A 67,527-nucleotide genomic window follows, 5' to 3' on the forward strand; every position below is an offset into this window, starting at 1 on the left:
TTTGAACAGGAGCAGAACAGAACATTTCCTTTTCTAAATACAGAAGAGACCTGAAAGTTTTTTTAGATGAGTAACATACAGTGGTTACTTGTGGTAAGACACACAAGACCTCTAGCAGGTTTAAAATTCCACTTCTCTCTCGCTGTCCCCAGCCCACTTGTCTTTTGGATAGGCACACAGAGCAGCATGGATGCTCCAGTTGGTTCCTTAGGTTGGAGAATCAGTGATAAGGACTCTGGACACGTCTGTGTAGGTCATGTGCCTCACAGTCTAAACACAAAATGCAGCCACTTGAAAATTTGCTGAAAGTGAGAAAGCAAAATATCATGGAGGAGACCCACAGCATGATCCAAAGTGGGCTCTAACCAAACCAGTGTCAGGTCATGTGCATTCCTAAGGACACACACAGCACTGTCAGCAGGAGCTGAGACCCCAGGGGATCTGGCTAAACTGAGTATAAAAAAAGAAATTTGCATCATAGACATCATTTTAGGGCCAGAAAAGGGCCTTAAAGAAAGACATGGGTCACTACCTCCTCTAGTTCCTCCTACACTGAGAACAATAACTCCTCAAGACAGCCACCCTTGACTGAAAGTCTTCAAGAAATGGAGATTCATCATTCCATTAATTCTCACAACTTCTCATTTCCATGGCAGTGAAACCATAGTTTTCATGCAAAATGAGAAGCAGGAATTTTGAAAGGAAATGCTCATACATACAGAAAAAATGAATCACAAATGCTCATACTTAATATCCACCTAAATCTCTCACAGCAACATGGAGGTTATAAACAAGAGATCCCACAATTTTCAGATCTTTATCTAGATGCAATGTTCTTTTTAATCTTAAATCCTGTATAATGCAGGAAATGCTAAAACATATATTTCTGCATATCACCAAGCAATTCATATGGAGATAGTTTAATTGCCTATTTCAGTAGGAGCCACATTAGTTATCTGTATGCAATTTCCAGAATATTTTATTCATATCATGTTTGTAGAAAGACTGAAAAAAAGAGAACTAGATACACTTTGATGTCTTTCTCTTAAAAAAGTAGGAATATTTACATGCCATATCTTATCTAAAATGTACTAGTTAGTAATACTGAATTGGGAAAATTTAAATATAGTTTCAAGGCAAAATACATGAGGAATACATAGAGGTAAGTTAAGAGCAAACCTGTTGCAAGCAAAATCAATAGAAGTATTCATTAAAAGCCTTGGCTGCTCAGAGTTAATGGTTCTCTTAGAAGGCTCTCAAACACCTTAAGGGGAAGACAATGCACAATGAAGACATTTAATTAACCTTAACTCTGACCCCCATAGCAATAGTGTTCACATATCTTGCAATCATTATTTCTTCCCTACCTGATATGTACCCCTGAGAGCACACTTTCTCATCACCTTCTCATCACATGGATCTTTCCGTGCTCTTCTGAATTTCTCCAAGATAAGCATAAGGGACACTTAATGAAATCACAAAAAGAATCATAGGCAATGGAATGAGATTAAAGATAAGCACAGGTGGAGATCATCTCTTCTGCTGGGAAGGGAAAATCTTCAAGATTTGAGAAGATGATCTGTATTGATGCAAATGCGGCTGTTCCTCTCCCCTGGCCGTACCACAACAGGAGATGGATGAAGAGAGGGGAGGACTTACAAAGAGAGACTCTTCTTTTTGACAAAAAAAAGAGAAACTACATGATTCTGGGAATGAGGAATGCTGCCAAACCACTCTGTTATCTTGATTCCCTGTTTGCAAGAAATAATAATCATGGCTTTCTCATAGGCACCAAAGTAGCAAGCCCTTTGAGGTAAGATGAAGAATGGGAGGAAGAGAATGGTCCAGGTTTCTTCTCAGAAAACTTCCCAGGTTTCTGCTAACACTCTGATAAGCTTTTTAACTCATCTTCCAAATGCACATCTAATTCACACAAGATTGTAAAGAACTCCTGAAAAAATACCATTTGGAAAAAGGAAAATACTGAGGATTTTAAAAATGTGAATAAGAAACACCTGATTTGCACACAGACGCCCTCAGCGTTCAAGGGGTCTGAGGGTACACAGGTGTAATGGGAAGGGAAAGAAACCCCATACTTCACAGAAATCCCTACTATGGGAGGTGATATAAGAAAAGTGGCATTTCCCTGCTGCACAAAGAATAGTCACAAAGGAAGTCAAGCTGGCCTTAAAAAGGCAGATCTGCTAAAGGTCAACATGCATTAAGCCTTCAGCTGTGCTGGATGGAGAGCAAAAAAATACACCTGAAAGATGTATTTGAAAGTTATTTGGAGAAGAAAAGAACTATCTGTTCTGCACAATTACAAAATAGACATCCTAATACAGCAGTTATGTGAAACAGTACCAAAAAGCAAGAATGCAGACTATTTAGGAAAGTAAAATTTAGTCTAATATGGGTTATTTTTCCTTGACTTGTAAAGGCAGTATACTTTTACTGAATCAAGTCTTAACTGTGAACCCAAAAATCCTCTTAAGTCAACAAAGAGACTGCCATTTACTTTATCAGACTATAAATCCAGTCCCAAAGAAGATAAGTGGAATGTGTCATTGATAAATGATGGAACTGAGGAGAGCTATTTCCCAGCCATAACCGGTTCCTCCAATGCTGAGAGCATTGTCCTCTGAGGCACAGCCTCTGCCAGGGCAGCACTGGGCATTTTGAGCAGAGCAGGACTGCAGCACAACCTGCTGTGGAGAGGAAAGCAGCTCAAGCACTCACACGTGGGCCAGGAGCAGGTACCATGCTCTAGGAACCCTGGTGGATCCCCTAGCTAGCCCATGGTTGCCCAGAGGTGTATGGGTATGTTTAAACAACTGGAAATGTCAGGATAAATGTGCTTGTGTAGCCCCTCTCAGGCTGCTCAGGATCAGGAATTCAGTCTTAGGAGAGATTTCATGGTTCCTGTAATCCCCAGATCCACTCCCTGGGAAGATGCTAAGATGACGTCAGCCCAGAGGGATCTGGATTGATGGGACAAGGCCAACTGTATGAGGTACAACAAAGGGAAGTGAAGGGCCCTGTGGCTGGGTCACACAACCCCACACAGCACTACAGGCTGGGGCAGGGTGGCTGGAAATCTGCCCAGGAGAAAAGGATCTGGAGGTGCTGGTCAACAGCAGCTGAAAATGAGCCAGGTGTGCCCAGATAGCCAAGAAGACCCAAAGAAGACCAATGGCACCTGGTCTGTGTCAGAGATGGTTTGTCCAGCAGGAGCAGGACAGTGGCTGGCCCCCTATGCTCAGCACTGGTGAGGCCACAGCTGGAATGCTGGGTTCAGTTTTGGGCCCCTCACAACCAGAAAGACAGTGGGGTGCTGGAGCGTGTCCTGACAAGGGCAGCAGAGCTGTGAAGGGTCTGGAGCACAAGTCCTGTGAGGAGCAGCTGGGGGAGCTGGGGTTGTTCAGCCTGCAGCAAAGAAGACCCAGAGCAGACCTCATAACTCTCAGAAGAAGGAGGGTGTAGTCAGGTCTAGCTCAGTCCCCTCTCCCAAGTAACAAGCAATAGGACAAGGTCTTAAGATTATCAGGGTAGGTTTAAATTGAATATTAGGAAAAAATTCTTTACCAAAAGGGTTGCCAGGCACTGGAACAGGCTGCCAAGGGAAATGATGGAGTCAGCAGCCCTGGAGCTATTTAAAAGATGTGTAGATGTAGCACTTAGGGACAAGTTAGTTGTGGACCTGTCAGTGCTGGGTTAATGGTTGGACATGACAATCTTAGAGGTCTTCTTCAGTCTAAACAATTGCTGATTCTATTATTCAATCATGTTTCATTTATGAGATTTGATGTGATAGGCCAACCTATCCAACCTGAGGGCAATGGCCTTTTGCACCCACATGCAAAGCAAAATATCTGAAGTCATTTCTTGCTGGAGCAGATAGCCTGTGCTTTATAATGTCATCGTGCAGGCTGACAAAATAAATGGCTTTGAAAGATCTGCTAAAAGATACCAGGGGAGAGGCAGACAGATGGCTCAGATGGGAAAAGACAAATTTCATCAGAGCTCTGATTTGAGCTCACAGTGTCTTGATTGTTTCCTTGGACCTGGCTTTTCAAGGGCTTGCAGATCCTGCATAGACAGACTGACCTGCCTGCAGGTGATCTGAAGAGAGAGTCCAGACCCTGTCTGAGAAAGCTGCTACATCACTGCTGCTGTTTCACCCAGCCCTGTGTGCAGCTCCAGTATCCAGGCTTTGGCTGTGCTTGCTAAGGGTGACTGGTGGCACCTTGCAAGAGCAAGCTTGGTCCCTTTCTTTGAACCAGATATGGAAGGGCCAGGCAACACCACTGACCTGGATTACCCCCACTCTGCACCATCCCTGTGTCCATGTGGGTGTTAGATCAAAACTCAGGGACTTCTTGATTGAACTGCAGAAGAATCTCTCTGGCAGCAGATATGAATGACTTTGTGATAAATTATTCCTTCCCTGCCCTTTGAAATCCATATGCTGTTGATAACTCAGCTATTGAGTCATATTGGGAAAGAGTGAGAGACCTTTTGCTCTGCCAGCTCTTGTTTTAAGCCTAACTGCTAGTTCAATGCAGCCATGAATTTTTGCCTCCTTGCATACAATATTTTGCTATCTAAAGCAGGAAAAGCATGAGGAAAAAAAAACCTCATCCTAGAAGGAAATTAGCATCCTGCAGCCTAATAACCCATTCTCTGCATCACATGCAGGGTGGTGTAATTAAAGCCATAAAATATTCAGAATTGATCTCCCTATTTGGAAGATACACTTGCAACAAAATTAATGATGGCTGCTGCTGTGTGCCTAGGAGAGGATAGCTCCCCCAAAAGGCTTCTCTCCCTAGGAATCCTGCTGCTTCTATCCTGCCTTTTCCAGGGGAGATGAAGGTCAGATAACCCAGGCAGCAAATACATTCAGTTCCTGCCCAGCCCCAGCTCAAGGGGTCACAGTTCAAGGCTTCAAAATTTAAGGTGGGATGTTCTGCAAAAAGCTCCTGGAGCACAGAGCTCCGCAGTGCAGATCCAGACCCAGCAGCACATCCTGCACTGCACAAAGCTCCCCAGTGCACATCCAAACCCAGCAGCACGTCCTGCACTGCACAAAGCTCCCCAGTGCACATCCAGACCCAGCAGCACGTCCTGCACTGCACAAAGCTCCCCAGTGCACATCCAGACCCAGCAGCACGTCCTGCACTGCACAAAGCTCCCCAGTGCACATCCAAACCCAGCAGCACATCCTGCACAGCAGTCACCAGCCCCTGCCCACCCCTCAGCAGTGACAGAACTCATCACCAAAGCAGGGGGCACCCAGTCCTGGCAGATTAGTGACTCCTGCCCACACATTCACAGTGCTTGTGGAATTGGCTCCCGTTCCCACGAGGCTGATGATTTACCAATGCACCCCATGGCACATTTGCAGGTCTCCTTTCATCCTCCCAGTACCAGTACTGAATTAAATTTGCTTCCTGTGACTTCTGCTAGACAAAAAAAAGTACTGCCCCAATCAAGGATTTTGTTTTGATGGTCTTGGTTTCATTCTGTAAATGTGAAAGTCTCTTCATGTTATGTTCCCTTTAGAAGCAGGACAAAATCCCTAATTTAGAAAGTTTTAAAAGAAGGATGAGAAGTTGAGACAAAAAACCTTCTAAGCAGAGTTGATTGACAGTAGTGTTTTAAGCTGTACAGTAAACAGAAAATATCTGATCTGCTTTAAGAAGATATCTTTAAACTCTGTATTACATTTTTGTTCTCTGCTTTCTACCCCTATTTCAGCCACTGCAGTGACATCTTTGCCATGGCTCTTCATGCTTCAGGGCAGGGTTATGAAGCCAGAGCTCTCCTTGTACAGCCAATTGCCTCAGAACCATTTGGTAGGACATCTCCAGACTGATGCCTCCTGCCAAGTCTCCATCTACCTCATCCCAAGAAAGAAGATGAGGAGCCCTGTAGCCAGGCCCATCTCTGCTGCACTAGACCTGCTGTAAAATATCACTTATCCCAACCTATTACACGGAACAAAACTCATTACTAAAACCCTGGACATCAGAGCCAGTAACTACAAGAATTTACATTATACCCAGTAGCTTCTCCCACTATATTCCATTCTGAGAATCAGATATTCTTCTGGCATATGTAGCTAAGAGAGCAAATGCAGCCTGAGATCCACCCTCCAGCCAGCTATGAGCTAGAAGAAAACTATTCCCACAATTCAGCTTAATTGTTCTTCCTAGCTCTCAAAAAAATATAAAGCTCAAAAAAAGCTCTCTTGTAAAAAACATCGGATGACTCCCCTTGATTTACATTTGGAGTCTTTAGGAGATGTAAGAAGTAATTATGATCTCCTTCTTAAATGTCTTGCTTCTGAAAGCCAAAAACAATCGGAATAAAAAATTAATTGATCAATATTCTCCCACCATTTTTCGCCAATTAAGCCTGTAAGTTAGTGCACCTTAAATAATGTGCCAGAGCAAAGGTTTCATGGGCTCAGCCTTGGCTGCTCACCTGTGAAAATTAAATATGCTTAATTTTCATGTGACAACAATTATGTAACTTATTTTTGGAAGTAAATAATTCAGCACAGATGAGAGTCACAACACAGAATGGACTGTACCTGTGTTTTACCTACTGATAAGGGGTATTTTTGCTGTCCCTTTGAATGCCTGCAGGACTGGAATTAACTCTGCAATTATCTTGAGAGAGAAATATTAAATAACCCTCCCAGCAAAGCTAAATTCCAGTGCCAGCTGACATTTGTTTCTTTTTATCTGTACATTTGTCTAATTAAGAAGATACAGTGCCGTTTTAATTTTCATATAAACTCTTAACTTCAGTGGGGATGCATTCTGCAAACCAAACAAGGATTTATTAAGATAATAAAGCAAGCACTTCATAAAAATTTAAATGCCTGCTCTGAGCATCTTTTTTTGTGGAACTAAGAGGCCAAACTGGGGGAAGGATCTGCAGCAAACCACTTCAGCAAGCTGATGCCCAGGCGCATGTGTGAAGTCTGTGTGCAGGGGAGGCTTCCCATATCTGAGGCCACTTGCCCCCACAACCCCTGGACTTCAGCGGATTTTAGCTGTGTGCCAGCTTTGCACCTTTTCGAGCACAGGGGTGCCCTGGTTCAAATTAATGGATTCATTTACAAGGACCTTGGCTGGGGGGAAGGTGTATTAGTTTCCCTTGCTTGTGCTGCATCGTCTCTTTATAACAACACAGTTAATCAAAGGAAGGGGAGATGAAGATCTTTTTTTGCCAGTGTGGCAGGAAAGACCGTGAAGCTTTAATTGACCCCTCGAGAGACAAAGTGAAAAGCTTGTGGAATGAGCTGAATTTTTAACTCAAGGGCATGTTTTCCTTCCAGATCTGCTCTAGACTCTAAAAGAAAGGGTCATGCTCCCAGCTCCCTGCTGCCCTGGGTGCAGCTGCTGCACCACCTCCTTACCTGAATGATCTCAGAAGCAATGCAGCTATTAATACCTCAGGGTAATGACTCACAGTAATCCCTTAAACCCCATAATTGAAAAAAAAAAAAAAAAATGGCCACTGCTGACTAATGATTTTGAGGCTGAGGCGTAATTAATTGACTTCTGGATAAGGTGTCTGAGGATTTTAACATGATTGGTAGCTCTGCCTCACTTGTCTGGGCTCTGCAAGCTGTTCCCAAAGGCAACATGCCTTGGATCAGCCAGGAAAAATGGTATCCAGGTCCTTTGAGACCAGGGCAGGGGGGGACAAGTGCCCTATCCCTCCCAATACATGGAGGCACCAAGGTGGATTTAGAAGTCACAGGACTGGCAGACTCCCAGCAGGAGAGTGAGAAGGGACCATGGTCCTTGTGACTGAATCAAAATTGTGCAAAATTAATGGGGCTGAGAGAAGGGACCGTATAGCACATCTGATTGTTTGGGGTTTTATTAAGGAGGGCTGAAAAATTCCAAACTCAGCATTTAGAAAGTTGGGGAAAGAGGAAAGGATTCTCTGAAATACTCAAAATGTGATGAGAAGTTTCTGCAGAGAACTGGTGCCTGATATTCCACAGGCTTTTACCTGGCAAATTCTTCTAGTTACCTCTATCAAATCAGGTTTTCCCTCTCCACTTAATTTCTGCGTGGGTAGAGAGACCAAGAGGCTGAAAATACACATTACAGCACAGGACAGAAAAGGACAAGCTACCTACTCTCTCCTCCATCCCTGGCCATGACTTACAGCAAGATTGCACAAAACTGAGGATGGGCAGGGATTATCTGGCTGGCCAGATGAGGAAAGATGTGCTATGGGGTAGTTTGTTACAGCAAGACCTGACCATGGTGCCCTTCCACAAAATGAACAGCAGGTTCCAGTGGTGAAGGTTACTGAGGATTGCTACAATTTGTTCCCAGTGCTGCATGTGAACTCTGCATCTCTTTTCTTTCCACTCTCCTGGTAAATTTGAAGAGCAGAAGCAGCATTTTCCTCAGTGAACTCCGTAGTCAATAGGCTGCTACAAGTCCCAGCTGATAATTGACGTTTTAACACATGGAAATTCCTGAAGGAGCTAAGCCTATAACTCTCAAATGCTCTATTGAGGAATCATTCTAGAAAAAAAAAAAAAAAGAAAAGAAAAAAAAAGCAGATGATCGGTTTGCAATTTGCACAATCACTCTGCAGATGTGGACACATATGTGAAAACAATGAAAAAAAAAGTGGGTTTAAGTAGAGGCAATGGCTTCTTTACAACTAAAATCTTTTGCCTCTTCTAAAACTCTTTCTGCTCCTCTCTTCATACCACTGCAGCTCCAATAGTACTATCATAAATAATAAACATCATAAGCCATGTGGCAAGAAAATCTAAACAGCACCATAGCTGCTCATCACTTGACTTAAAATATTCTAGCTGGATTTTCTTTCTGCTGTAAGAAACATTATATTTTCCTCTTCTTCTCAAATAACTGTGACACAACCACAATGCAAGAAAGTTCCCGGCAAGCCCCCAGCATTCTGCAGCCTCATTAGGAGCTTTGATTATTTATTTGGCACATCTCCAGCTTGCCTGAGTGGCTGAGTCTGTCAGTCCTGCACGCTGATTCATATCTCCAGTGGTTAATGCAGTTCAAGTGCCAAAGGCAAGCCAAAGGGCAAAGTCAAAATAGGTAATAGCATCAGCTGGGAGAAGTAACCAATGCACGTCATGTCAGTGACCTCATGATGACCCCACTGAGCTGGTTTTTTTAATGGGAGGCACTGAAAATGAAGATTTCATGCCTAGGGATGTATTGACAACTTCATGGAAATGACCACAGTCCCACACTCTTCTTCTGTCAGTTGTCCTTTTAATGATTGCTAATCTTGTTTTAAGACGAGAAAAACTGCAGTTTGCTTGAATACTCTGGGTCTACAGGGAGGTTTCATTTCATTCTTCCCTTCTTCCTCTGAAGTACCAGATGCTACACAGGATTAGAGAGCAGTTTGAACTAGAATGCAAAAAAATAGCCTTAAGAAACATTTGCATTGCCTTAAAAGTCCTCTTGGAACCAGACATCCAGATTTTGGTCCTCATTTGAACCAGCTATTTTTTCCTTCACTGCAGCAGTGTTAAGGAGGTTGACTGAAAGTCAGCAAAGTTGCCTTAGGTATAATGTCCCTGGGACAAACGACCAATGACCCATTGACCACTGTGAGGTTTTAGTCAGCAGGACAGAAACATACCTTCAGCCTTGTCTGGACATGCCCAGTTTTGATCTCACACTAGAAGAAAAAAACAGCCCACTCTTCATTTTGTGGGAATCTGTTTTTGTAGAAACATTTCCTCTGACTTTTCAGATCAAATCCTCACTTAGAAATTCTTCGCCGCCATGCCAAAATATAAGTGATGAATATTATTGCCAAAGGAAGCAACAGATGAATAATAATAGCTTTATTTTTAACTTATCCCTTAAAAGGCATAAGGACTCCAAAGCTGTCCCACAGAAGTTATACTTTGTCACCACTGGGTAAATAGAGATTTTTTTGCGTTGTGAAGCCCAAACCATCCATATTCATGTCAAACACATAGAGTTCCTGTCAAAAAGGCTTTAATCAGACACAAAGCAGAATGTAGGTTACTCTTACACCAATAGCTCCTGATATGGTGATCTAAAAAATGTCATAGCAACCAGTCCTGCAATGAGCTACATTTTCCCTGAGTCCTATCAACAACTCAAATCATATCTTGGTATTCAGGCCAGAGCAAGGAACCAGCCCCAGGGACTGCTAGCACCCTCCTCTTCAAGCTGGTATCTTCCTAAGTTGCCTTATAAGAGGAGAAAAAAAAAAAAAAAAAAGAAGTAAAAAAACCCAGAGGAATTTGGACTGCAAATGTTCTTTCCACTGGTGTTAAGCAGTATGTTAAAGATGGAGCATTATGTTCAGATCCAGACTTTGAGAGGGCAAGTTCTCCACTCCAAGGGGTTGCTGGGATGGGAGTTGGCTCCAGGTACAAAATCCTTCCTGGCAGTCAGACTTCCTAGCACCCTTAAAGACTAGCTGGCTGTGCTGTGACCTTCCCAAAATACCAGCTTGTAACAGGAGAGACACACCTAGACCCATCTACACCCCCTCCAGCCCACCAAAGCTCTTGAGGGACCAGCACCAGAGAACTCTCCACCTGGAGGGTCATGACCAGGACCTTTCAGGAGTACTAGAAATGTTTGGGCTGCATACAACTCATGCAGCACAGCATGGCCATGGTGTGGCCTCAGACAGAGAAGTCCAGGTGTTCTCCAGCCACAGAGCATCCCACAGCAAGGCACGGAGTTATGGCTCCCACCACATCTTCAAAAAGCACTCTTGGGACTCCACTGCTCTACAGCTGGCAGCTCCAGCAGCCAGGCAAAGAAGCTTTTCCCACACTGTGGTTCCCTGTGTTTACTCCCCAGTCTGTCCTTCCCACTGCAATCAGCCTTCAGACACCCCTCATCTCCTTGAAACTCAGATTCCCATCTCTTCACATGCACACCATGTACTCCTCGTACTCTGCTGGGGACAAGGAGAAAAGGGGAAGGGGTCCTATCCCCCTTCAGGAAATGCTAATTAAATTATTTCAACCTGCCCCCTTCAAAATGTACTGTTATGGACCAATAAATTGCACACCCAGAGGTGACATTCCCCAAATAAACGATTACTTAAGGATTAGTCACGCAGCTGTACGAGCACACGGCTGGCTTTGCAGGAAGGATTATTGGAGCACAGATGAATACAGATGATTCAAGCAGCCAGGGCAGGGACCCATCCTTCCACTTCAGCTGGGTACAAAGCTTCAGGCTTCAGGTCTGTCTACCTGTGTTTGGCATGTCCTAGGCACACCTACAACACTGCAGCTGGTAATTATGAAAGAAAGGAAATCCTTTGCAAAAAAGAAAGAGTGAGAAACTGGAAAAAGTGTCTTCCTGAAAAGATCTTGATCAATGCACTTAAAATTCTTCCCCCTCCAACTGGCAGTTTCTGAAGGACAGTGGAAAGACAAGAACTTTCTGAAGCATTTTCAGAAGCAGAATTCATAGGGGTACCCAGGGAGCTCTTGGAGCAGACTGAGCACATGGGCCTCAGGCTGCACAAGCAAACTCCTCTCCAAAGGGCCATTCTCAGAGAGAGCTGAAGCTGGAGAGTTTGTGCTCTCCTTCAAAACCAGAAGCTGCAATCCCTCTAAGAAAAACTGTTCTCTGCAAGTGCATAATTCATATTTTAGCCTTGATGGGGTGAAAAGAAATCCTACAGCTGACTTCACTAAAGGTTTCACATCAACCCCATTATCTGTTACATTAATAATTGCAGCTTTTAGCATAGTGAAGCCCAGCGGTTTCTTAGGATGCAGCAGATGCCCTTTGATTGCTTTGCTTTTTTTCCTATTGCTAATTTAGGATAATGGTTGGACTTGATGATCTTAAAGATCTTTTCCAGCCTTAATGATTCTATGATTCTATTTATTACTTCCAGGACATCGATGGGACATTTCTTCCTTTCTTTTTTGGAGAGATATGATGGAGACAGGTATGACACTGGCTGAGGCACCAGCACAGCAGAGGCAAATGTTCTCCAAGCAAAGACACCTGCATCCTGCATCCACCTAAACCCATAATCACTCCCTACTTTTTTCAGGGGCCACAAAATCATGAGTAAGACTTACAGAACAAACTTGGTAGCAACATGCTTTAATTTTATCAAGACCACTTTACCTTCATCATTCCAAACACTTTGTCAACAAAAACTGCTGAAAAAGCAGCAGGTGACCGGGGAAACTGGATTATTCATTTTTTCCCTCGTCCACAGGTCTTTCCCACGTCGGCTCGCTGCCGCGGGGGATGCTCCGGTGGCCGGTGCGAGGGGTCCCTCTGCCGATGGAAGCGGCGGAGCGGCCGGGGCGCAGCGGGGGAAGCGCCGGCGCTGCCCCTGCCCGGAGCCGCCCGGCCAGCCCGGGATGCGCCGGCCCCGGGACCGCCCCGCACCCTGCCCGGGATGTCCTGGCCCCGGGTGAAGCGTACATTTTAAGGAATTTAGAGATTTTAGAGCGGCTAAGATTTTAGTTAGAGATAAGCCTTACTAGAGTTAATTAAAATAAATGAATAAGCCTTGATGAAGTTAAGAGTTAGTAGTTAACTAATAATAGATTGCTCGGCAGCACAATGTTTAGTTAGCTGGGTTTATAATGAAGAATATAGAAACTGACAAATAGCTTTTAGGAACATAAGACAATTGTGGGCCTCCTCTGTTCTCAAACCAATTGAAGAAAAGGAATGGGAGTTCTACCAATATTTCATTTGTCATATTTGCATTGAAAAGTTAGAAAGGTCAGAACGAGGAAGACTTCATGTACTTCCTCATTTTGGGACCCCTCCCCATGAAAGGAACCACCGACCCATTTCAAGGAACAAACTACACATGCTTAATAGCTTTTGAAATTATTAGCATAGGAAGCAATGAATGAGGTGTACCAAAATTATGAATATGTATTTGTATTTTGGGTATTCAATACTTGTATGGATAAAAGGATTCTGTAATCACCTTGAAGGCGCAGTGTGTATTTGGGAGCTATCCCACACACTGCATGGTGTCAAATAAACACACACTTTCTAACTTTAAACTGTTAGAGAGTTTTTATCTGTCACAGTTGGAGATCGATACTAGATTAATATCCATATTTTTTTAATAAATCACAGGCACCTCTCACCCTGCCTGGGATGTGCTGGCTCCCGGACCTCCCCAGTACCTCTCACCCTCTTGGGATGCTCTTGCACCCTCACCCCAACCCAGCAACACCAGACTCAGTTCTCTACTTTCTGGTTTGCACTTGTTTTCAGTATTAGAAGAGCGTGGAGGTGCTAGAGTGTGTGAGAGAAGTGTCTAGAGCACTCATCATGAGAGGAGCAGCTGTGGGAGCTGGGGGTCCCTAGCTTGGAGAAAAGGAGGCTCAGGGGAGACCTTGTCAGTCTCTACAATAATTTAGAACATTATTTTCATTCTAAGTGCCCCAAATCTCTGTATTGAAGATATAGATGATTCACCACCTCCAGTGACCTGTCAAACCTGGGGCAAGGAGGTCAGAACCAAGATTTTCTAAACTCCCCTGGGCTTAGTAGAGACCATAGCAATTCTACTAAGTGAAAAATAATTTGATGCTGGTCCCAATACTTCTTTCACACTCATTTAGTCAGGTGCAAAGCTGTCAATAGCAGTGGCAATACACTACTTTAACACAGGTATAATTTAGCAGAGGGTCATGTCTGCTTTTTTCCCTGAAGAGCCTTTAGAAAAAGCAATCTGTCAGACCTTCCTATTCAGGTCATTCCCAAGTCGTGTTCTGCAATACAGTTCATAGAGAATAATGTAGAGTGTTTTCACTTTAAAGTGTGATGATAAAAGAATACCTGATAGCCAGCAGGAAATTTTGAGGGGTGAGAGGAGTCCTTCCAACTCCTCTGGGGGTCTGACATTACATACTCCTTAGGCAAGTAAGTTATTAAGTTGCTTCAGTCACACCCTTTAGTAGGAAGCAGAACTAAGTGAAAATCCAAGTCCCAAGTATTTCAGATTTCATTCCTGGTTTGCCATATTAACCATAGCAGGTGTTTATCACTGAGTAGCTCAGCTTTAATTAAAGAAGAAAAGTCCTCATGTTTGCTGAATACAGATGTTTGCATCTGCACCTTTTCTAGGGGCAGTGTGCCAGCTTTCTGCCAGTGCTATAAGGCAGCAGTAATGTGTTCTATAAACCAGGGAGGATGATAGCTCAGAAAACTCTGAAGCATCTTTTCTACAGACTACACAAAGGGAGCTGCTGTGTTCCAGCAGTAATACACTCCAAAAAGGTCCCATCCTAATGTCCCTGATGGTGGCAATGACCCCTCATTCTCACTGACACCTGGATTCCCTGAGAGCCCAGTCTTAGCCCCTCACGTGGGACTGGATGCTTTGCTCCATAACTCTCTTCAGCATGTTCACAGCTAATGGGCAGGACTGGCCTTGTGACCAAGTCTGCTGCAGAGCACAGACATCTCTGCACACGAGCAGTTTCCTTTGCAGAGGCACTTACACATCCCTAAGCCATTTTTAGCCTAACAGAGAGGAGTTACAGGTGCCATCCTGGGAATGCTTTGCTCTTCTTATTACTTAGCAGCAGAAGGTATTACTGCAGTCTTACAGTGCACTCATGCTTAGTGCTTCCTCTGCCTGGAAAAAGAGCACTAAGAGGGAACTTTATACTGCAATTTATTCCTATTTTACTTTCTTCTCATCAAAACTGCTCCCAGTCCAGCTTATAATGACAGTCTTATTCCCCAGCAAGGCAATCCTCATACCCTCAGAGATGCACTTCCCTCCACAGTTCTCACAGTTACTAATGAAACTCCACTTTCTTGGCACCCTTAACCACCACCACCACTTTGGAGGAGTGCCTGTGCCCTGCTAAAGGGAACTGAGGAACACACTGCCTCTGATTCTGATGGGCTCAAATTAATCTACAGGTTCAGCCCCAATTAGCTCCATCTGCAACGGACTCAAGCTCTTTGCCTGATTTGCAGAGGGCAAAAGCATTCAATAAGTTACTTGAAAGAAGATTTGAAGATCAAAATGTGAAATCAGTATTATGGATTGATAACCAGGTTTCACACAATGTTTTAGTTGCCTGTTGTCCCTTTTCACAACCCAGGCTGGGAAAGAAAAATAAGTTTGTTTCACAAGCAGCACCATGCCAAAAAGAAGCAGTGAGGACTTGGCAGTTCAGAAGCTGTCTGGCAGCTCTGGTGCTACCAAGAACTTTGAGGGAGTTCAACATGTTCTGCAAGTTCAGCACATTGCAGTATATTGCACAAAGAAGCCATAATCTCTTTTCTGCATCCAACCCTGGGACAAGGATCCATTTGATCCATATCCCTTTGAGGCCCACCAAAAACTTTCCCATTAGCTTAGATGAGGTTTGACTTGGACCCAGAGACTATTTCCTAAAGAGTCACCTAGATTTTGATAAGAGCCAGCATATAAAGACATGAGGTATTTGTTCCTGCTTTGTGGATTTAAGATGTGTGTGTTGTATAAATAACAGGGACACCCACGGCTGTAATTTCTAACTGCCAGGAGTGGGAGGACAGGGCTGGAAGGGAGGAGAGCAGTGTCTGGGTGCATCTCTCCACCCAAATGGCAGACAGACCTCACCAATCCCTGTCCCTGCCAAACAGCTAATGAAGCTCTGTTTTGGCACCTAGGTATAGGTCAATCTTTCCAAAATCATTCCCTTGGAATGACTGGCTCTTGAAGGCTCTTGAAGGATGACTTTCACACACATATGAAGGAAGAGAATATGCCCAAAGCAAAATTAGGATATAGACAAGTGAAGTGTGAAGCTGAAGGCTTATGGTACCTTTATGATGTCTCAAACTCCATTAACAAGTTGATTTCTTTTCCAGAAGGGTTCAATCCTTGTTTCATACTTAGGGAAAGGGACAGGGGGTGAGAGTTACCTTCCTAAAACCTGAAATTTACCCTCCTGAAGTCCTTAACATCAGGTTTCCTTGAGAAACCCCTCTGTTGTTCCCCTGACAGGAAGCAAGGGCAGGCAAGATCTTCCACTTCTCTAGCACAGGTGGATAAATTAGTGCCCAGGTGCCTAAAAGTGCAATTATCACAGATTTAGTGAGCTTTGGGACATAAAAGTGTTAGATTTGATTCTGTCTCATTTTGATAGACCATGTGTATGCAGGGATATACTCATCCTGTCCACAAAAAACAAAGCCAAGAGCACATGAGGACAACCCAGCCTTAGCACACCCATGGCAGGCAAAATTAGTGGGTGGTGCACAACATTAATTCAGCTCCTCACCCATGTGCACCAGGATGCTGCCTTTAATTAAATTAGCATAAGCTATCTCTTTGACATTCTGATTTAATATTATAGACTCAAGGTTTTATCCCAGTAAATGCATAAAATGTGACTGCATCCCAGGGTCATTTTTTCATGTTTCTCTATACGTTCGCTGTTTTTATTTTCTTAATGACCCAGTTTGTCTTTGCCAGCTGGAACGTGTGTGTTACAGAACAAGCCAAGGTTTGGTCCTCAGAAGTGGAGGGCAGATCACTACAGTGGTTCTTTACTGCAGCCAGGGTGGAGGGGGTCCCCAATGGGATGGAGGAGACCTTCCCAATGGCTGCCACCTTCCCAAAAGTCATCCTGAGCCTGAGGAACAAACAGTAACTGAGACCAGTTTGTGCTGGGCTTGAATCTACTGCTGCCCCATTCACCAGGGAGAGCTCTCATAGGTCCCTTGACCATTCTCCAGCAAATTACGAGGGCTACAGAAAGGCTCCTCTTCTTGGGCTGTTTCCTCTCTTTTAGGAGTTTTGGCACTGCTGAGTCCTGTGAAAATGTCACAGATAGCTGAGAGTCATGATCAATATGCAATATGCCCAGCAGAGCTAGGTCACTCTGCCTTCCTCCTGCAAGGAGATCCCCCACACTCTGTTTGGGTAGGATTCCTTCCAGGCCCCTTGTGCATGAAGTGTCTGACCACAGTGTCCCACCTGGCCAGGCTTATGTCCAGATCACTGCCCAGCACCCTTCTGGAAGGATTTCTGCCACCCAGGTGCCAACCCAAACCCCATCCTGGACCCTGCCTTGGCATCATCACTTTTCCTTCAGACTGTGCTCTCTCTTCCTGTGTGCTGGATGTTTGCTTTGGGGTGGTGAACCCAGGGGAACCAAGGAACCAAACTCTGCTTCTGCAGCACATGACTGTTGCTTCCACACAGCCTTCACATTTGCATATTACTGAATTAATCACTTTAAATTAATGCTTGCTGGTTTTCTCATCTCAAGAAATACACTGAATGCAAAACAGTGTCATCCTTACAGGGACTATATCTAGCTCTACAGCAGATTAAAACTAAATTAGCTGATGTTTCAAAACTGGCAAAACCATGTATCTGCTGTGCAATTTGTAATGCTGGCAGACTGTTATTAATGGTGGGATGGCTTGTATTAAAAATTCTATGTTTATGAAGTGCACTTTTAAGTGCTTGGCTGTAGCAGCAGAACACTCTGTTGCTTTGTTCTGTAAAGGTAAAGGGAACCTGCTCTACTCAGGGTCATCACCAGGTAGGTTGTGACACTGCTGCTTATCTGGTGCCATTGCATGTTTCCTCTTGATTCAGCAGCTGGGATTTTTCTGAATTTTTATAGTTTTCTCACCCCACCTTGGAAACTCTTTTCTCCTGCTGCAGGTCTAACTGTATCCCTGTTATTTCACCCTACAAAGAATATCTGAGCTGTGATCGAGTGATGTCCCTCTGCACACAGAGAGCTGGATAAATGGAGCTGGAACACCTTCTAGGCAGCCTCCTCTGTCCCAGTATTTGTTCTTTTCTCTTGCAGAAAACCTTCTACTTTTTCAGGAGCTTTTGCATTTATCCAGATCTTGCACAGCAGCCTGCGATCACACACGTTGCATGATTAATTTCATATCTGCAGGCTCAAGGATGGCTTGCACTGCTCAGGAGGAAGGACACAGGCAGGAGAGGACGGCTGAGCCCTGCCCTGGAGCTCCAGAACAGGAGTGGCAGGACACAGCAGGCCACATTGATACAACTGGGAATGCTCCTGGATGAGGCTGTTCCCTGGGGACAGACCACTTTTGGACAGTGCCTACACCCTTTCCTACAGTGTTGAATTCACACTTTTTGTTAAATGGGACAGACAGGCACTGTGCCACCTTCCCCGAGACAGCAGCAGAGAGCTCAGCGTGCTCAGCTGGTGATTAGAGTGAGATCCATGCAATTTTACAGCTATGCCTGGTAGGATTCAAGGTTTATTTCTACTGAGAGCTGATACTTAAAAGCAGCAATAATTTATGGTTGTCAGCTTTTGCTGCCAGTTACCATTCCTGCTCTCCACCCTGGTGTCAGGGCCCACACTGCTCCCTCTTTAATACTGGCACCTCCCTGGTGCTCAGCTGGGGCTGCTTGCAGAATCCAGAGCTGGTGAGAAATTATAGCCATTGCTGCAGGAGCAGGAGAGAGCATGCAAAAAAGCTGTCTCTACTGATATTTCAAAAAGAAAAATTGAGTCCCACTAAGCCTCCTTGTAGCTATACAGAACCTTTAATATAAAATGGGTTTGTAACTTTTGGTGGAAAGACCCTGTGAGCAAAGGTGAGGGAGCTGGGATCTCTCCCTCAGGCTGCTCACGTTACCACAATGCTTCCAGAGGAGTTTTTGCAGATGTTGTATTTCAGCCCGGCTACATAAGGGACTAGTTGTCCCAAAATAACCACAGTCTCACCTGTTGCTACCTGCCCAGGAAAAGGTTCGTGTTGCTGACTCTCTGATTATTTTGGGGCAAGCACAAGTTCATGGTGATATGGAAACACAAAACTTTGCTCATGTGGTAATAATAAAACCAGTGTTCTTTTCTTAAAAAGTGCACTTGTAGAGGGGCTATTTTGTAAGCAATGGCCCAGACACCTGCCTCCCATCACCTCCACTCTGCAGCAGAAGCAAAGCAAACTGCAGGAGACATCTCCATCCCATCCCCTGCACTGCCAGGTGCACAGGTGGCCTTCAGCAAGGGAAATGCAGAAGCACCAACACCCAGGGTTATTTGTGCTCCCAAGCAGAAAGATTTGGCCTTAACCCAACGACAGTAACAGCACCTGCTGCCTCTGCCCCAGGTGGGAGCCCTTTCAAGCTGCCTTGCCATAAGCTCGGCAAGAGGCTGGGCAGAGCACAGAGCACAGCTCAGCCGTGGGCAGCAGGGGTGGAGGCACAGGGTCTGTGCTGGCACAGGCTGCTGGCTGCCCACAGAGCCCACAGCAGCTCTCAGCATCACCAGGGATGCCCAAGGAGCAGGCACAGGCAGCCAGCTGCTCACCTGTGAGCTGCAGCCTGTGCAAACACAAGGTCGGAGCCCTGACAGGATGAGCCCACGCTTGGATGTATCAGCTTATACTCCTCTTTCTCAGAAGCACTGAGCAATCTTTTCAGCAAAATGTTTTACTTCAGGGGATTTTTTTTTTTTTAATGCTTTTGTGTTTCATATCTGAAAAGTTCAAGTTCTTCAAAATTCAGCCTGCACAGGAGTTTAGGGCCAGGTTTCATCAGGTTTATGTCAAAAAATATTTTGACACTGTTTCAAAAAATGTCAAACTATCTTGTTCCAACAAATTCTAAATGGAAAAGCTCTAACTAATATTTTTTCTACTGCTTTGAAAACTAATCCAATCTTTTCAGTTTAGTTAGAATAGCCAGCATTTACAAAATATCTCTATAATAATAAAAACTAAAATATTTGATGGATGTGACTCTTTCAGCTCAACAATTTTTCCATGGTTTATTGTAAACAAAATTTTTCATTATCTTATCATCTCATCCCAGAACAGGACAGACCTACAAAACATTTTCAAAAGGCAGAAAAAAAGGAAGATTTTCTGTTTGTCCCTTGTTTTGACCAAGTCTAAAATTGCTGCACTGTTGAGTTCCCATAGGCACTCAGCCTCCTGAAGGGAGAAAGTGAATGCTAATTTCATGGTTGGCTTTACTTAATGAAATAAAAATATTCTTGCCCAAATATTGTGCAAATAAGGCAGAATTGTTCCCAGATCCTGCCCTGATCAAGCTGCACTCAGACATAGGTGATCTGATTATCCTCATTTGAGCAAACTGATGAGCCCCAGCAGGAAGATGGGCTGTTAACAAGTCAGGTATTTACAGCACAGATGTCAACAATTTGGCATATTAATCACAACACATTTCAATTTGTCCTCAGCTCAGACAAAGGAGCTGCCTGTGCCAAGGGTCATGGGTGCGTATGGAACCGGTCTAGGTCTATCTAATATTATATATATCCTTGGTTTTGTATAAAAAAAGAAATATTCTCCAACCAACAAGTGCTGGATTAGCCCATCCCCAGCCAAGGCCATCTCCTGTATATCTACTGAGGCTGAGCTCTGTGTGGGCTTAGAATAGCCTTGGGTGGGGATGAGAAAGATTTGCTTTTTCTGACTAATGGCATGGCATGGCATACATTTTGCTTGCAAAAGGCCTCTCAGATATGAAATTTCACAAATACTATGAGAAGTTTTTTCTGAATGCCCAGAGACAGTGCACAAGCTAAAGCTATAGCACTGAGATGATAAAAGCACACCCTGAAGGAATGAATAATTGAAGCCCAACCCTAAATATTAATAGAATACAAGGAGAGCAGGACACATTCCTCAACTTTGCACTTACAGAGCTGCCTGTTTGGATTTGAAGCACAGATATTCTCACAACCACTCTAAGCTCCTTAAATCCCCTCCTGGAAGACCACAGTGCTCCAAGCTAATGCTACATTTGTCTGAAACTCCCCAGCTCGTTTTGTATTCAGACCTCAAGAGGAATGTGGCAGTGTTTATTGGAAGATGTGTTCCAGAAGTAGATGGAAGCAAAGGACACTGTCTGCTCCCACAGAGGGGAGAGCAGCATTTGTGCAGGAGAGAGGAAGCACAGAGGGACAACTGCAGTGAGTGGGGACCTCCTCCAGCTCCAGAGATGCCCAGCCAGGGAGCCTCCCAGGATGCTGGGGTGACAGGGGGATACCAAAGGGACACAGCAGGCCCCCTTCAGCTGGGTGATGTTCTGCTCTGGGAGATGTTTACAACATGCTGGCCCCAGCCTGCTTTCTAAACAGGATCAGCCCAATGCAGATTGGTGCACGGCAGCCACAGGCTCTGAGTGCTGCAAGAAAGGGCTCACAGCCAAGCACACACATAGGAGGCCATCCACCTTCAGGCTCTGTGGGCAAAACCCTGCCCTGACACCAGGCACCAGAATGAGCCATCCATCCCCAGGGACAAGCAAAATGGACAGAAATGGATTTTTTTGAAATTCAAATGCCATCTGAGAATGGAGGTGGCTGTACATAAGGTGTCTCATGGGAGCAGGGCAACACTTCTTCAGCAGCCCGTGGCAGTGGGCAGCTCTGATGAACCAATTCCCCTACAACCTTCACAAGCCCTCAGGCCAGTAAAACACAAGCAGTTTAAATTAAATTTTAAAAACCACATTTTTCTCTGTTGATATGTCTTAGGTTGATGTCTGCTGGCACAAAAATAGCCTTAAGTGCCTTCTGGCTGTAAATCAGAGCCATTTTAGGCATCAGAGCAGCCACACTCTCTGACCACCTCACACAAGACTGGAGGGGGAACTCCCATCCCTGTGGCTTAAATCAGGGGAAAACTCCTGAAAGGTTTGATACAGTGATGGGACAGCCAGGGAACAGGCAGGATAACTTGGGACAGCCAGGAAACAGGAGGATAACTTGGGACAGCCAGGGAACAGGCAGGATAACTTGGGACACCCAGATGTCCAGGTTGGATGTGCCAAACCAGCCCACCCCACTGTCAGCATGGAGCTGCCCCAGGGCTGCCAGCCCCCTCCTCCTCCTGCAGCAACTCAGAGGAACCCTAAGAAACAGGAGGGGCTTTATGGGGTCAGACAGCACCACAGCCCTGCTTCTTCCCCATGTGAATCCCCATCAGACAGACATCACTCTGCTGCCTCGTGGAAGCAAACACATCTGTGGGCATCCGCCACTTCCCAAATTTAGAACGATTTTTAACAAGCTGGAAGCAACAAAATAAACAACACTTGATCTGCAAGCTCCTGGCTCTTGACAGTGTCCCCAGAGGTGGTGGAAAGCCGAGGAGATAGCTCCTTGCTTTAATTGGTACATTAAAATTCTTCCAGGCCACTACACAACTGTTAATATGCAACTTAATTAAGCACTAACACAGTTCATATTTCTACCCTCCAGAGGTTCTTGTTTCATTTTTTTTTCTTATTACATCCAAAGCCATGGGGACTTTCATCCTAATCATGTAAAACAAGCTGAGGGCAGTGACACCATGCAAGTTATTTAACTCCTGATCTCCAGACACCATTGCCAGATGTCCAGACCTGCGGTTTCTTCTCCAAAAACAAGCCAGAGGAGTCCAGGAACAAGGTGTGAATTGCTACAAGTCAACAAAAATAAATGTCAACGATCCTTAGCAGGAGCAGCCAAGTCGCCCCACTGAGTGCCAGAAGGAAATGGTGTTGGGCAAGGACAGGGCCTCTGCAGGCATCAAGTGACAAAGCAGGTGGGGTTTTGTCCATTGCCTGAATGAACACAGGGCCTTATTCAGCTTGCCATGGATATCTTCCAAAATGCCCCATGCTGCCTCTGCCTCATACCACCCAAAGGAGACTCCTGAAGAGCAGAAGTGGCAAAGGATCTCTGGATCAGCAGAAGAGCTCTGATATCTGGCTGCTCCCACCACCTGCCTCTCACCTGCTGAAGCAAGCACAGGAACAAGCACCAACGCCCCACAACACACCCCAGCCTGCAGTGTCTCTGCACAACCATTTTCTGTGTGCAGCCTGCATGTCAGACTGGTTTGATGGATTTGCTGAGGAGGCCCTCAGCGACCATGTTCTCAAAATTTTTCTTCTAACACTGTAAATCAAAACTTGCTCCAACAGCTGTTGTGGGAGGTGACCAGCTTAATAGTCATGCAAACAATAGTGGGGTTTTGATTATAGGTGAGTTATGAGCCATTTAAGTTAAAAAAACAACTGAATTTTACTGCTAGCAAGCACACTTAAGGTAATACACACAGATTGAGGAAGAAGGTGTGACTGGAAAAGCCAAGCAGCCACCTGGCCCGCGGAGGCAAGGAGCACATGTTCCTGGTAACATATGAATATTAATCCCTCTGCTCAAGGAGAAATGGTTTATATGCCTCAAAAGCCTTGTACCAACAGGCACATTGCCAATGTGTGCATCATGATTTGTGATGGAGCTATGGAGCTGAGGTGGGTTTTCCTTCATGGGCAAATAAGGTCTGTCTCCTGCTAGAACATTTTTAGTCCAAGGGAACAAAGAATTCCAGAGCCCCTGAACACAGCAGTAGTGTAATTAGAAATTACTAGCACAAACATTAACAAACAGCTGGGAAGGGGACAGAGAGGGCAGTGCTCTGGTGACATAAAATGGGGTGGCCACATGGACCTTGTGTATGGTTTGAATTTGCTGAGGTTGTGTCCCAAGGATAGAAACAGGATCACATAGTGGTGGTGGGGTACAGCCACCAAGCTCCTGGGTTGGTGCAGGGATAGGACTGGATGGGCTAAATCCACATGCACCCCTGTAGGAGATACTATCTCACAGCACAGAAATGTGCTTTGCAGCACGATCTAAAGCTACAACATGCCCACTAGGTTAAAAGTACTGCAAAACAAAATTATTTGAAAGTAGACCATTAAGTATGTTGTTATTGAAAATGCCCTTTCCTTCCTTCCTTCCTTCCTTCCTGCTTTCCCACAACAACAACAAAAGCCTCTATAGAGATTTTTTTTCCAGAATTATTTTTTTTTGAAGAACATATTTTTGTGGCTATTTCTGTGGATGGTTCGTACAAAAATAAAACCTAAATCTGGCATTGGTTTCCATTCAATTTTTCCCTTGCTCCTCTCTTCCTTAACTTTTTCCTTCCACCGGGAGAGGGGGAGACCACTCAGGGAAAGCAGGCACTAATGGAATAAATCAAAACCTCATAAAAGGAAAAGAGAATCCAAGTTTAATTTCCATTGGAAACCTAAAGCTCAGACAGGACAGGATAAAAAACATAGTTGAGTTTTCCAGGAGTGAATAGGGAGGGAGATAAACACCTTAATTAGGAATGCGTGTCAGCAGCCCGGCCCTACAAAACACAGTGTGCCCCTGCTGAGGTGCCAAACCCAAGAAAGGGGCAAAGATCTCCAAGCTGTGACCAAGAGCTGATGTCAGATTCCCTGAAAGGCAAGCCCACAGGGCTGTGGTGAGGGAGTGAATGGTGGGAGGGATCTGCTGAGACTCCAGGACTGGTGCCTAGAGGAGAACACAAGTATGGGTTGTTCCTCTGACCCTGTGAAGTAGGCTTTGGAATGGGAATGAGCCATGAATTTCCGTGTGGGAATAGTCCCAGGCATCTGGCTGTAAGAAGGGTATTGAGGTGGGGAAAAGGTCTAATAAGGCTAATCAAACCTAGAAAATTCCTTTTGGTGTTGTGCTCCCCCTTCATACCAAAGTGTCCAAGCCAGCCACACTTTAGGCTACAGGGACAAAAGCGTGTTGAAAAGAAGTGTGGCTTCTGAAGAGAAGTGTGGCTTTGTGTTTCTCTGTTTGGCAGAAATCCTCCTCTTCCACCTTCATGTGGGAAACACCTTCCCTTACATTTGAAGAGAGCTTTCCAGGCTTGGTCACTGCCAGCAGAGCCTGCAGAGCAGCTCCAGAGCGCGTCCCAGCCCGGCCTCACTGGACACACACGGGTTTTCCCGGGAAAGACCCACCTTGTCACAGCACAGCCTGCGTGGGGATCCCTCACTCATCCTCTGACCCTGTACCCACAGGGGCAATGGGTTCCTCTGGCAGAAAGGTTTTGCCTGTTCCAAGCGGCAGCATGTACTCGTGAGGCACCGGGCAGTGGTGGAGGTGTGAGCAGGGTTTCTGCTGCTGCTTCCAGCGGGTGGTGAGAAACCACTGGACTGTTCAAATACGTGTTCCTCTCTGCAGTGGCTGGGGAGTGATATTGACCTTTTAAAGCATTTATTGCACTTCTGTTTTATCACCTCCTTGGAAAAAAGAAAAAAAAAAAAAGCTGGGGGGAGGAAGAGGAAAATAAAAGTATGCACACAAACATTTCCATTTGCTTAGAAAATTTCTTTGAAACGTCAGGAATTTGATTTGCTCGGACACTGAACTGAGTTTTGATCTGGCAGTGAGCGCGTCCATGCCCGAGGAAACCGCTCAGCCCGCACTACCCCGCTCGGCCACCAGGTGTCGCTGCGCCCGGCCGCGCTGAGCCCGCCGCGGCGCTCGGCCTCTGTCCGCTGTGGGCATATTTATTTATTTTAACTTACTAATTACTCTGAGTCCAGGAAGAGCTGCGGTTCCACGATACTGCCCACGCATCCTGCACTGCCATGGGCTATACAAGCACTCAGTAAGACATAACAATAGACAGAAGTACTGGCCCGGGCACTCTGCACACACAGAACTTCTGCTGAGTGACTTCATATCCTTCCAGGACCTGTCACAAATCAGAACGGAGTGCTCCTGCCAGCTCTCTCCATAACCTCTGCCCAGCACCTGGCACCAGGCAGTCCTAAACATATTTGTTCCCTGTCTGAGTTAGATGCACATGTAAGGGTGGAAAGATGAGGTTCCTGTCCTTTTTCAAGCTGCCAAACCCAACATATCACTGACGGCAAGAGAAGACAGATGGAGCAAACAGCAGATTGGAATCTTTTATTCAGTAATCAGTCCTGCTGTGTGGGTAACATCTTAGCAACTGGAACCTAAGTATGCAAAAATACTGAGTTTTCACAGTGAAAAACCAGACAGTATAAAATATTCCAGTATTGCCTCTTAGAACCATTATTGAAATAAGACCTCTGTTTCAAAGGCAACGTGCTTATTTATTGTTTGTTTTCTATGCTCAACCCCTCCCCCCAAAACACTTAATCAGACAGTAACCCTCCTCAGCCCCACATTACCCACACGTGCTGTGGGCAAGAAACCCTACATGAAATCCCTTCCTGATTTCCAAATGCTGCTTGAAGAACGTCCTCCCAGTGGTGCCGAGCTCCAGGAAGACGCAGGTGATGGAACACGGAGCTCTGCTGATGTTCTGCACACCGCAGGCAGTGCTGCTGCTACTGAACTCGGGCCAGGGGCTCCGTCTCCCGCAGGAGCCACCGAAGAGCTTCGTGCCGGCCTTGCCTCTCCAGCTCTGCTCCGACCACTTCCCTGCACTTCTGATGGTACTCGTTCACCCAGTTACGCTGGAGAAAGGGAGGGGTAGGACATTCAGCATCAACACAGGAGAGAGTTTGTGACCTTACAAGTTATGTACAGCCAAAAACATTTGTAGGCCTTGTGTTCTTTGGGTCTGAGCTGTTAGGCTGGGCTGGAATCCTGTCCTGAAGAGACAGGTCTCTATTATATGGAAGTTAATTGTAAATTTGATGAGGGTAGGAACTGCAGGAATTCATCATGTGTTTTCAGAGGAGCCAAGAATCATTTCAGCTGACAAGTCAAGTCTCTGCAAATCACTTCCTCTAGTGAGTCTGAATAGCTATCCTGGCACAGTTTAATAAATAGCTTTGCAAAATTTTAACTGGACAATGCACTCCTGAGGCACAAGCTGCCCTATCGATCTGAACAGGTAACCCTAGGGCAGACCCTGGTACCTTCACAACCTATTCAGCAAATGGAAATGCAAAACTGGGTTATGATTCCAAAAAGGAGGATGTGCTGAGGTAAAATAAGGAGTATAGTAGAAAAACAGGATGAAATATGCTATGGAGAAGGTAGTGGGAGACTTAAACAGAAAGCTTAGAGTATGAAGCTCTTCAGGAAATAAACGCTGTTGAGCAGGTATCGGAGAAGTCTGCTCAGAGGTCATGTGTACTGAGCAATGGGGTGTGCCTGAATGGGACTGGTCACAAGCAGATGCAGACAAGAAGACAGGACAGTCATCACTTTTGTCCTTGGGGAGACAGCATGGTAAGACAGACATTTGCCAGAAGCAAATCAAGGCAGGAGGAGGAAAAGAGATGAGAGCAGCAAGAATCATATTAAGGGAACTACCAAAACAACATAATTGGTGGGATCCTCACTGTCTTTGTCATTTAACATAGATTGGAAGGACATCTGAAAAGCTTGTTTAGTTCACCAACCCACTTCAAAGCAGGTCAAGCTTAAAAATAAGTCAGAGTGCTCAGGATTGCTCCCTGGATCTATGAAAAGGAACAATGGCCAGTGGTTCTAGCAAACAGAACAAAATAAGCTGGTTCTAGTGCAAAGAAGGCAATGCAAGCCTGTTTTACTTACCTCCTTTTCTGTCAGCAAATTAACATCAATCATTTTCGTCTGGATTGGAACCAGGGTTAAGGGTTCAAAGGTCAGGCTGCCTCTGTTTTTGAAATTGTACTAGAGCAGAAAGACAGAGATTGTACAATTTTAGAAATAGCCCCACCCTGATTACGCTCACTACAGAATAACCAAGGTAACATTCAGATGAGAGGGTAGCAACTTGCAGCAACATTTTTCTTACGGCTCAAGCAAAGAATCTCAATATAAACCTTAGTTACTTCTTTCAATGGTTCCTCTCTAAAGGTCAAAATTGTACAGGACTTCAGCTTGATGACTGTATGATCATTTTCAGTCTGGTATTTCTAAAAGCATAACCCAGCCAGACTGGCAACTACAATGTCAAAATCTGCCTGTAGTTTTGTTTCTACTGCTACTGATGGCTCCCTACCAGAGAGGAAAATCCCAACTTGAGATTAACCAGTTCTACAGCAATGACTCCAAGGGGCTGAATAAAGTTGCTTCAACATACAGACAGAAAACAATTTAAAACAACTCTCACACACACATTTCAACCCATGGAAACTCTGCAGGAGCAAAACTGTCTTCTGTGTTCCCATTATCAAGGGAGACTTTAACTGTCTGCAGCATGGTCCCACATCAAGTTCCAGTACTTTAATTTTTATAGCCAGCAAGTCATGGAGAAAGGTGCATCTTGAGCAGGTCATTCACCTTGGTTTCAGCAGGGATGACAAGGACAACGTTTTCTATTCGGATCCCAAAGGACCCATCTTCGTAATAGCCAGGCTCTGCAGAAACAGACAGTAATTAAGTAAGCCACATTGCTGCACTCTGCAAGTACTTATTCCCTATGGCCAAACTTCCCCTTTATGTCTTTAGTCCACTGAAGTCACTAAGCAATCTTGACATCAGGCAACCACAGAGGCAAACAAATTTCTGACGCTACTAAATCTGCACAAAAGCCCCGAGCAAGGTGACAGCAAAAGTTCTCAAAGAGAGAAGAAACCAGACAGACAGCCCTCAAGCTTCAGAATCTCCTTGGAATTCAAGACAGCATAGAATACTTGTGGTCAAATACCAGGAACTCTGAAAACACCAATGTCTTCATGAAGAACAGGTAGGTAACCCCTTCCCCAAAGCACTCTTTTAGTGTTTCTCTGACTTCCTGAGAGGACTTTGCAGCCCTGAAGGAATGTAAGTCTCAGCAAACCCCAGCAGGCTTTAATTTACTACTGGAAGAATAAGGCATGCAAAGATTTAACAGCTGCCTCAAATAGCCCATAGCAAAGACAGGATTAGCTCCTGAAAGCTTGGTGTCCACCTTGTACTGCAGCCAGTTCTTCCACAATATGCCAGAGCCAGCTGGTCAGCACAGCTCTTCTGAGGCCTGTGCTGTAGAGAGCAGGAAGCAGTCCTGCAGCACCCCACTGCAAAGGTGCTTCATGGAAGGTGAAAAGCTAATCTGAAGGTCTTTATCTTGAGAGCTTAAATGACAACTAAAACAGCAAGCTGAGGAGGCAGGCCCAGAGCTTTTGATGCAGCCTTTTCTTGACATCACTGTCACATTTATCTTAAAGAGCTTGGTCCCTCCCCAGTGACCAGAGAGAATCACCAGAGCTAAATACCATCAGAGACAATCATGCCAGCCTCCAAGGGCTCGTCTGCAAAGGTTTTGTAGCTAATGCCACAAGGACCCTCGTGTACATTTAGGAAAGAGCCAACTCCATGTCCTGTCCCGTGCAGGTAATCCAAGCCACAGTCCCACAAGGCAGAGCGGGCAAAGGAGTCTAGAAGGTGACCTGTCGACAGACAAGGAGAAAGAATTTAATCAAATCAGACTCCCTCAGAGACCTGATAATCACACTGAAGGTTCAAATAAAAAAAAAATTTAAAACAAACAAAACAAAACAAAAAACCAAACTTACCACCACCCCCTCAAAAAGCCTCATCACCAACAAAGAAAGCAAGTCATTGGATGGCTAGAAGTTACAGGGCAGATTTGGCAATTCTGACATTCAATCCCTTTCTCAGCTAAAGAACCCTACTCTCTTCCATTATACAGGTCTTCAAGAGATGGCTGTAACAGTCACATTGCACTGCTGCTTGTTCTACTGACATTTTCAGGAAATGGTTAGAAGTCCCACAGAGAATTCAGTACCTGTTTTAAAAGGAGCTGCACTTATTAAACTGAAAATAGGAGACCTGCCAATTATATTTGGTGGACTAATCAGCCAGGCTTTTTTGCCTGGAAGGTAACTCATTTCACACAGTTTCAGCCAGGGGGCAAAGAATTTCTGTTGCCTGCATGCAAACACCAAGCCCATGTATCCAAGTTCAGATACCCTTCAATTTCAGTTTGGGTTTCTTACAGCACTGTGCAGTTGCTTTTAACTTTCCTACACAAGAATGCAAACTGAAGAAATCTCTAAAAAGAGCTGATTTTGTGTAAGGTGTGACCAGGGAGAAAATTACTCTGTAACAAATTCACCAGAGGCAGATAGATACATCCCAATTTCTCTGTCATAAAATAAAACTAGCTCCTTTGTGTGTAATATTCCCATGTATTTTCCCACTGATACAAGAGATTCCACAGTAATTGGAAGAGAATTAGCCAGTCCTTATGAAGCTGGAAAGTGACCTCTCATTTTGATAGGGCCATTAGTAAAGAATAAAGACAACCTCCAAGTACATGTGTTAGACTGCCACTGACTGATGAACATCACTATCACCCTAGAGCCAGAGCACTTCCAAAATCCTTCAGACTGCCCACCTCAGAATCTTCAGCACTGGTTGAAGCTGAGAGAGAAGGCATCAGTAATCCAGAATCCAAGCTCTTGTGATGGAAACAGACAGTAATATCAACATCTGTCCAATCTGCCTAGACCTGTCAATCATAACACTGCTCTCAGACCACTTAATGGTTCTTCCAAGGTCAAAACACTCCAGGTCACCAACCCACCTTTGGTTCCATTTGGGAAGATGGCAGCACTCACAGCTATATGTCCCTTCAGGACATATGTGAAGCATTCCTGTCAAAAAAATGTGTGCCATAAGTAAAGAGGAAAAGGAAAAGCTTTGTACTCCCAAAGAAGGGAAAGAGAGGATGCATCTTGTAGCCAACTGCAAAGGATATGGAAAAACTTGATCATGCTCTTTGTCTGATAATGCCAAAGGAAACCATGAGCAGAAGGAGTTTGCATCACTCTGAAGACCCCTCTCCAGTAATTACAGAGAGACTATCACAAACTCAGACTGCAGGTTTAGCAGCAGCATTCACCTGGTCTACATGACTGATTTTCTTTGTGGCTGTACTTTTACTTCCTGGGCATACCCTACAGCATATTTTTGTCACTAAACTAAAATTAATTTAATTTCATTAATTAAGATTAATAAAAAATTAAAGAAGCAATTTAAAATAAACAAAATTACATTGTTAAATTTCCAACACAGATCTTTTCAGGTAAGTCTGAGACTGATTTTTTATATCATATACTAGGGCACAGTCTGACTGGAGCCTTGCAGCAGACACTGAGCTTTGCATTAAATTAGACTCCCTGGCTCCCTTATTGGACAAATCAGTAATGTTCATCCACAGTCTGCTGACTTTCTTATTTCTTAGAGGAAACAAGTAATTTTGCAGATGAGAGCTGTGCATTTTAAGATAGAAAGGTGTCAATTCTCTAAAACAGTTTATATTTTGGAAGTCTGAAGTATGATAGTCTCCTTTTCAGTCCTTGTCCAAATGCTGCCACATACTGGTAAATAAATGGTAACTCCATAGAGAACTTTGACTACATAGCAATAGAGCACATTACTAATTTAGGTATCTCTAATAATAAGGGTCAGATCATAAACCACACTGTGATCCCAACTTACCTTTTCATAGGCTGATGGTGTGCCAAAATGCATTGTCCTGGTCACATCTGTTGTACCATCCCTTCAGAGGCAAACAAAGATGCAGGAACCAAAGGGATGGGGGAAAAAGAAATATCAAGTGAGAGTGCACAGGAAACCCAGTCACACTGCAGCAAACCAACCAAGCTCATAAATGGATAGTCATCTGCTCTGTGCTACACAAGGCTTGATGATGTAACTGCTCCTAATCTCAAAAATTCCTGGACACAATACCACAAATGTAGCAATAATGATTTACAATTCACACTGTTATCTTTCAATCACAGTCATCCCAAAGCTCTTCCCAAATTAGAATCTAAATTTCTCATAAAAATGATGCTAATTTGAGGTTTAGCAACAGGTACATGTCCACTGAGAACAGGCCAATTTTAGCCTATTTGTATGGAAGGCAATTCACTAACAGCTTTAAAACACAAACACACACTCTTGCAAAAATGACAGCTATCAGCTCAGAAAAGGGAAGTGTAAGGGAGGACAGTATCCCTTTCATCTTCAGAATGTTTTGTGCTAAGATTTCTGCAAATGATCCTGCATTTGGATAGGGGTTAATCTAGTATGTCAGAAACTGGCTCTAAGTTCCTTCTGCAAATAGCATTTTGAGCCGGCTGTCAAAAACACAGTGCAGTGGCTCTTGAAATAACGAGTTCCCTTTGAAACACTCACTCCTGTCCCTGTGCTCTTCCCCAGTGCACACAGGCCGTGGGCACAAAGAGCTCACGGTTTAACTTCTCAGCAGGGACGAGCAAAGCATCCCCGTCACAATGCTGTGGTAAGTGCCATTGATGTCCAGCTTACATTGTATCCAAAGGGTTGCTTTTCATAGTGGCACTAAGGAAATCCTTAATTAGGCCATCAGAGGGGAGGAAAAAAGATCTCCTTGTAAAAATCTTATCAAAGGATGTCTGTATGGTTCTTTTTCAAAGCTCTTCCTGACTGACATAACAAAAAGGCATAGCTCTAAAGACAAAGCCCATCTCAAAGGAGCAGCCAGGCTTGTCCTGCATCTTCCTGAACAAGCCACTTCTCATCTATTTACAGTGGTTAAAAACATCATTTCTTTCATTTTCCATGGTGTCAAGAGCTCCACAGTAAAGGAACTGAGGCCACTGAATGGCACCATCAAAACAGCATTGAGTGAGTTTTCATATATGATGCCTTCCCTAAAACATACCCAAGACCCAAGTAGCCACTGGGATGAGGAATCATGACCCTGAGTCTCTCTGAAAAGGCAGAGCGCACAACAGGGTGTCCTGCTTCTTTGCCCCACCTTGTCCTGACCTCACCATCAGTCAAATCTGCCCACAGGGCAGATCCTGGCAGGGTAGGTAGGTGCCTCACCCAGCTGTGCAGGCTGCTGAGTAGGCAGCCCAAGGCTAAGCCAAGGCAGTCAGGCCTGCTCCCTGTTCCTGCAACTTAATACCAAAACCACCAGCTAAAGCACAGCTCCCATCACACTGGGGATGGATGGGACTCAGATGGGAACTTACTTCAACATCTTGTCCCTGACCCCAGCAAGGCCTGTCAGCAGCCCTGATCTACTCAGACCTCCACATTGCCTTGCTTGCCAAAGCAAATGTGAGCTGACCCTGCAGAGATCATGGAGAAAGAACACATGGCAGTTCAGCACCATTTGTCCACTCACTTGTACTGTGCTCCTGAGTCCAGGAGGTAGATCTCATTCACTGACAGCGTTCTGTTGGTCTCAGGAACTGGCCTGTTCAGTTAAACACAAAGGTTTTTGTTCCACAGTTTTAATGTCACCAGCCTACATCTGCAATCCAGAAACCATATTAACTACAAGCTTGGATGTGTTGGCTCTGATTTCTTGTGGCAGTGATGGAAATCCCACACATGCTGAGCCAGGGGATCATACTGAGGAGAGGATTTGTACACAGCAAATGGCAATACAGTACTGAGCTTTGCTGCTTCCAGCAAAACCCTCAACATCTGTTTCTGGATGTATTTCAGAACAGTTGTGGCACTTCATACTCATCCTTCCCAGACTTCCAGCCCTGAAATAGCCCTTTTCTATGGCCCTGAGCAGATCAGCATTATAAAACATGCATCCTGCCAGCAGGGAAAGATCTTTGCTTACTAAGGAGTAAAGAAAGAGGAGTAAGGAGTAAAGCAATCAACATCTCCCTGGAGTACTCTGTTGTGACTCCATGAGGAAGTGATACAGTTCATTCCAACTATGTTTGCTAAAGGTTGAAAGGAGAAGATGTATTTTTCTTACTTGTAGTGAATGATGGCTCCATTTGGACCTGTGCTTGATATGGTAGCAAAACTCAATTCAACGAAGTCTTTCTGCTGACTGAAAGAAAAGATTGTCATCACTACAGCACAAGTGAGAGGAGCACACCAAGCACCTAGGAGTACCCCTTCCTCAATTTCACATCACCTCAGCCTTCCCTTTGGCCTTAAAAGCCACCTGGACAAATAAATCTGAATAGAAGAAATGTACAATTTGAAGCCCTCTTCTCCCAGCCATGTGGAAACCTGTCTTCTAGATCTACTCTTTCCTTAGAAGAAAATTCACTACCCAAATCATCCAGGGACATGCTGAACAATTTATACTTTGTTACTTATTTACTCAAAGGCATTTTAGAGTTCCTGCTGATGTACAAATGTAACTCTCAAAATAAATGGTGCTCCTTCTCTATCAGAAGAGGAAGAAATCTAACTTTGAAATATACATTTGTCTGTGGTAAGGAACCAACTGTCTTGCATTTAAGTGTCCTAACCTGCAGTACTCCTCATTGCTATGTCAAAAGGAAAGTGGACAGGATCCAGTGGGCTGGGACTTCTATTTCCCAAGCGACCCAATTCTTCCTAACTCTTTCAAGTTTTCTAATAAATCCATTAGTAAAGGTCCTCAAGTAAAATATACCTGCAAGTGAGATACATTTCTAAGAATAAAATAAAAACAACTGATAAAAAAAGCCACCCAGAAAACCTCCTCAGAGTAGATTTACTTTTTACCTGCGGAACTCCTCTGCTTTGTCTGCAGCAACTATTTCTGTTACTGTTCCCTTTGGAACCTGGTGGACAAGGACATGGGTTATATTAGTGCAGCAACAAGCAAAGAAAACCCTGCAAGCTTAAACACTGAGTCTTGTCTGTGCCTTATGAAACCCTGGAAGTGGCTTCTGTCCAGGTTTTTTGTCCTCATTCCTCAGTAATGACAAACACAAACCCAGCAACATTGTGCAGGGCATTTGAGAAGAAGGAAGTGGAGACAGTCACAGCAGGATTGCTGAACCTGACTAGGGAGCAGTTAGTGCAGTACTAACTTCACTGACATGTGCACAGGCAACATCTCACAAGGCAACATCTCTTTGAAGTCAGGTGACACTAAGCTTATATAGCTCTCTTTAACAGCCCATGCTGTTAGAAATTTCATGCTTTAAACCAGGAATGGAAGCAGTTGCAGAAAAAACAAAGTGTGTTAAATTTTACTTTAGGCATTTGATAGATTCAAACCTGTGACACAACTTCCCCTGGACTGGGAAACAGGGGAAGCAAGGCAAGAGCTAGGTTTCATAACCCCTGAGGCTGACTTCTTGGGGTACTCAGACATGTAAAAAGGCACCTTCTAGAAGTCATCAAGCCTTCTCCATAAATAAAGTCAATAGACTCAGACATGAAGTGGCACAGCTTACTAAGTTGCTGTGTAACACTTGGCACTCTGCACATCCACTGTGTACTTCTAACCCAGTGAATACAAAAGTAATTTGGTTTTATTCCATTTTCACAGCACCTCCCATTCATAAATGCCAAATTTGTTCATACTGGCAGACAACACTGATTATCATGAAAATAATTCCAAAGTATTGTATGAAGCTTAATATTATTTCATGATTTACACTACCAAACCAGCACAAGACAGCATTAACACTACACTATCCCTGCTCAGGTAATTTCTCACTCATTCAAGCTTTGGTCTGTATAAAATGTTTTCAAAAAAATTAATTCAACCTTGGATAAAACCATGTTTGAAATCCTTACAAAAAAAACCCCAAACCACCAGATAAACCCCCAACTGTTTCCCCACTTTTAGTAAAGGTACTATAAAGACTAGCAAAAAGTTTATGCCAATGGAGAATTTTACACAGCAACAGAACTTTTAAGTTAAAAAAAAATTATACAATACCTCTTTTTCCAGCCAGTTAAAGAGCTCACACAGGGCAACAGCATCTTTAATCTATGTTAAAATAGGCACAAGAAAAGGGAATTCAGAAGGAGAAAGATGTATCAAGTCTCAGTATAAATAGGTTTTGATGCAAAAGAATTCAACCTGTGAATTTCAGAAACACAAACTGAGAGATGATCAGAGAGGTATCTTCAGGTTTTGCACTCTGTAATTAATATAAATATTGGAAATGTATCTGGAGAGTTAAATCAATGTTAATAATTACTGCTGTAATCTCACTGTATGAAGTCTGGCTTTACCCCACCCATCAGTTTCAAGACTATTTTGCTTTAGCAGCCAAGATCTTGCATCTCAGATTGCAGAAGACAACCACACAACACATCTGGTGATGTGACAGGGGAACATGTCCTTTGGGCACACAGACACCACACAGCCTCTGTCACACAGCTTCTGGCTCTCTTGCCTTATGACCCCCATTTTTGTTCCTTTTTTATTTCTACGTGCAGCATGCAAGGGGCAAGAAGTAGGAGATGTGTACAAGAACAAGGCACAATTTTGCCCTCAGGTGGCAGGTGACAAAGTACCTCTTCTCAGTACAACTATTTTTACTTCCCCTTAACTAACAGAGAGAGAAAAGCATTGAAATATAAAGTACTGGTTCCCAAGAAGCTGCAGAAAATATGGGACAAGCCCAAAACTGCCAGCCCTGCTTCAACTGGCAAATTTTTCTTATTGTGAAAACTGCTGCTTGAAAACCAACAGGAGATAAGAGAAAAGTATAGCATCACCATGAACCTGTTTCACAGGCAGAACTTTCCTTGCTTGAAAATTTGAAGATTCCTGGGAAATCAGCCTCACTTCCAGTGTCATAATGACAAGACTAAAAGAGTGCTTTGAGGACACTGGCTGCTTCTGAACATCTTGGCCTGTGCTTTGCACCACATGTCGAAGAATTTCTGTGTTATTTAGGCTGTGTTTATTCAAACGATAACAATTTGAAGACTCCACTGACAAACACAACAGAACTAGCAAAGGGGAAAGAACATCCCTTTAAGGGCCCACACTGCAAACAACATTTCTCAAGTCTGCACAGTTTTCCCACAGAGCAAGGCTGTTTCCTCACACTATTGCAAATGTTGTTCTTCACGGGAATGCAAAACAAGCAAAAAACCTGCTTCAACAGCAGTAGATGTCTGACAGACCTTTTTTTATCTTGCCATCCAAATTCTTATTTGCTTTTTATCCAAAACATTAAAACTGAAAGGAAAATGCTGTTTCTTTCCCTAAAGGTAAAGCAAACCTGTTGCCATGTGCCAAGGAGACACTCAAGGCTCCACTTACGTGCGCTCTTCTCATGCCTTCTGTTTCTGCTGCGTTCTTCACAGCTTTTGCAATGCAGATGGGGGTATATGGGGTGAGGTATCGGTAAGCCTGCAGCAGAAGGACAGGGATTACTTGTGGATTAGTCAGACTACATAATCCTACAGATTTAATAACTCAGCCTGGCCACAATTTGTACTTTGGCAGCCTCTCTCAACCTTCAGCACTGTGAGATGCTGGTTGCCAGCAGTCAGCTAAGTGTACTGGGGAACAGAGAGGAGAAAGAGTCCTCAGCTGAAAGAAGAACAGCCATAGGGAAATCCGAAGAACTAAACAACAGCTTGTCATGAAGCAGGGTGAAGACCTAGATATCCTAAATACCATATATCTACATCAATGTCTGAGCTATAGATTCCTGTTGGTGACAGACACTGAAGGCCCAGAGGCCAATGAGAAACACTAATCCCTGATGCTATGGTAGAACTTAGGCTGTGGAAACAACCTAAAAGCCACCTTGACTTGTTACCTGACAGTCACCCTCAAGCAGCAGAGAGCAAAGTGTACCCAGCCCAGGTACCAAAGCACTGAGCACCACCACTGTCAATGATCAGCAGCTCTGACAAACACATCAAGGCCCCCAGAAACATGCAAGGTCTTTGCAAAGCTCAGCTTTACATGCTGCCAGTTCTGAAAGGAGCTTACATGGGTGGTTTGAGACAAAGCTTTCCTGTATTTGGATGGGGTGACTCTGCATTAACAACTAGTAACTGATCCCTTACTACTGCACACTTCCTCAAACACCAGCTGTCCTTAGATTAGCAGGAATGCTTGGCTGGTTTCAGCACATCTTCAGAAATTCACCAGCTGAGGTGACTTGCCCAAATCTCATCACACTTGGCATCAGAAGAACCAAGTCTTTGGCTCAGTTCTCTGCTCCACCCATTATATATCAGGAGATGGGATGAGCACCTACAGAAGCATAGCCCAAGTAGCATGTTGTTTACTACTTTAAATGCATCAGCATACAAATATATATCACTCAAATTCAAGGAAAGGCCCAGTAGATCCTCTGCAAAGACTAAATTCAGATAAATCCTACAGGCTTATAATTTACAAATTCTTTAAAACAGCAAAACAATTACACTACATAATGCAGAAACTAAATTATAAAAGAAGTCACAAGAAAGTCAGGAAAGTCCTTTTATCAGTCAGGATAAATAGTCAGATTCTTAGTTTGGCTTGCCCTTTATAGATACTGGTAAGTACTATTAATCTTCTGTGAAAAGTATATTTACATGCAGCTGTAAACAAATCTGTAAAGGGTTTGCAGATCTGTGTTTAATAATGGAATGGATTTTTGCCAGTGTCAATATTTGGCTCTGATGGAGACAGACAGTAGATGGACTTCCAGCACTGGTGCTCTTCACACCAGCTGAGCAACTGGCCTGGAGTGCTTTGAAGTGGTGGAGAGCCAGGGAGGAACTAGAAAAACTCTGGCTCTTTCAGCAACTCTCTAAGTGGCTTTTAATCAAGACATTTCAGTCCTCCTTGCCTGTTTTCTATTGCACAGAGCTCCTTGAGGCAGGGACTCTCCCCATTGCACACACGACATTGCATGCAGCACTGTAATGACTCAGTATCAGCCAAAACTTCCAGTGCTCAGGGGGTAAATAATGTCACTCCAACTCATATTCCATTCTCTAGGTCAGACCTTCTGTACTTCTCCATATGGATACTCCACATAAATCAACTACAGCAGCTTACCCAAACTGGGGATAGGCCATTGACTGCAACTACAGCAAGGGGCTTTCTACTCGCAAGTCAAAAGAACAACAATTTATCCTGATTGTTCCATAGACACTATGCTGTCAGTATCCTGCATTAGGAGGCCTAGAAATAGATTGATGGTGTCTGAAGATTTAACCCTGGACAAGGATAAAAACCTGTATATTTACTCACAGTATCTGTTACTAGACATCACTGTGAACTGGATGGTATTCCAGAGAATGTGATCTCTAGATGTACACAAGATCAAACAACAGATGTACACAAGGTGCATGGAAACCATCTTATTTGTCCACAGTTGCTGTGTCCTTCCCCAGGTATACTCATTGCTATTAGAATATTAGGTGGACGGTGGGAGTCCCAGACAGCAAGTTCAAAAGGATAGCAAGATACAGCATGTATAGCTGTGCAGAAATTATTCTGATGCTACAACTGTCCCTCAGCAGATGCACTAATTGCATGAACAACCAGTGCCTGCAGGTTATCTGTGTCCTCACAGGATTCCAGGCTACAAAACTGTCATCTTCTCCCTCCTGCCTTCAGTAAAGGACATCACATATTTCCTGATATCCTCAAGCCAAAAATAAGGGCAACCACCCTCAGACACTCAAATCAAGCCAAATGCACTCTCCCAGAAGACCTGCTCAACTTTCCTGCAAGTTTCCAGTTTTTGCTGCTTGTCCACATGAGGCTGATATTCCACCCGTGGGCAGAATGACCTGAGTTCACCCTGCTTCCTCTTCCCTCCCCTCTCACTGTACTTGTTTTATCTTAAGCTGACAATTCTTTGGATAAATCGGCTTAGTGAGTTGGAAGGGCAGCTTCAGCAGGAGCAACCCCAGGATTAACAGCCCCTCAATACCTCAGCATGGCTGGATCCCTTCTGCACAAGCTCCAGCTTGCACTGGGCTTTACAGAGGGGAAACTGAGGCTAGCTTCCCGCATTAACACCCTTCCTAACCAAAATAAGCAGAGAAGAGAAAAGCATTTTCCCCTGCTAGGGCCACTGACCTTGGGAATGGCCTCAGTCAGAGCATAGCTGGCTTTGTCACTGAGCCACACTTTCTCCTTGGGCAAGAGGCCGGCACCAACAGCCTGCAGCTCTGACAGGATAGATCCATAGGGCATCACCTGGATTTTGAACTCAGGTTCCAGGGTGGAGTCAAGCTGTAAGTGCTCTCTCACAGCTGGATCCATCATCCTGTCACCATCAATGAAGAGCCTGAGAAACAAATTGGAGAGATCAAATAGGTGAGACCACATCTGACAGTGGCTGGAATAAAAGAGCGAAGGAAAAAAGAGTCTGGCAACATTTCAGGGAGAAAGGAGATCATGAATTATGCACTCTACTTTGTCCTATGCCATTTTAACCATCAGCTTTCACACAGTTTAAATCCCAACTTGAAATTAAGAATTGCCACCCCAATGAGAGGAAAGAGCTGACAGCATTTCTATTTGTATGACACAGTCAAAATGGCTACATCCCACCACTGTGCTTGAAACAGGAAAGTAACAGAAGCAAGTAACAGCCACTCTCTAACTTTTAAGGGCACTATCTGGAAAGAGAAAAGCCACTGCAGTTCTAAGTATCATACTGCTTTCACTTTGACTGAGTTGAAAAGTTCAGCTCAACCTTCACACAGCCTGTACTCACTCACCCAGCCAGGTTTTACCTTAGATGGATCTAGGTAGCAGCTCACAGGTGCTTCCAAAGGAAACTGTGCTTGCTGAGGCTCAGTGTGTGGGGCAGTCACAGGAAAGAAGCCTTCTGTTATAAGCCAGCCCTGGAATTTTCCTGCACTGTCCCTGTAGTTTTGAAGTGACTCAGCAATTAGACTTTTCCCTAAAGTTTGTAATGTCCAGGCCAGCCACATTTCACCCAGAGCTCCAAAGGCCCTACATATTATCTCAGGGTGACAGACAGAGAACTCTGCCATTGTGCTCAAGGTCACCCAGCAAGCCAGCCAAGGTGCAGCAGAGCTCTTGGCTGCCTCTCTAGCTCTGATTAGGGGAGGAGGATAAGTAATGTTGGAGACAAAAGAGCTCAGAAAGGACATTAAAGTACCCAAGCATAGGTATTGAAAGTATTTGAAAAGACAAATACTTTGCTAGAACAGCTTTCCTCAGAAAAATGCATCTTGGGGAAGGGAATACAAGCACCTGATTGTGTTCACTCCTATGATGGCATATGCAAAAAACACAGGATTGTACTCGACATCAGAGCCTCGAAGGTTGAAAAGCCCTGAAAAATAAGAACACCAAGAATCACAGTCCTGGTTCATCTTCTGCAACATTTGAGAAAGCCAAAAATAATCTCACAAAAACAAAGGCAAGCAATGAGACATCACGGGTGCAGTCTGTGAGTCCAGCTCCCACCCAGCTGTCCCACAGCCTGCTTCATTCCTGGCAATCCTAAATTTATGCCAGGAGATGGCACCAGAACCACAGTATGAACACTCCCGGGTGTTTAAACTGGTGTTTAACTTCTAAAGGAGGGCTGGCTTGGAAAAAAGCAGGTACAGGCAAGGAAAGACAAGGACACGTGTAAAAAAGGCAGGGTCTGCCCGTTCTGGTCTGTGCAATGCAATAAAACCCTATTTTGTAACAGACTAAACTTCAAAGTTAATAACTATCATTTCATTCCAACCCTTGTGACATTTGAGGCAAGAGGAAGACACAATAGGCAAGATACAATACCACAAAAAGGCCTCTAATTTGGGCCCCTCCAATATCTCAGATTCAGACTGTAGAATCTTAGCTATTTTTTACAACTACTTTATGCCACACAACTCCAGACAAAGTCAAGAGGGGAAGTAGATGTTCAGCATCTCTAAAATCCTGATTTTAGGGTCAAATAAAAACTCCAGGGTATCCAATTAGCTGAAATAAGTTACTCGAGCCAATAAGGCCAGCCAGCAGGACAGCTGGGAAAAGAACCAACATGTCCTAAATTACAACCGAGCACTGTATTCACCGAACTGTGCAAATTCTGCCATGAAAGTAAAAATAGAGCTTAATTCTCTCCAGGGAAGCAGTAGGTCACTTGAATGCAGGAAAGAGCCACAAAGAACTTTTTACTGCACGGGTACAAACTTCCTCACTCAGCCAGCTCCAGCGTTCCTCACTCAGCAGTAAGAAGACAACAATCTCCTTTGTGCCTCTTTTTCTGTCCCCAGAAACTTGTCTGGAGTTTAATATAGTGAACTGAATTATATACAATTAAAACAACTTCTCCCCTTCCCCATTTAGGATAAGAAATCAACCAGGCACCCGAAAATGAGCTGCTCTTGTGATTTTCTCTGGTTCATCTTAACACCCTTCATACATAACCAAGCTTCACTTTGCTGGAGACATTTAATCTGAAACCACCTCAGGGCACCCATTTATCAGTAATTTAACTGGAGATGCGCCTGAAAAGGTGAGACATACAATCTCTGCTCATGCAGGCCTCCCCAGGGAGGAGTCATATTCACCACTCTCAGAAGTACTTCTTTCACAAAAAAAGCTCTTTGCTCAGTGTCCCAGATCCAGAACAGCCCACGGACCTCATCAAGTTGGCTTCACCCCCCTACAGCAGCATGTGCACTGGTGATTTCTGCAAAAACGACACACAGTACTAGGACAGCAGTCCTGGGGAAACCACTGCTGTTTCTGGCCATTCTTCTTTCCTACACACAGGGCTGGGAGCCAGGGTATAGAGACCCAGCCATCCTGGGGCCCCAAACACAGAGGGGACTCTAGTGAGACCCTGGGTTGAGATGATCTGGAAAAACAAGTTGAGTCCTGACATACTTGTTTTAACCAAAGCACTGGCTGAATACTGGAGAGGTAGAGACTGACTTAAGAAGTTGTGACAATTAGGAAGATTACTGTGAATGCTGCGTACCCCACCCTTGCTTTATGTATACAAAGCCACATGTTGCACTGCTTTGTTTATAGCCCAGACTCCACAGCAGAAAACAGTCTCCATTTTTCCAATGGGTGAGGCATCATCAGGATATTTTACAGCAAGAAAATCTCACAGGTCTTTTTTTTCCATCGCACTGCCTCAGGCTTTGTATGTGACCTTCTCCCTTTGCCTGGGCTGTTTTTCAAAAGTGGTGATTTGCTGCATTTCCTGGGCCAAAACTGTATTCAGGAGTTGCACTGGTGTAATGAGGCATTGTGCAAAAATACAGGCTTGCTGTCTGCGACCTGTTACCAGCACTGCACTTGATAAGAAGTTAATTGACATCTAACAAACATGCTTTCATAAGGACCTCTCACCCTGGCATGGTTCTTCCTTTCCAAGGTAGGAAGAACATTTATTTTGTACAAAGAACTGAGCAAGGAGATGCAAAGACTTACATGCTACTTCATCCAAGGCCGTTACCACAAACCACATGACTTTCCTCTCAGCCATTTTTGAACGGAGGGCTACAATTTTGTCTCTCCAGCTGAGCCCTGCAAAACACAACAGGAAAAGCTACAGTCCCTAACTTTGCTGGGGATGGTGATGCAAACACAGACCAACATATCACGCTTGTGCTCCTCACTCTTTTCTAATAACTGATATGAACAGTGAGTTGCCTTCTAGATGCCCATGGATTTGTTTAAAGTCACCCAACTTCTAGAAAATGGTTTTCTGAAGTTTTGAGGACAGAGGGGTCATTAGCTAAGGTTTGATCACCTTCTTGACTTATTCATAGTGACCGCACTGTGCCGTGGTACTGTTTTTCTCTCTCCTTTGTAAGAGAAAAGCAAAAGGGGGATATAGGTCAATGGGAACAACCCTTGTCTATTGTGAGTTAAGCTACTCACCTGTGTAACTCAGGTCAAGCGTGATGAGAGGCTTGCAGGGGCGTTGAGGGCAATCTGTCCAGATTGTATCAATCAGGTTTCCTTTGACAGGCACAAGGTCATGGCCAGCACTTCTTAAGACTTTGGACATTCTCTTCCACTGGTCTGCCAAAGGGAAGAAAGTCAAGAGTGGGGGCTTTAAGGAACACACGTGTTCAACAACAGCTCTCTTCACAAAGATTAAACTCATCAGAGTCTTCCTTCCCCTTTCCTTCCAAAGCCTCTCCTTCTTACCATTCTCTTAAGAAAGACAGCAAAATCTACTGCAGTTACAGCTCCACAAACATGCCACGGTAGCCAGTGGCAGGTACAGAACATCACAGTCCTGAAGGCTCATGCTTGAGCTAAAGAAGAACTGCTCCAGCTGGGAGACAGAAGTCTCTGGAATAAGCCACAGCAGAAGCCCTAAGGGTGTCCCATCCCACAGTGCAGAACTGTGCTAGATCTAAGTTAGACAAGATGAGAATCACTTCCACACAGCCGCAAGATAGGTCCCTAATCCGTCTGAACAAGCAAATATCTCCCCTTGCGTCCAGTGACCTTCGCATTGTGCTTCATGTTTTGAAGCATGAATAGATGGATACTCTGATATAAATGACACATCTCCCTGTGCTTCCTACAGGAAAAGCTGTAGAGATCCCAAGACCACCAAGCAGGAGTAACAGCTTGACTTGTGCTTGGATGTTCTTGCTCACATGCTGACCAAGGCATTCAGCACCTTTGTACTGAAGTGCCCATGGCAAGCAAAAGCACAGACAAAAATAGATGATCAGAATTCTGCTTTTCAGGTAAAGTCACTGCAGGCCTACAAAGCAATTCTCATCCCTCGTGCTCTGAAGTCAATGCACTGCTGTGTAACTCTTGTGATACATGGCTAAACCAAAATCCAACCTGTTTGGCATAACACCACTACATCTGAAACATGGTTAGCTGCACACCATCACACAACAGTTCAGCCAGAGAAGCAAGGAAACAAAATCCAGTTGCCCAACCCAGAGTTACAAATATAAAGTAAAACCAACCTGCTGGAATAATGAAAGGGTCTACTCCCACCTTCGAGCCTTCTGGGAGGACACTCACTAGCCAATCCTCCTGAGTTGGTGTATCTTTCAGACCTTCAAGGATTAAAACAAAAAAAGTTCAAAGAAGCAGTCACATTGAAACCTTCCCACACTATGCAAAAAGTCCAAGCTAATGCATCAGCTATGTCTAGTAATGAATGTCTAGACCCACAGGCAAGGGCTGTCACAGGACACTAAAGCAGAAGCCATGTATCCAATATGTCCCAAAGTTCCTGCATGATGGGATATCCCTACAGCTCAAGATGTACTTGTGTGAAGTGACTGTTCTCCACTGATCAGTGGAGCAGTATCCCAGGCTCCCACATACCCATTTTCATGAGTGTCCAGTTACTATCCATTTGATGTGCAGCTTGCAGGAAGTAGCGTCCATCAGTCCACATGGCTGCGTGCTGCTCGGTGACTATGGCAGTACCTAGGCAGGGAGGCAGAAAGGTGATTCAGGGTAGGCAGCCACCATGCAGAGACACAGACAGCAGGGACAGTGTTTGAAATTCACCCTAATGCCCTAAAAGGCACCTCTGATCACTGTTCAAAAGTAATTCCTGTTTCAGTGGAGATATTCACTGTTTTCCCTGCCCTGTGACCTTCCAAATCCTATTGGAGACAGTATGTACAAGGGTGCACCTTAATGAATTGCCTCAGATGAACTCAAGCAAATCTCAGCCAACCAGTGGAACTGGGCAAGTGGGGCTTTCTAAACCCTCTGTAAGATGATCTAACTTGGCTGCTGTCACAGTAACATATACTGTACATCCCTGAATTCCATCCCATCCTCTTTTGGGGAGAAAGCCTGGGCTCTGGCCACCCACAAAACACAGCTGATACCAGGCCTGCAGACAAGGGTATCAGGGTATCACTCCCAGCTGTCAGCTGCACCCCTTTCCCAAATGTTACAGCTCTAGCAGAGATGGCTGAACAGGAAACATGAACATAAACTTCTGTTATTTTCACTGTCTGTCCCATTTCACTGACTCCATATGGAGGGATGCAAGCAGACAGCTGAGGGGCAGTGACATCCCAGCAAGGCACTCAAGCTGCCTTGCCCTTAACAATACAAAACAAAACAAACCATGGCACAAACTGAAACTGAATCCAAATCTTTGGAGTCTGCATCTTGACAATACTCTCTGTTGCAAAAAACTGATGCTCCGATTAGCAGAGCATAGTTTCCAATTATTAACTCATTGTCTTCTACCAAATTTCCCCAACACAAACCCCATTTAAAGTTGCTTCAGCCTGAAAAGATGAAGCAAGAAACACAAGGTGAGCCCCTGTGTGAAACCTCACTGATTGGCTGTGCATTAGGCTGGGAACAAACCTTCCAAGTACATAACAAGGGCACAAATTAGAGAGGAAGGTTATGAAGAGGTTGCGCAGAAGGGGCAAAATTAATACAGGATCCATGTTAGCCATTAACAGCAGCCCACAGCCTTGGATTTATCACCTTCCAAATGAGGTCGCAGAGCTCATAGGAACTGATGAATAAACCCTCCAAATATAGGTACCAGTACTTATTAAACTGATATACAATTAAAGGGGAAAATAACTTCAGCAGACTAAAGTGACTTTCCAACAACCACAGAAAGAGTAATTTACACAGCTTAGGGTACAGCTAGGGTAAAAACTAGGTCTCTTGAAACACAGACCTATCCTACAGCCAAGAAAACATCCTGTCTCGGCAAGATAAGCAAACTTTTCCACAGTGTTCAGTTTCCAAATGCAGAGTTTCTGGCCCTGGCTCTGTTCAAACAGAAAGGCCAGCTAAAGCCCATCCACTATTCACCCAGCCTGAACGGGCAACGTAAAAATCTGTTCATACTGGCTGCACATCAAAAGAAATGACCACAGGTTACAGGCACCACATTAAACAGTTAACAGGATTTTATTTTATGAGAGGTTCATTTAGGGGTCAAACATTTTCTGGAAACTTGTTATTCAGCTGATATTACATAATTCCAGCGGGTAGCCAAGACATAATTCTGCAGATGCTGAAACGAGAATAAAATAGTCCAAACAAGCTGGATAAATTTTCTTTTCCATCCTGCCTCTATGCCATGAAAGGAACTATTTTCTTTAGAGGAAAATTATGCAAGAACCCAAATTCTGGAAAGGTACCTGCAGAGCCATCAAATCCAGAGATGAACGCCCTTCTGCAATCACAGGGTGCAATGTACTCGCTCTAGAAAACAAAAGAGGCAGCAATTATTTATAGCAGCAGGGAAAAAAAACAATCATCTGATGACAAATACTTTGATAAGCTTTTCTCCTAAAGGACACCACAGAGAGAACAAAATGAGTTAAAAATTCCTGGGCTCTACTCCACTGTGATTATATTGTATTTATGTTGAGCTGGTGGGTTTTTTTAAGCTGCAGCACTTTTCTCCCACAAGCATCTGTAAACACTGAAGTGCTTCAGAGTTTGCAGACGTTTATTTCACACTCAGTCTCCCCTTTGGGAAACAAACAAATCATGCCTTTGAAACTGCAAAGTGAAGGGAAGGGAAACCAAAAGCACCCCTTGATCTTGGGGTAATCAGCACATAAAATCTGAAAAATTCACTATCTCCACTGAAGTCCCCTCACTGGCATTTATAAGAATTCCTTTAAGACTTATTTTTTCCTGTAATAGTGACATTGAAAGAAAATTGTCAAGGTGGTAAGATTGTAAAAAATTTAATGCTTGGGACTTATCATAAATAGATACTGATCCTTTCATTTCTTCCTTGCCTACTCAAAATCAGACTACAGCCAAAATCACAAGAGCATGGTTTGATGGATGAGAGGGAATCAAAGGCTATTAGTCCATCTTCATCCTAAACCTGTCACAATCTGTGTTTCTGGACATATCTTTTCAGAACATTGTAGAAGAGCCTGAGAATGCACACCTGATATTAACAGGAACTGCCAAAATTAAAAGAACTGAACCTTCACATGGCCCACATGACTTTTTTATGGGATTCCATTCTGGCAAGTTTGTAGGTCAGAACTGCTGAGTAGGCCTGTTAATGAACTAGTGCAAATCAGCAAATCATCTTAATCCAGGCTGACAGCACTGACGTTTGAGCTGCAAAACCCCTGGATTTGTACCTTACAAATGGTCTGAAATCCAACTCTGTTTCTCTGCCCCCAGCTGTGCTGGGGCCAAAGAAACATCTTAGGAACTGAGCTAAGAAATCACTGCCCATTCTCAGGTGCTTTTAGTCCCTACTGTGATAGAATCACCTGATTGTTAAAATATACTCCCTTCAAATCTGTTACTCTTCACTGTTGTAAGGAAGACAGGGTTCAAAGCACAGGAGTGAGTGAGCAGCACAAATCACAGCACCTGGGACCAACTCTTTATTTCTGCTCCAAATCACACATCATCGAACTCCTTTCACAACAGCCATGTCTCTCCCCTCCTGGGAGAAGCCAACCAACCATCCACCACTAACATTTTGAAACTGACCCTTGGGGCAGAAAATCTCATGGCTTAAAAGAGGATATTGTTGAGTGGCTTTTGCTCCCAATTGCCAGGGAGGATTCCTGGTACATACTCCAAAGAAATCTTCCATTTTACCCAAACACTAGTGAAAGTTGGCAGAAAAGAGGGGAGTATGGAGACCATGCGGGCCCTCCTCTCTGACCCAGTTAGTTTCCTGTGCTTTTTCTTGCCCAGCCCCACAGGGATGTGACATGTTCATCATGTCATATGTCTCCTGTGGGGAGAAGGGAGGTCAGGATAGACACCTTGGGAAAGGATGACTGCCCTGAGCACAGCTCCAGCTGATGGGGGGACCCCTCATCCACACACTGCACATTATCCCCACTGAGCCCTTTAAAATAATGGCAAAGGCATCAGCAGACAGAGTGGACAAAGCTGTTGAGGGAACAGAATCAAGTGTCTCTTTCCCCACTGCCTGCCTCAGAGCAGCAGGACAGAACATAAAGGCAGTGATGCCAGACCTGAGGATTCCTTATTTCAACATTCCCTAGAGACTATTCAGCCTGTTGACTGCTCCTGCTTCGACTCCCCTCTCCTACACTTCCCAGCTCAAAGGTGGTACATCATCTCCCAGGGTCCAATGCCAACAGGAGATACTGGAAATTTCCCATCATGGATCACATCTCTTAAATACATCCCAAATTATGTACTTAAGTACAAATCAGAGCAGTGATTTATTTTCCATTTCTCTTGACAAACATAACAGAGTCTACAGGCTAGTTTGCTTGTGAAGAAGCAAGTTCGCATTCATAGCATGGGTTAACACGGTTAACACCACAGAATGATGAAATAGATAAAAACAACTTTTAAAAAAATACAAGAGAGAAAGAAGTGCATGAGTTTTAGATCTCGTAAAAGCTGACCCAAATAATGACTACATGGACATACCTCATGCTATCCCATTCACAGACAAATCCAGGGAGTGTTTTGAGAGTTTATAGTGAGGCAGAAGGGCTTTAAAAAGGGAGTATCAGGGATCTGGAGGGAAAAACAGTTCATTCATCTGTCAGTCTGAATTCTTGCACACCCACCTGTTCTGTTCTATGCAGCAACCCCCACTGTGCAAAGATGAGCCCATGTTTTGCACAAGCTAAAATTACATGGAGAACACCTGTGTATGCCACACAAAGCATAGACCAGAGCACACAGAGAACAAGGTATTTCCCTGAGGCTTGTCTTGCAGCTCTGATTGCCTTCAGCCTGCCCTCCTCAGTCCTTTCACATCTGCTTCTCACCATACCTGTCAGTCACACAGACAAAAATGCGGGCTACATCACAAAAAAAACTCATCTAAGACTGGAAGAACCCCCAAAAAATTAGTGCTGCTTCTCCCCAGCGCCTACAAGGTTGCACTGTAAACATGTTAAAGCTCATTCTAGTCTAATGTCAACCAAGATCAGCAATGCAAAGTGCATCTGGCTACCCTTAGAGGCATGACACTGGTGTCATTAAAGAACAAACACTGCAGTGTACCTAGAAGGAAGGGAGATATCTCTGCCAAAAAACTAACTGCACTGGTAAGATCTGGAACACGCCATCTCCTGCTTTATAACTTGGCTGATTGCTCAGCTTAGCACAAGTGTGTGTCAGAGGAGCCCGCCCTGAGCAGAACACAGCACCTGTGCCAACCCAAACACAGGGCCCTAAGCTGGGCAGGTGCTTCCTTCATGTGGACAACCAGCCAATCTGACCAAATTTGTTTTGAGTCAAGGCCTGGAGGGTGAAGCCAGCCACAGTTAAGATGTGACTGGCTCCAAACCCAAGCTCTAATCCAAACATCATTCCCTCCTATTAAGAAGCAGCTCTTCCAGTCTCTGAATATTCCCATATGGGTAAAGCCCAGATTCAATGTAAACACACATTGATTCAACATAATAATGGATCCTGCTTTCACCACTGCAACATCCCAAAAGCTCTGACATTTTTAACTAAACCATAAAGGGTTTAGGTGCCTCATTCCTAAAACTGTGGTTTTTCATTCCTTCGTGATCCTTGGGCACCTGTAGCCACCCAGCACACATGAAAAGAAATGGAACTCTTTGGGCTTCATTCCACTTTTGGCTGGGACTGGCCTCCTTTCTCATTAGCCTCTGGACCACTCAGGCCCCCAAGGGAAGAGTCTGTTTCTCTGACTTCTTATCACTAGCATCAAAGTTTTCAAAAATTAAAGCAGCCAGCCAACATCCAGGGCTGAGTGCAAGAGCCACAAATCTAAGGCAGCTTTGGTTAAGTCTGAGTCAGAGGCAGCTGTGTTTGAGAAGCTCTGCAAGTCTTTCAGCTCCTTACAAAACCAAACATGGAAAGCAAAGGATACAACTGGTAGCAAGACTCCTGGCAGTATGATAATCTAAGCCACCTAGCCTTGCAGGAAAACCAATATTAAAAGCATCACAGAACTCAGAGCTCATCAACATTCCCAGTGTTACAAAGTGGAATTAGTCAGCAAGTTGCAGCATCAGGGTGTATCAGCATCAGTCCAGTCCAGAAGTCCCTTTGCAACCCAGAAGGGAATAAAGTTTCCAGCAGTATAAATCTTGTGGCAACACCACAGGAGGGAAAGCCCTACTTGTTGACAAGTTCTGTGATGAGGATGCCAGGACAGACTCAGGAATAGGTGAAAGAGGCAAGGACAGCAATACATATCTTGTTTGGACTGTTGGGAGGAAATGGCTTGGGCCACCAAACACTTGGGTATCATTAAAACACAATATTCTGACTCATGGAGGGACCTGCCTAAGAGCAAAATCGGGTTGCAAGACTAAAAAATTCTTGTTTGCAGACAGGAAACAAACCCTTGCTTGAAACATGGAGAAGTTTCAAATCACAGGTCATCACAATTTACCTGGAATCAGTAGGGCTGTTCTGGGATCAACAGGTTTCTGTCATTGGCAAAAACTGCATCAATTCCCAACTCTTACAGAAAAAAGATCCTGCACCAGCTATTCAGGAGGCACCAGAATCAGCAGTTTTTAGTAATCGTTTCCATTCAGATAGATTCCCTCTGCAGAGAAACCTGACCAACTCGCCTGGCAGGAAATAGCAACATGGGGTTCTCTGCTTAACTGCACTCTGTCAAGGAAAGAAAGCAACAGAAAAACCCAGAAGTCCTGAGGGTCACATTCTTCAACTCACATGACAGCATTTAATGTCTAGTGAAATGAAACCGGAGTTATATATGGACAGAGGCAGCTTGAGGCAGGAATGCAGCAGACAATAGCAGCTGCAGAAAACGCCTTCCCCCTACCTGCCCAAGTTTGGATCTCCCTATGAGGAAACATGATGCTGCACATATGGTCCCAGGGCACAGGCAAGTCTGGACCCGGCACACCCCAGTGCCAAGTCAAGGGCAAAGGTTCTGATTCAGTTGCATTTTGCCCTTGTGCACCCTGGGGTAAAAGGGAGCTTTGAGTGTGTGCCAGTAAAGCTTCAGGTCTTTTGTTTCCTGAAAATGGCTAAGGGAGGGAAAAAACCTCAGCAGTTCTTGGGTCTCCTAACAGAGTGAACAGAAGTGTCAACCTTACACATGAGCAAGCAGAGGACGTAAAAGGCAGTTCAGCAATTTAAAATTTATGTCACAGACTACAAAATTATTAACAGTGGAAGCACACACAGCCCCCCCACCCTGGGCCCAGATTTGCCTCCTGTGTTTAGTGCACAGAATACGATGCAGAGCAGCCTGGAAAGGCAAGTGCCACTGTGGCCTGTTCCTTCCCTGCCTCTCCTAAGGCCCCTCCATCTGGGATCTGAAGGGCTCTAGCATAAGGCAACAAATTCCACCAAGAACTGGATCTAGCAAAGAGAAAACTCTGGCAACTAAACCTTTACTACCTTGATTGAGAGTATGTATTGATCAGGAGATGCTACTGGGGAGAGTAAAGCCCAGATAAGGCCTGTTCCTTCCCCAGTAAACCCTTTCTTCCCAACAGCCAGGATGAGTACAGCAAGTGCCCTGGCAAGCTCCCTTTTCTGCACTGTGATCTCCCTGAAGACAATCTGATGGAAAGCTGTTGGTGGAATATCCACCCTGATTTGTCACAAGAACATAAAAACCTCAGTCTCCTGAACAGACCCCAGAAATGTTTTCCAGCATGATATTTCTCACGTTTCCCAGACTTTTATACTACAACCATTAAAGTGAGTAAACAAAGGATGATTTTAGTTATACCTGGCCTTTATTTTTTGCAGGGAAGGAATGTATGACCATTCCCATAATGCATCCATCCATACCTGGTGGGCATCTCCAGAGGGCACTATGTAGGCTTGGACAGGCTCCTGTACATATCTGGGGTTCTTCATCACCTGCCGGAGTTGCTTCAGCAGCTCTGTTGTAATTTTAGGACTCATCTTCCTACCTGCAATTAAAACAAAGCATGAAACTTCAGTGTTTCTCCAGCCATCCCAGGTCACCCACATGCACAGGCTGGAGGAAGCTGTCTCCACTGGAAACTCCCTTTGAGGACAACTGTGCCAACATCATCCCTCTCAGATCAGAATTTCACCTGTCTTGTCCCTTCATTTCTTGAGAACAAGAAATCAGGTTAAAGTCAGAGAGTTGAAGCTGGCCTGTCCTGGAAAGGATCTTTCCCACCTGGTGAAAGATGGCATGCCCTGTAAGCTTAATGCACTGGTCAACCCCTCCTTGCACATGGACAGCACCAGGAACAAAGCACCTCAGGACATAGCCTGTGACAGCCAGGAAAGGTCTTGGCATGGGAGCCAAGTACCCAGAGACCAGAACTGCACCACCTATCAAGTGCACTGAGAGAAGCTCTCAGTCTTCACTATAGGGCCAGGGATGATGTGGCTTATACACCACAGGAGCACAGGCTGCTGGGAGAGGAAGACATGCACATCAGGAACTCAGATAAGGACCAATTATAAATGTAACTTTTAGAAGTTTTATTGTAGCCCAGAGTTTAATGGTGAACTGCTGACTGAATTAATTCAGATAAAAGGTATCTGCTCTCAAGGACATTCAGAGGGATGCTTTCACTGGCCACATTGACCTCAGGGCTGCATACTAGTTCACCTAGCAAGAACACAGCTGTAACAGGAGGAACAGCCCACTGAACTCTCACAAGTGACTGCCAGAGGACAACTAAGGATGCTTACGGGAATGTTCTCTAAAGACCTTTGGCAAATGCTTTGCAGATCTCAGCTGGTATCAGGCAGGGGTGGGGCACAGCCTGGATGGCACACAGCAGATCAGAGGCAAAAACAAGGGCACAGGCCAGTCACCCTCCCTGGCTGTGTTTTTGCAGTGGATGTGTCTTTGGCACTGCAGTGAACACCAGCCTCTCAATGTGCTCCCCCAAAACTCTCACCAGCCAGCGCCCGCTGTGAGCACCCGGCACAGTGATGCGCCAGGCCCCGCTGCTGTGCTGGCACAAGAGATGGCTGCAGTGGGAGGCACAAGCTGGCTGCAGAGGATGACTGGCCAAAAAACTATGAAAATCAAGTAGCCTCAGAGGTTCTCCACCTTTTTCTTCACTCATATCACCAAAGCGTGCCCAACCTTCCCGGTTTTCTCCCCAGGCCTCTCACGTTTTTAAGAACTCTTACAACTTTAATGCTGTCACTTTCCAGGGCAAGGTGGGTTATGTGCTGCTTGAAGGCCATGCTATGAAGTATTTTATTCTGACCAGTTAATTTCACAGCTCATTTCACAGCCATGTCTACAAACAGGTCATAGAGGGGAGAAGCAAACAGCATGCAAGTCTCAAACATTTTTTGCTTATCCAAGCACTTATTCTATTTAAACTTCAGTAGCTAAAAGGAGTCCCGGATGACATCAGTCTTATGGCAAAGCACAATAAGGCACAGTCCCTACCCTGTGATGTTTGCCATCCAAACAGGAAGGCAGAAAAGGCTTGATTTCACCAAAGTCACACAGTAGCACTGTGACCAAATCACAAACTGAATCAAGATCTGGTGCATTCAGGTGTAAAGAAAACCCAAGACCACCATTCACCTGTCTCATCACAGGAGGTTTAGAGCACACCAGACCTCTGTGAGACTGACTCTGCCCACAGAGTCAGGTACACAGGTACACTGTCTTTTAAAACCCAGAACACAATAAGCACAAAAAGACACCATACTGGTGTATCCTCAAACTGGCATCTTGTCCTTTGCTGGGGATTACACCTCAGATTTATTTCCAGGACAAATTTTATTGTTTTATGCAGTGTTTGCAAGCCACACTGAACTTTACAATACTGTAATTGTTTCTGTTCATCCTCCACAGTGAGCTGCTGTAACACTCTATAACACTGCTGCTGATTTATGTTCAGATAGAGTGAAACACACAGGAGAGAGAACAACAACATAGTGAGTAGCCAGCAGAAAAGAATCTCTTTCTACAAACTCATAAGGACACAGCTTCCTTTCTTGGCCTGTGCTTTGTGTCCAGGAGTCTACAAGTCTCATATAAATAGGCAAGGCATGACAAGGCTTTGCCTTTTAATAAAGCTCCTTGCTGACAAGCCATAGTTTTCTTAGCAAGATGAGATTCTCTCAAGGACAAAAAAAACTCCAATAATTTAAAAAGTATTCTCACTGTTGAAAGATTTGCTTGCGATATTAAAAACACAACTAAGGTAGATTAGCAACAAAACCCCAATTAGGGAGTACTTCTATTTTGGATAACCCCCACATTATAAGAAATGGCTTTCAAAACATTCTTCACAAAATTTACAATAAAAATTGTCTTCAGTTTCCAGAGAAATAGAAGCTGTTTTCTCAGAGATAGTTGGTAGCCATTTAATCTGGTCACCCTGTAAGTCTTAATAGGTGACTTTTCCTCCCTTGGACATAATTACATGTCTCTACAAAGTTAAAACAGCTTCTCTATCATTATTTCTATCATTATTTAATCAGTCCAGTGATTAAAACGAAACACAGCTGAAATTAAGGTACTGGCTGTAGCAGTGCAAGAACCACCCCCATTTCCTGCCCTAACTTTTTCAAAGGTATCATGCTCCTTTGTTACCTGTCTCTGCAGTCCCCCACGTCTGGATGTCACTTGTCTCTGCTCACACAAAATACCATCCAGCTCTTTGCTCAGCCTTCATAAGCTCCACTGTGCCTGAGAAAGCAAAGGGCAAAACTGAAATGGCTAACAAACTTTGTCCTCCCATAAAACATTCTCATCCCCTAGCAATGAGCTGAAAATGCATTAATATTATGCTCTTGGTAGTAAGATTAGAGATGCACTGAGGGTGAACCATGAGGGAACAGGGAACGTCAAGGGTCAGGCATTTGCTTGCCAAGATTTATGATTAAATCTTGCAAGTGCATGCTGGTTTATGCCAATTTGTCTTCTCAGTCACTCTGTCAGGGGCCACTCCCCGTAATACAGATGGGGAAATTAAGGCAGAGCAGGAGTAACATGCAAAGTACGACTGTAGCATGACAAGAGCCAGAGCTGGATCCCAAAATCTGCCACTGTCTAGACATATATTATCTACACCTCACTCAGACTGCAGGAGGCAGTTCTCCAAGAGCCCAGACCAGATCCTGCCTGGACAGCATCTCCATCAGACACACAGGGCAAAGAGCAACGAAAATGCTGCCAGAGGAAGCAGACACATTCTCCTGCCTCCCACACACACAGTGATGGGCTGCCACGAGCCCCGGGGCCAGCAGTGGCCGGGGCCACCAGGCCCACTGTGTCAGGGTGTGTGCCAGTGCCACCGTGGGGAAGGGAGGCAGGCCAGCAGGTCTGGCTGCAGCTGGGTCTGCCTGTGGCTGCTGTGTAGACCACCCTGAGTGTTTATGTCATGTTTTCTTCAGATATGCTCGTCCTTGTGTTAATTTCCTCTCTGCTTTCTCTTTTATGAATAGTCTTGTTCAAAATAAGCACATTGGCTTGCACAGTCGGGAGCCAGCAGCACCACCTCAAAGCCAGGCTTCTCTGCACACAGGGCAGTCTGAGCAGCCATACACTGAGGCACAAGCCCATTGCTTGTCCCCTCTCCACAGGACCTGCAGCACCTCTAAGGCACCAAACAGAATGGCAGAATTGTTAGGGTTGAAAAGGACCTCTGGCCCAGTCCAATCTGCTGCCAAGGCAGGGTCACCTGCAGCAGGTGACAAAGGAACACATCCAGGTGGGTTTTGGATGTCTCCAGGGAAGGAGACACCAAAGCATCCCTGGGCATCCTGTTCAGTGCTCTGCTACCCTCAATGTAAAGAAGTTCTTCCTCATGTTAAGCTGGAACTTCTTGTGGTTTAGTTTATGGCCATTGTTCCCCATCCTGTCGCTGGGAGCCTGGCACCATCCTCCTGCACGCACCTTAAAACCATTTATACGCATTGATGAGATCCCCGCTCAGTCTTTTCTTCTCCACACTGAACAGGCCCAGCTCCCACCGTATCTCCTCGTAAGAGAGAGATGTTCCTGCCCACCTGGGCTAAAACCCCTCCCCAGCCCTCCACAGGACTGACGGAGCCGCCTGGGCCTGGCCACGCCGGCCGGCCCGGGCTGTCAGTGCTGGGTCCCCTGCAGGGCCCGGCCGCCCGGGCTGGGCCTGGAGACCCGCGGGGGAGCGGCGGGAGGGGAAAGCCAGGCCCGGCTCCCGCTCCCCGCCATCAGCCCGGGGCACCCAGCCCGGGCCGGCCCCGCTGCCGCGCCTCACCTGCCGCCGGCCCGCCCGCGCCGCCGCGTCAGCGCCCACGTGGGAGCGGGGCCGGCCCGTGGCGTCACTGCCGAGTCACGGGGCGCGCGGCTCCGGCCCGGCGTGAGTACCGGCATGGGCACCGGGATGGGCACCGGCACCGGGATGGGTACCGGCACGGGCACCGGCCCCGGGATGGGTACCGGCAAGGGTACCGGCACCGGCACCGACACCGCTGTGGTGTGGCGTGGCCGCCCGGTCGAACCCTGCGGGCACCGCCCGTCCCTCCCGTCCCCGCCGGCGGTGCCCGCGCGGGGTTCGGGTCCCGCGCTGTGGGGCCCGGGGCACCGAGTGCGCTGCCGCCGGCGGGCAGCGGCCGGAGCGCAGCGAGGCGCCCGTCCCACACCTCGGTCTGCGCTCGCCTCCGCCTTCGCTTCGCTCTTGAGCTCCCAAAACCCAGCGGGTTCGGAGCGGCTGGGGCCGCGCTCCGCGGGCCGCGGCGGCTGCGAGCCCCCAGGGCGGGCGGAGAAGGAGCCGGGGCAGGAGAGGCTGGGGGCTCACACCTGCTCCCCCAGCACCACACTGGTGGGCGGGTCGAAATTGTATACTATGAAGGAATTCTGTGCTGAAACAGGTTGCCCAGAGAAGTTGCGGATGCTCCAGCCCTGGAAATGCTCATGGGACTTTGAGCAACCTGGTCTAGTGCTTGTGGTTGACAGTATATGACAATTAAGGTCCCTGCCAACCCAAATTACTCTATGAAAATCTGGTCATTTTCCATACATACTTTGTAAGGAAAATACCTTCCATCGCCCTGCTCTGCCCTGGCAGTTTTTCATGGGCTGTAAGTGAACCCTACTGACAGAAACAAGGCTGTTACAGAAATGCAGACATGAGAAGATCACCACCAAGAAAGGCTACAGCAAAAGAAAAAACTCTGCTTTGTGGCTGTGTCCAGGCAAGAGGGGTTTGCCTGCAGCAGTAGGTTTTTGGAGGTCTCCAACCCTCTGCTATAACAAGGCCAGCTTCAAAGCTAGAGCAGGTTGTGTAGGGACTATCCTTCTGGGTTTTGAGTATCTCCAAGATGGAGAAGCACAGCCACCCTGGGCAGCTGGTGCTAGTGCTGACCACCTTGAAGCAAAAAGGTTTATTTGAGATACCCGAGCAGATTTCCTGCAGTGCAGCTTGACCCTTGACCTTTTCCTGTGCACATCTGGAAAAGGTCTGGCTTCTTTTTGTCTCAGACTGTTCTCTAGATTCAGCATTTCCAGCTCCCCTGAAGTCAGGCCTGGCCAGCATTTGTGGTGTTCTCCACATTGCAGATCCCTGGAATCCAATGTAGGGTACAACACAGCAGAGCAAAACTTGTAATATGACAGAAGAGAATAAAAGGTCTGTTCTGCAACCAGCACCCCAGCACTGGGAAGGGTCGTTGCATGGGGCTGGGATTGTGGACTGTCCCTGAGGAGGGACAGAAGAGAGGGGAGGGAGAGGCTGGTGACCAGGACCTTATAACAGGAAAATTTCTTTCCTCATTAACCTCCTTGGGTGAAGCTAATTGCTGTTTCTTGATTATTCTCACCTTATCTTTCAGCCTTGCCCACAAGAGACTCCTATAATCCTGGCAGTCTGGGTCAAAAAGGCCCATTTAGTTCATCACACATCAGTGTCCCCCTCGGGGTAAACTACAGCGTGTTTTGCATTCATGTTACAGACCACATTATGCTCACCCTACAGAGTATTTGCTGAGAAGATTAATTCCTTGGAAACCAGCCAGAATCCAGTGATGCTCGTACTAAAGCACGTGTCAGGACATTTTAAAAGCACTGAAACATTGGCACGATGATCACGGAGATCATTTGCTGATAGTGAACTCTGCAGCTGAATCCAATCAGGGTTGTGAAATAGTCCTTTCAGCCTCCTCTGACTCACAATAACAGTAATAATAATAATTCAGGGTTAGATTTTGAATTTGGCTGTGGCTCTTAATAGAGGGTTGTGCAAAGCTGCACCTGTCAGAGCTGTGCACCAGCCCAGGGAAGGGGGAAGGATCAGTCCAAAATGTTTGTCATGTGCCTTTCCAGCTCTCCATGTGGGGACACCTTTTCCTCTCTTGTTCTGCAGCATTTTCAGTTTGTTGGAATTTAGGACAGTGGCTAAACACAAGGTAATCAGGCTGTGCCAGTGAAATTGTTTGTTTGATTATTTTTTGCCAGCAAATCATTATTATATCACTTTGGGCTAGCTCATGGACCGTGGGAGCAATGGCAATCAAATACAGGGAGGAAAGAAGATACTTCTCATATGTGGGAGTGTGACTTGGGGAGCGTGCACAGTATGAAATAACCAAGCTGCTGGCAGATCCCAGTGTACTACAGGGAGGACAGGGAAGGGGAAAGCTCAGCATTTTCACAGAATTTGCCTCAGTTGCTCCGGGTCTAAAAATGCCATTCTGCCTGTCCACAGCCAGTCCAAGGAAAACAGCTACAGTGTGAAAGCAGGTCTGTCCTCCCTCCTCCTACAACCCCAACATGAGAGGAGAACAAGCCAGAAGGATTGAATTTTATTAACTTTCTCTACTTTGGACCCAGCTCAGGGCAGAAATAACAAGCATCACTGTGGACAGACTATCAATGTGATATTGATGTCTCTATGTAATTTAAAATCAATTAAGCCACCACTCAAAAACACCTTACTGTGGCCAAAATGTGTCCCCATTCTGTCTTCCTCATCAAGTTCTTTATTTAATAAAGGTAAAAAAAGGCTTCATTCCTGTCTCCTAAAAATGTGCTACAGGAAGCAGAAAACAGAAGGGAAAATATTGATGTCTGGAAGAGCTTCTAGGTTGTTACTGAGTGCCTGGTATTGCAGAACCACATTGTTAAGGTTTCTGTACCCAGAGGTGACTTCTAACTGGTTTTGACTCATTGAGCACTGAAATTTAGACTAATTTGCTTTCCTTCCTGATAGAATTTATAATGCCAAACTGATGGGTATTCTGCATAGGAACCTCATTCCAGAAGAGTAATGATCTCGTAAGAAAATATATTTTCAGGTCACAAAGCATTTTGCAGATATCTCCTGCTTCTGCTGGTGACAAGTCCTCTGCAGTGAACAGCCATGTCACAGGTGGAGGTGTGACTGTGCCATGTGAGCTGCTGTCCCGTCTGTCTGCAGGGACCTGGCACTGCAAGCATCTCAGTACCACCTGAGCCAACAGGAGCAGTGTTTAGCCCGGGGATGAGCCCTGAGGGGGTCTGGATTGCATGGGGGGTTGGTGCATGCCCAGGCTGAACAAACCAGTGAATGCTGCTGAAGGCTTTGCCTGGGTGAGCAGAGGAGGCAGCACTATTTATTTCATTTGAATAATATATGACTAATAAGTTAAATAGAAGAAGGCAGAGTGAGCTTTCCGGTTAAGCCAAAATGTTTGATGCTTGTTTCCTGGGCATTTTGAGTCTCTGGGAAGCTTTGAAGTGGTCCTAATGAACTTGCCAATGTAGATAATGTATAATCTTTAATAATTAATTTATCAGGCAGAGCTGTCTATGATATATGTTATGAAATGTTTAAAGAGATGCAACTGTCCTTTCTAAGTGGTTGCTTGACCTCAAATAAAATGGTAACAAAAAATTCTGATGCAAAGATCTTTTAGGGAAGCACTTCAATCTACCTTGCTTTGGATCAAATTTTCCTAATTGGGCTATCTTTTATGTCTTAATAATACTGCTTTTGCATCAGATAACAAAAGAGAGGGGTGAGGGAGAAAGACCTGAGGAGTAGCAATCAAAATTCCCAGAGACCAACTCACCAAATAACAGCCATTAACTGTTGTCATCTTGATCTGTATCAAGTGATCAAGGCCAGGAAATAAGCCATAAAAGAACTTGCTTTATCTTATCAACCCTCCTATACCCATTATACCCTTATTGTGGTTGTAACTTTCATTTCCTTCACCTTCTTCTTTTGGGCACCTGTGAAATTTAGATTCCTGCTTTGCAATCTAATCACCAAAAATGACCCCTGCCCATCTCAAGCATCTTACAGCTTTTTGATGCCAGATGCTCTTTGGCACTTCGGTGAGATTGTGGTGTCACAAGTGACCCAGCAACCAGTCTGTGACCAGGACATTTTTTTATCCCCCTCAAAGTAATGCATATTGTTGTGGGAGAGAGCAGTAGAAACTGGGGATTTGTAGCAGGGGGCTGAGCATCTACAGAGCTCTCACCAAGGACAGGGGATGCCAGTGGTGTCTGCCAGTGGCTTGGGACAACTCCTGGCCACTGGACAGATGAAAGGGTGCTCTGAGCCCTGCCTCCCTGACACACAAGCTGGTGCCACCAGCAGCACTGGGCTCTTTGCCATGGCCCCACAGTGCCACAGCCTCAGCACTGTTTCCAAGCTGGGAAACACAGCAGGAGACACGCAGGGGGTTGGAGGTGAAGTGTGGGATCATTTCCTCCCTGCCAACACGGGTCCAAAACACATTTGTGCATGTGCACACATGACTGAACAGTGCCTCCCATCATGAGCACTGGGATTGCCTGGACAATAACCCACCCTCTTCTGTTTGTGTTTCCAGGGGCTGTCCTGCAAATTGTCACGTGAAAGTTGTTTTACTCACAACAACCCAAGCGAGTTTGGCCATGCTCACATGTCAGTGCTAGCTGGGCAGGGTCACATTCTCCCAGCCCAGGGACACACCTGTGTCCATGTGAGGGACAGCAAGTTAAATTTTCTTCCTATTTCCTCCCTAGAAAATTACCTAACAACAATTAATGCCCGTGTTTAGGTAGTATATAACAGCAGTGCTGTAATGTGCCAAGACAAGGAAGGGCCTGAGAACAGCAAAACATTGTTTGTATTTTCAGCTCTCAGCTGTGAGTTAAATGAAAGTTTCAAACATGTGGCATGAATCCTCTTGGATCATGTTTAAAATAAATTTTGTATGTTTGGAAACAGTGAAACTAGAAACTACAACAACAAATGTTGTGTTTGGGGGAAAAGATAGCAGGGAGAGAAGAAACAAGCCTATCTGGAGATCTTATCTTCATTTTTCTTGGGAGGACAATTTATCTGGCCAGCACTGGAAGTTGATCACGGCTGGGTGGTTCCCAGCAGCCACATTTGGAAAGGAAAGGGAGGCAGCAGCGGGCCAGGTAGAGATCTGAGTACTTCCACGTCTGCTCTTTAAGTCAAATACCAGATGTTCAGGCTTTGCCTGTAAACCTTTAACGACTCGGATGAAAATGAAATGTTTGCTGCATTCTCTGCCTGGCTCCATTTCAACACCACACAGTGCACACACATCCCCCATCACCTGCACTTGCCTCTTTGCAAATGGCCCAGATTTGAGCTTTGTGGCTATTTCCAGAACTCCTTCTTTTTCCCTTGTCCATTCTAGCAGGAAAAGAGATGGGAAAAGCTAGATCTAATGCATGCAAAAGAGACCACAGTGGTCACTGGTGCAGGACTGGTGTTATGTGCTTTAGGAGATCATTTGTTCAGCCTGCATAAAACTCCATTCTGCCAAGGAAGTATATCCTGATGAATTGCATGTATTTATGGATATATTCCATGTGTAAATTATAAAATCAGGCTTATTGCACAACAAAGACTTTATCCAGTTCCTGTGATGCTATCCTTCCTCAAAGTCTTCACTAGTACAAACATTAACAGGTTGCAGTGACCTGCCTGTGTTTTGGCCTGACACCTGGGAAATATTTTTATTACACAAGGTTTCCTTATCTGCTCCAGCAATAAAACTAATGGAGCCAGGTGTCTGCTAGGTCCTGTCTGCTTGGGAGGCAAATGAGAGCCCTCCTGTGAGCTCCTGCCATGGCTTGGGATAGTGGCAATCCTCCCAGTGTTAACACCAGTTTAGCATCCGAGATTGCTAGTGGATTTTGTTTCTAATTAATATTTGCAGGGTAAAAGACATTTATTTGTATAAATATATAAAAGGGCCACATTTTACAAGACCCAGGTCCCACCCAAAGTCTGCCTTTGTGAGTGAGGCCCACTCACCTGCTGAAAAATCCCTTGAGCCTGAATGTGTTGAAATAATTTGGTGTCCCAAGCTGTATAATATATTAAATGGATCACAGTACAAGGAACAGATGTTTATTCCAGTGAGTGCAGGACTCCAGACACAAAGTATTTGGTTACTGTCTGTCTCAGATAACGGTACAACGCAGAGAAAAGTTGAGTTTTAACATTCTACATGTGTTCAGTGTAGAAACATTAAACCTTAAAAATGCAGCCCGGGTTCTGTGTCTGGCCTATGGGAACAAACCTGCAGTTGCCATGAGGCATTCCCAGGCTGTGATCAGCACCTGGGCACAAAGCTGGATGCTGCCACCTGCCCTGCACATTGACCAAACTGTGAGGCTTAGGTCTTTACTTTGGTGTCTGGCTGTGTTCCTTAACTCTCATGCCCAAGGGGCAGTGATCCATAGCTGATATCTGTGAGAGATTTGGGACATCTGAGACCCCACCTATGACACTTCAATCCTTTAGACACTGCTGTCCTGAGATCTAACTGCAGAACTGGGCTTTTCAAATTAGCTGCTTTCCTTAAAATAAAGGCTCATTATATTTGATTAGTTGGTTTTGTCTGTTAAACCAAAACTCTAGATTAGAAGTGAGAAAACCTGAGCTGATTTTTTTGTTTTTCAAATGAAATATGAAGTATGAGGCACTCCAGAGAAGTCTGGGGGCCAGGGTGTCTCTGTCAGGCTGGCTGCTTGACTCTTAGTAACTTCATACAGGAAATGTTTACTCAAAACTCTGTAAAGGAGAAAGCAGGAGCCCAAGAAAGCAAATTAAGTAACTTTTCTCTCTGTGTAAAGATCATGCATATACAGGGATGCTCCTTGCCTGCAGCTTTTGTGCCCTGAACTGATTCTTTTATCATCAGCATTACCCACCTGAGTCCTGGGGTCACTTCTAAAAGACACGCAGGTCCAGGCTGTGCTCTGTGCTTGGGGACCCCGAGGGACCTCAGCCTTTGGCCCCACAGGAAGGCAGTCAGTGGACAGCAGTGTGAAGGTCTCCAGCAGCTCCTGTCACCTGCAACCACTGCCCTTCAGCTGGCAGCAACTGTGGAAAGTGAAAAGCACCATTTTTACATTATAAAATCTGTTTAAACAAACAGACCTTTGCTCGGAGAGAGCTTTGCCCCTCCCACATCCCACCAATTGCTGTATCGCAGGCAGTGCTTCCTGGCTGCATAATCTGAGCTTCACTCATAAAGAAGGAAAGATCTGCTGCTTCTTTTCTGTTCCTGTTTGCATCCCTCACCACGCTTGAAATGAGCTGTATCCTGAGTTATTCTTGTACAAGCCTTCCCATTGTTCGTGTCATGGGTTATGAATTCTGTCCTTTGGAGAAATATGAGCCATGTTATGGAAAGGTGGGAATGATGTTGAGTCTGCACGAGATACTCATGGATGTGACATACAGGAAAAGGATGAGTGCTTTGCTCTGTCCTCATGAATGAAGCCACAGGAAGGAGATGTGACAGGACATTGGGTGAGCTGCTGAGAAATTTCCACGGTTCCTGATTCTGCACTGGCTCAATTTGCATCCTCACCCTGCATTTTCATTGACTGAAAATGTTCCTCATAGAGGCCTCCCCTGGCAGTAAAAGTCTATTCTCTGCTAAAAGGTTTTTTAAATACCTAGCACCAGTGACTCAGACTTGATTTGCAATATTTGTATCATGAGAACCCATGCTGATCAGGGCACAGGTACCTCTGTACAAACATCACCTGGGATTGAGGAGACATGGTTACATGTACCTGCTTGGCAAGAAGAGCTGGGGAGCAGCCCCACAGGAAGAGATCTGGGGCTTTGGGTCAATTGCAAATTAAATATGAGTCAACAGGGCCTGTCAGTCAAAAGGGCTGAGGTGCACCAGGCACAGCATCACCAGCTTGTCAAGGGAGGAGATTTTCCCACTCTGCTCTGCACTGATGCAGGTACTCTGTGCCATTTGGAGCTCCTCAATAAAGAAGGACATCAAACTATTAGAGTGTGTTTAGAGGAGTTAAACTAAGATGGTGAAAGGCCTCAAGGGCAAGACTGAGAGGAGCAGCTGAGATATCTTGGTTTGTTCAGCTTGGAGGAGACTGAAGGATGTCTTCATTGCAGGCTACAGCTTCTTCACAGCAGGCAGAAGATGGGCAGGTGCTGAACTTTCCTGGGTGACCAGCAATGGACAGGAAGGAAGCTGTGTCAGGGGAAGCTCAGACTGGACATTAGGAAAAGGTTCTTCACTGAGAGGGTGTTGATGTCTGGAACAGACTCCCTGGGGAAGTGGCCACTGCACCAATTCTGCCAGAGTTCAAAGAGCATCTACAGGATGCTCTCAGTCATAGGGTTTATTTGTAGGTAATACTGTAAGGAGAAGGAATTGGACTCAATGATCCTCATGGGTCCCTTCCAGCTTGAAATATTATATGATCTTATGACAGTCATTGGTTCCTTGCCCAACTTTCCACACTACATTGCTCCTATATTGTCATCAGCACCGCCAGCTGAACATTTGCAAGGATGGGAGAAAGCACTTTGTGCTGATAGACCTCTGATGGCTGCAGTCTCCTCCCCAGGATGCCATCAGCAGCCACACAAGGTGTGTATCGCTGGAACAGGGGAAAAAGCCAAAGTGCCGCAGCCAAAGGCCTAATGCAGGCAGATGCTGAGCATCACCAGTCTGGAGCATTTGGAGTTGGCTGCTGGGGCTCTGTGCCTGGCATCACTTGGCATTTTGTTCCCCCAGCCCCACTCTCAGCCCTGGCAGTGCCCACGCTCACCAACACGGCAGCTCCTTCCCGTGCTCCTGCAGCCTGCTATCATGTGCAAAAAGGAAGGAGAAGGCAAAACAAGCACAGCCAGGAATCACATAATATTGCCGCAGTCCTGCCAGGAAACAGACTGTAGAAGTTCCTGTATTTAAAAGCCAGGAGATGAGTTTTATTGTTAGTAGTTGTTATAGCAACCTGAGGTGCTGGAGAGTAATACATGCTCGGCGCGTTGCAACAGACTCCGACAAGTTCAAGACTGTTGCCTTGCTGCTAAATCTCGTTGCCAAGGCAATGCAACACAAGGCAAGAGCCTGGAGAAATGAATACTGCTGACAGCTCATGCCAGCAGGCCTGAGCTGATTAAAAGGCAACTTTTAAAAGTGATGTTAACTTAAAAAGCACAGCAGCAGAAAGGAAATGGGAGCACAGATATGGAGGAGAGGAGCAATGCGTTAATGTCAAGCAATAGGTAAAGGATTTGATTAAAAAACAATGTGGCTGAACAGGATGTCTTAGCTTGTGAGGCAAGAAAGGCACCTCATTTTTGGAGGGAGTAAAAACAAAATAACAAAATCTTCACTTTTTAAATTTGTTTAGCCTGGGCAGTACTGCTGTAATTTGAGTGGAAATCTTGGCTTTTTCCCAACAGTGTTGACAGCAAAAATAATTTTCTCAGTAAATTTGTTTAGTGGCACAGATATTATTGCTGCTGTAGAAAAAAAACATGAAGTAGCTCTGTCAACTTTCAATTTTATGTTCATTTCCAGCCTTTTAAAAATTCTTCATGGTGAAAGGTTAGCTGGAAAAGAGATGAAGCTGCAAGATGATTATTCTCCCCTGTCTATGATTCACTGTTAATGCTGACAGTATACTCTGAATTGAAGGAAGAATATTGCCCCAAGGAGTACAGAGTCAAAATAAATGATCAGTGCTGAAGGAGTCAGGTAATTACATTAATTTCAACTACACATACAATATTTTTACATTGCTATGGGATACTAGGGTTCTGAAATTCAAGTACTGCAGAAGCACCTCAGATACACAGTGATCTCAGATGAACTTGTTGAGTTGTCAATTGATTTGTGAATAAAAGCATAACATTTCTTGGACAATAACCATAGCAGTATTTTGTTCCGCTCCCACTTATGACCCATATATTTTACATTTCCATGAATTATCAATATCTAAAAATGACTTCATGTTTTCCTATTTAATGACTACTCCATCATATGCAACATTCAGTACTGTAGTACTTTACCTGACCAAATGCCCTATGTAGGAATTTGTTCTTCTGGCACCTGCTGTGGGTCATGGAAAAGTCAGGTCTGCAAGTACTTTGAATTATATAAAAATGGGAAACTAAGACATGGGAAGTGATTTGCCAATTGTGCTGGAATTTTTTTTGTGTGTGCATTCCTTGGCAGAGCCATCTCTATTGACCTTCATAAAAGTCAGGTTTTTTAATTAACTGTGAAATATTTTTGTACTATTTTAAAATTCTTAAGCCATGGGCCAGGAAGCAGGCAGGTGACTGGTCATATGCTTGTAGCCATCATTTGGTTTTCAGCAGCTAAATTATCTTCAAAAAAGCTGGCAATGTGTTACTTGCACCCTTACTACTGTTACTGGCATTTTTCCACAATTGCCATAGCTAGCTGTGAGGTATTATACAATCAGAAAGAAGGGAAAAAATGGTTCAAGCAATTGTGAATATGGCATTGCCCCAGAGAACGTTTTTATTTGGAGACTGTCCATTAGATAAAGAAATATGAGAGTCCAAGTTCTGGGCATTAGCTTTCTTTCTTTTTTTCTTTTTTTTTTTTTTAATAAAAAAGCAAAAAGAAACTCTATTTTTAATCTTAGTTTAATTTTTCTGCTGGTGATTCCACATGTGTTATTTCTTCATATATTCAGGAGAAGATTTTGAAGCCTTCCAGAATATCCTTTGTGTTTTGTTTTGTTTTTTTTTTTTTGAAGTCAGGCTGGTAAAAAGGCAAAATCATATGGACAGGTCACACAGCAGCATCAACATTTAGTTGAACTGCAGGGACTGTAGAGCACTTCCAAGACCTGGCTCTCCTATCTGCAAGTCCCATCTGCCCCTAAAGCCTGTGACAAGAGGATCCTTCTCAGAAGCTTTCTAGAGCA

At 44.8% G+C, this 67,527-nt stretch overlaps 1 protein-coding gene across 7 annotated transcripts; it reads right to left on the reverse strand.

Moving 5' to 3' along the window:
* Positions 1-25,777: 25,777 nt before the first annotated feature.
* On the reverse strand, positions 25,778-56,715 carry XPNPEP1 (X-prolyl aminopeptidase 1). Of its 7 annotated transcripts, none has more exons than XM_085582766.1 (21): positions 56,594-56,715; positions 54,946-55,041; positions 52,185-52,309; positions 46,589-46,652; positions 44,781-44,885; positions 44,414-44,506; positions 43,353-43,496; positions 42,900-42,995; positions 40,713-40,794; positions 39,564-39,774; positions 36,789-36,878; positions 35,448-35,498; positions 34,277-34,335; positions 33,531-33,608; positions 32,937-33,008; positions 31,256-31,316; positions 30,339-30,408; positions 29,005-29,178; positions 28,091-28,167; positions 27,380-27,478; positions 25,778-26,328 (listed from the first exon to the last, which is right to left on the reverse strand). In XM_085582766.1, the coding sequence occupies exons 3-21, from the start codon at positions 52,299-52,301 to the stop codon at positions 26,200-26,202; spliced, it is 1,872 nt and encodes a 623-aa protein (XP_085438892.1). In that variant the 5' UTR covers positions 52,302-52,309; positions 54,946-55,041; positions 56,594-56,715; the 3' UTR covers positions 25,778-26,199. The 7 variants fall into 7 exon arrangements, with proteins under 7 accessions (XP_085438892.1, XP_077640810.1, XP_085438894.1 ...); XM_077784684.2 differs by having other exon boundaries at positions 44,781-44,881; positions 46,585-46,652; XM_085582768.1 differs by having other exon boundaries at positions 44,781-44,881; positions 46,585-46,652; positions 52,185-52,315.
* Positions 56,716-67,527: the final 10,812 nt, after the last annotated feature.

This window comes from Lonchura striata, chromosome 6 (genome assembly GCF_050655825.1).
Source record: "Lonchura striata isolate lonStrDom1 chromosome 6, ASM5065582v1, whole genome shotgun sequence".
NCBI classification, from domain to species: Eukaryota; Metazoa; Chordata; class Aves; order Passeriformes; family Estrildidae; genus Lonchura; species Lonchura striata.

Excerpts from the sequence above, each read along its gene's own strand:
- XPNPEP1 (XM_085582766.1), bottom strand. The coding sequence starts at position 52,301 with ATGAGTCCTAAAATTACAACAGAGCTGCTGAAGCAACTCCGGCAGGTG. Across the intron at positions 43,497-44,413 it reads CCCTTTCATTATTCCAGCAG|ACCAGTGGAAGAGAATGTCC; the intron begins GTTGGTTTTACT and ends TCCCTTTGGCAG. Across the intron at positions 35,499-36,788 it reads AAGGCATGAGAAGAGCGCAC|ATTAAAGATGCTGTTGCCCT; the intron begins GTAAGTGGAGCC and ends ATTTTAACATAG.